This window comes from Thamnophis elegans, chromosome 3, assembly GCF_009769535.1.
Source record: "Thamnophis elegans isolate rThaEle1 chromosome 3, rThaEle1.pri, whole genome shotgun sequence".
NCBI classification, from domain to species: Eukaryota; Metazoa; Chordata; class Lepidosauria; order Squamata; family Colubridae; genus Thamnophis; species Thamnophis elegans.
This window is the reverse complement of record NC_045543.1, coordinates 132,159,886-132,225,828: the sequence shown is the minus strand read 5'-3', so window position 1 is coordinate 132,225,828 and position 65,943 is coordinate 132,159,886. Positions and strand designations below refer to the sequence as shown.

Genomic DNA, 65,943 nt, shown 5'->3' with positions numbered 1-65,943 from the left:
GACAGTTGCATAACGTCATTACAATATATGATCCATATACAGTAAAAGATGATATATTCCCTTTACCCCAATATCAGGTGTGATTAAAGGTAAAGGTTCCCCTCGCACATAAGTGCTAGTCGTTTCTAACTCTAGGGGGCAGTGCTCATCTCCGTTTCAAAGCCAAAGAGCCAGCGCTGTCCGAAGACGTCTCCGTGGTCATGTGGTCGGAATGACTAAACGCCAAAGGCGCACAGAACGCTGTTACCTTCCCACCAAAGGTGGTTCCTATTTTTCTACTTGCCTTTTTTACATGCTTTCAAACTGCTAGGTTGGCAGAAGTTGGGACAAGTAATGGGAGCTCATTCCGTTACGCGGCGCTAGGGATTCGAACCGCCAAACTGCTGTCTTTTCTGATCGACAAGTTCAGCAGCTACTGAGCCACCCTTGGGTGGCTTAACACAACATTAGAAAAAAACCAGTCAACCAAAAAACCCAGAACAATCAAGGGACTGTCTACTACAAATACATTATTAGAACAATGTCTTGAAGTATAGTTGCACATTATGGGTTGTTCTTGAGTTATAACCATAATGGAGCTTGCAACGACTGCAACGACATTGCCTCTATGTCCTGATGTGCAATATTCAGCCTTTCTCAACTTCCTTCTTCTTTGCACGGAATCCATTTTGTTGCAGTTCTGTACACAATTGGCACTACATTTGTGTATGTGTGTGCTCATGCACGTGTGTATATCCAGGGGTGGGCTTCAAAAATAGCAGCAATGGGTTTTCTGCCCCATTGCTGGGTGAGTGTGGTCATGGTGTAAGTAAAATGAAATCTTTATTACGGTCAAAGACCAGCAATACACATTAGTTTTTACACTATATTAAAAAATACTAACATTAAAATATAATTTAAAAGTATTGACATTAAAAATGGATAATAACATAAGGGTCCAAAGATTGTTAGAGGTATGTCCAGATAATTGGTACAAGATGGTACTATACTTCTGTAGCCAATTTTTTTCTTATGGACATTGCAGCAGCACAGACCTTTGCCACTGCATACGTGGTAGCCAGGTTAGTGTCCTGGAGGAGAAAGCCTAGATAAAAATGGTCTGCCCTCCCTGACAATCTCCCTAATAAGGGGAGAATATGTGCAGACCTACAAGCTCTGTATAGCTCGCAGTGTAATCGAACATGTGAATTATCTTCCACTTCTCCTTTACCACATATACAAACCCGATCTGCTATAGGTGTTCTCTTATACCTGCCCTGGAGGAGTGCTGAAGGAAGAATGTTAAATCTGGCTCTGAAGAAAGCTATTCTTTGTTTTGGGGAGATCAGGTCATTTAGATATCTTGCCGATTCCCACACACCCTGTTTGATTCTGTCCCTGCTGTGGAGAGGCAACCTATTTAGTAGTTCTTGGAACTCCATGTCCCTCATTCTATTAATTACTACTTGCTTTGCTTGCTCAAAGCCTAGGGACATTAAGAATAATGGTGAGAGAACATAAAAGCCCAGCTTGTGATCAATTGCCTATTGTCAGTCAACACTAGTGGAGACAGTCCCTCTGGAAAGAAATGCATTTTAAGCCAATAAATGATCATCATCTTCCAGGCAGCCTTCTGTACCATGGGAGGGAGGCGTGGCGTTTTTCACCTTCCCTGGGTTCTGGAGGCTTTTCTCGAGCCTCTGGGAAGGCAAAAACACCTTCCCCCAGGCTCCAGAGGCCCTCTGGAGGTCGGAAACAGGTCTGTTTCTGGACTTCCGGAATCTCCGGTAGACCCGTTCCCACCCACCCACCCCCCGAGCCTCCGCACGGGCCCTGTACTTACCTGGCATGATGAATGGGCCGTGTGGAGACTCCTGGAAGGGGAGGGGCCAGCCAGGTGTGGGAGGGGCTAGCCAAGGGTGAGAGGGGCCAGCTAGGGGTGACATTTGGGGGTTTGTTAAATTTGGGCAGAGTCCTAGCTAGAGGATTGCCTGAACCCGTGCGAACCCCCAGCAACCCACCACTGTGTATATCACATGATCACCAAGCAGCACATATTTTCATTTGCACAGTAATTCAAAAGTAGACTTAACCTAGATACCCCAAATTTCTCTCGGCTGGGCTCCTTCTTTCTATCCAGAAAATTTCTGTAGCACCCTTTGATATTCTTTGGCACATAACTCTGTCCCTGAAAACTCCAAATTTTAATGGTGTCTCCAAGTTTTCCTCCAACTTTAATTAAGTCCCATGGATAAAAATTTTGATCCCTTCTCAGTGTAGCATGGCAGAGAATAACTGTGTAGCCAAGTATGTCCCTGGGGGCAAAGAAATGATACTTTCAGAGAATTCTCATTTGCAATTCAGACGGGCAATCTGTTACTTTCATCTCATTATCTGGATGAATATTTCTGTGGTTACTTCTATCCAATATGATAAAACAGGACAGCTGCTTATAACATATAATATACTGAACATAGTATATGCTACATCCATGGTACACAATATGTATAGTAACAATTGTGTATAGAAATCGACTGTAAGTTGGATGGGGAAAGTAATAAATCATAAAAGATGACAGGAGACCTTCTGATGCCTTTCTTAAACTTATTTCTGCCTACAATTTTCCATAGAAGAGAGGAAAGAAGATTTAGCAGAAAAAAGTTCTTCCAGGATCTATATTAAAACATTTTTTTTAAATTGACATCTTCCCTACTTTAAAAAAAAATGGTGAAGCCCTTAATCTGAGATTCGTAAGTCAATTTTGTGATATGTTGGGCGTATATATTGGGCATATATGTTAGAAAAGTTAAAATATAGACATTGAGAAAGAAATAAAACTTCAAGGGAAGTTTTATTTCTACTTCCTTTGTTCCTGGCTGTCTATGCTGTCTACGTGGTTTGCTTGCTGAACAATATATAACAAACGACTAAAATAAAATAGACCGGAAAACCATTTGACTGGGATTGTATAAGGCTCCATAGGGTTGGACTAGAAGGCCTCCAAGGTCCCTTCCAGCCCTATGATTTTATGATTCAATAATGACATTGACCTATTTTTCTACAAAGCTATTATATCAATGTCCAACAATCCTTTGGCCATTCTGTATGCTCACAGAAAAACTACTTACTACTTACAGGTATAACATCTGTTATATATTACAGATAAACAAACTCTCTTTCTTGGCTTGTTTTTTATGCATAATCATCATAGATGGATTCATAGATCATGCTAATACAAAAATAATTTTAAAATGTAATTTAGTCTGATGGAAGAATCTGATTTTATGACATCATCAATAACTAAGGAGAGAAGCAAAGGAAAAATTCTGCTCATTCTGCTTTTAGAAAATCTACAATATTGCCTTATGAATTCATAACCACTGCAGGATATAATCTGGCCCTGAATACATTTAAGATGATCTTAAATGTGTTTTAGAAGTGGTGCATTTTGCAGCACATAATTACTAGCTGAGCATTAAAGTCACATTGAGTTGGATTGCCTCGTAAGTCTAGTATGTAAATGACATTTATTCCTCAAAGTAGAGAAAAGTTCTCTGCTTTGTAAGTAAACAGAAGTATGCCTTCACACATAAAGGTAGTCATCGACTTATGAACATAGTGAAGATTGCCCAAAAGTTGTAAATCATGACAGTCGTAAAGCAGGTCATCATGACACCAACCTGAATTTATGACATTTTTTGTGGTGGTCACTAAGAAATAGCATTAACTTCAGTGTTTCCTTTGCAATCCTTTATTTCTTGGCTGTCATCATTCTTTTTGTAGTTCTCAAGTGGTCTTGAACTGGAAGAGATGGACTTCAAACTCACATTCTCAGATTTAAAGTTCAACAGCTGTTGATGTTAATGGGACAGGAGAGTTTAACTTCAGTTGCTGGGAACAATGAGATAACAATAGTTTCTGGCTTCCCTATCATGGCATTTGGCTAGCCATGACTGTCAAACAATAGACTAGCTGTCCTATGTCTTTGAAGTCTGGTAGCCACAAGCAATGGATATACTGAATGGGGCTATATTTAGTTTTAGTTTTCCCTTTATTTGTATGCCGCCCTTTTCCCTGGGGGGACTCAGGGCGGCTCACAGTTCAAAAAGGGGGGGGGGAGGGACAAACAATTTTCCAACATGAAGACAATACAACATATTAAAAAGAAAACACAACAGTCACACAATTCGGGTGGGGTTAGAATCTTAACCCCAGGCCAGCCGGGACAGCCAGATCTTTAAAGCGGCGCAGAAGGACTGGAGGGTGGTGAGGGTCCGAATCTCCACGGGGAGTTCGTTCCAGAGGGTCGGAGCAGCCACCGAGAAGGCTCTCCTCCGGGTAGTTGCCAGTCTGCACTGGCTGGATGATGGAATTTGGAGGAGGCCTAATCGATGCGATCGTATCGGTCTAGTGGAGGTAATTGGCAGTAGGCGGTCTCTCAATGACATATGACATCAAAAGACATAAGGACAGTTAAGCAGATATATGAAATTAATTGACATAGATTGGAAAAGCCAATCATTCTGAAGAAAATCGAAGTATATTAGCATAATCTATTAATGAAGGGTAGATCAGTTTATATTGGCTAGTCATGGTACACCTAGCAACTATTCAGGACCATGGACAGCTACTTAAAAGAATTATAGAAAAGAGCTCCAGTAGAAGACTAATCTTTAATAAAGTTTGCAGGGCTTTATATTCATGGGATTCTGTTCTCCACTTTCTATCCCAGAAAGTGTCTCAAAGTTTTAAGGAACCCATTGCTGATTCTATGGCCATATGGATCTATGTTGCTATGCAGAAGAGAATTATGTGTAGAGAGGGTGATGGGAATTAGTTTAGATGCCAAGGATTGTCTTCTGAATAGGATGGCCTGTATTAGTTAGATTGGTACCGTCCAGATGGATTCCTCTTATATTCTTAGCAGATGCTTCTACTGGAATTTCAGTGATTTGATTCACTGGAGATGGAGGTCAAAAGAAGCAGAGCCAGATGAGAAAGCAAATGAAGATTATTGAAAGGCAAAAACCAAATGAAATGTCCACAAAGTCTTGTAAAGGTTATTGGGGGGGGGGAGGTGTTTACAAAATACAGTTAATCTGGTTATGAATTAATCAACATTGTGAGTTTGCATAATACATTGAACCATAAACTAATTGGACTGCATTCACGAAGCATATTGAACCCAGGGACATTCCAAAACCTATACTCAGAGTAAAGAAGTATAGCATGCTAGATCTTTCACTGACTTAGTTAAGCATATTGTCTGAATCTGGTAACTTTGTTAATTTATGGTCAACTTACTTATGTTGTGAAAGGCACAGAATCTACTTTCACTATCTGTAATGAGTCCAGTTGAAGAGTCAAAGTATTAATCTATAGCCTGATCCATAGAGATATGTATAAAAAGGTAAAGGTCCCCCCCCCCCCAAACATGCATGCTAGTAGTTTCCAGCACTAGGGGGCAGTGCTCATCTCCGTTTCAAAGCCAAAGAGCCAGCGCTGTCCAAAGACATCTCCGTGGTCATGTGGCCAACATGACTAAATGCCAAAGGCACACGGAACGCTATTACCTTCCCACCAAAGATGGTTCCTATTTTTCTACTTGCATTTTTACGTGCTTTTGAACTGCTAGGTTGGCAGAAGGGAGGACAAGTAACATCACTCTGTTACGCAGCGCTAGGGATTCAAACCACTGAACTGCTGACCTTCTGATTGACAAGCTCGGCATCTTAGTCACTGTGCCACTGCATTCCTCCAGAGATATGTATATCATTAGTTTACATATTAAATATTGAAAAAACCTAATGGTATAGAGATATGTATATCATTAGTTTTTTATTTGAAAGACATTTATTCACATCGAGTCAACTTCTCCAGAGGTCCCATGTTGCCAGTTTTAAAACTACAGGCATGATGTCAGCTGGGAATCTGATTTGCCAGGGCATATTTAGTTTCGAAAAAGGTATTTCTTATAATTTTCTGACCTTTTCATTCTTTTAATATTATTTCCCTATGAGCACTCAAACACACACACTTAGATTCCAGACCAATAACGGGGCGTCTTAAAAGCTGGTTTGTTTAAAAAAAAAATCTTTCACAAATATTGCGATATGCGAGGAGTGGATTTTACTCTATTTGAATTTCAGATTACTATTAAAAGGTTATCTGTCTTAGCTCCCTTAAGAAAAGAGGAAGAAGCACCACAAGATGAAAAAGAACAAGAATCTCTTCTAGCAAACTTTCTGTGCCAATCAAACTCCGTACTTCTGCTTTTCAATCATATCAACAGATCAGTAGTGGGATTCAATTTTTTTTACTAACCGTTCTATGGGTGTGGAATGGCTTGGTGGGCATGGCTTGGTTAAGGTGACCTGATTTTAACATTGGTAAAGCGGGACACCATTGACTGGGGGGTGGGGTGGGTTTCTTGATTAAATTTTTTTAAAAAATCAGTACTTTTTAAAAACACCACAGGACGCGGGACAAATTGTTAAAAAGCGGGACTGTCCCTCCAAAAGCGGGATGTCTGGTCACCTTGGACTTGGTGGGCATGGCAGAGGAAGGTTACTGCAAAATCCCCATTTCTTCCCGATCAGCTGGGACTCAGGAGGCAGAGAATAGATGGGGGCGGGGCCAGTGAGGGGGTATTTACTAGTTCTCCAAACTACTCAAAATTTCTGCTACTGGTTCTCCAGAACTGAATGCCACCTCTGCACCAGATGCAGGTTGTGTTGAATGCACAACTGTTAAACAGTCTTCCCTTAATGGTTAACCTTTTTCTCAAGCAGAAACCAAGATTTTTTGGTCGCAATATAGGAGTCACGCATCATATAATATGAATCCATACTGCAATCTGTCTGGAGCTGGCTTGCTTCGCTGTAGAAATCCAGCTTTTATTTGACCTGGGGCTACATGTATGAGAATTGATTCCTTAGTGCAGGAATGTTCATGTCATATTTAATTGCTGTTTCGCTGACACTGGCTAAATTCACACAACGCGTTGAATCAATTACAGGCAGTCCTCAACTTACCACCACTTGTTAAGAGACTATTTGAAGTTACAACAGCATTGAAAAAAGGGACTTGTCACCGATTTTTACACTTATGACCAATGCAAGTTCATGTGAACAAAATTCAGACGCTTGGCAATTGTCATGACATTTATGACAGTTACACTCCTAGGATCATGTTTTCACCATTGGTAACCTTCCCAGCCGACTTCCAATAAGCAAAGTCAATGGGTAATCCACTTAATGATTGAAGGATTCACTTAATAGCCATGGCGAGAAACATCGTAAAGGATGGCAAACTCATTTAACATTTGTCTTGCTTAGCAATTTTGGTTGTAAGTCAAGGATTATCTGTAGTTAAGAATTAGCAGCATTGCGTGAACCTGCTAATCCAGGCCGAACTGAGATACAAGACAAGCTAACTTTAATTAAGAAGTTTGTAAGAGCAATTGTGAGCCAAATTAATATCTCCCAGCTCAGTCAACTAAAAAACGAAATGAATTTTTGAGCAGTGGCCAAGCCTACCCAGTTCTCAGTAAATTGAGATGGAGATATAGCCCAGCTGAAAATTCAAGGTTCACCAATACCATCAGGCCTATCAGAAAGAATGTCCTCGACACCCATTGGCTGCCGCACCCAAGCTTACCCAATGCTGATTGGTTGACCAATAAGGAAGACTACACTGATGTGATAACCATTTGCCAGTGCCTTCCTGCTACAAGGATTCATGGGTTACCAGCAGAGGTGGGTTCCTACCTATTTGGTCCGGTTCGGCTGAATAGGTAGTAACTCTGGTGGACACATGACCATAGCGCTTCTATGATCAGTGGCGCCATCTTGATTTTCTGTTTTGCACATGCGCAGAACAATCTTCATTTTAAAAATGTCATTTTTAATTGGTTTTTTAATGTTGTGCGCATGCACAAATCGTTTTAAATAAAAATGTGCACTGGCCTCTGGGCACGCACAAATTGTTTTTTTACTACCAAACCGGTAGTAATGGTGGCCGGAACCCACCCCTGGTGACCAGGAAGGAGTGACGGAAGTACAGGCAATCTTTGACTTACAGCCATGTGTTTAATGGTCATTCAGAGATATGACGGGGCTGAAAAAAAAGTGACTTACAACCAGCCCTCACATTTAGTGACTGTCAGAGAGTGTCTCTGCAGTAATGTGATTGAAATAGTTAGCAATAGCAGTTAGACTTATATACCGCTTCATAGGGCTTTCAGCCCTCTCTAAGCGGTTTACAGAGTCATTTAGACATTTTTTAGACATTTTATTGACATTTATAGGCCGCCCTTTTCCCTAAGGGGACTCAGGGCGGCTTACATTTCATAGGAGGGGAGTGTAAGACAGGACACAAAAGAAATGTGAATAAAGAAAGAAAATAACCAATAAAACACAACATTCATTCAACATTCGGGCGGGGCGAGATTAAGGTCTTATCCCCAGGCCTGACGGGATAGCCAGATCTTGAGGGCTGTGCGGAAGGTCTGGACGGTGGTGAGGGTGCGAATCTCCACGGGGAGATCGTTCCAAAGAGTCAGCATATTGCCCCCAACAACAATCCGGGTCCTCATTTTACCCACCTCGGAAGGATGGAAGGCTGAGTCAACCCTGAGCCGGTGAGATTTGAACAGCCGAACTGCAGAACTGCAGTCAGCTGAAGTAGCCTGCAGTGCTGCATTTAACCACTGCGCCACCTCGGCTCTGCTTGGCAACCATCATGTATTTGCAACAGCTGCAGCATCCTGGGGTCACTTGATCATTATCCGCAACCTTCCCGGACAGCTTCCAAGAAGCAAAGTCAATGGGTTTCCTTAATGACCACGGTGATCTGCTTAGCAACTGTGGCAAAAATGGTCATAAAACTCTGTGCAATTTCTTAACACCCATCTTGCTTAGCCATGGAAGTCCCCATTGTGGCCACAAGTTAAGGACTACCTGTAAATGGGAAGCCTGCATTCCCCAAAATAACAGCATAACAGAGTTGGAAGGGAGCCTAATACCCCAACATTGAGATTTTCACAACATTCAATACGACAACTTTAACAATCTAAGATCCGTCACTTTGTTGAGACGTAAATCCTGCTTAAGTCTAGGTCAGTCAATTTCCAGAGAAATGTGTTTGCCATTTCGGGGGAGTTTATAAAGGACCAGTCAGTTAAATTGTTGTGAATCACCTAATTTCTTAGTGTTCTTTTGATGCTATTTTCCTTATATAAAAGATTTTGAGTAATCACGCACTTGGCTAACTTGAATTTTGTGTCCCTAAATGGGTTTCCTTAATGTAATTTTACAGAGCCTTTACCCAGTTTGCCATGATTATATCTCCAAGCCTGCTGTATTTACTGACTCTGGTATTGTTCAGCTGACAAAGATGCTCTTAACACATTAGCTGAAGATTTGGGCTCAAACTTCTGCTGAATTACTTGTAAGCCAGAGCGGTCTGCAGAGCTGGCAGCAAAGTTGGACAGTGAGGAGGTTGGGGAGGAACATGGGCCAGTCCTGGAGTCTGGGGAAGGCTCGGATGAGGGCTCTGCATCGGAGGCAAAGGAGGTCAGAGGCACCTGGTAGTTATGTGCTGCCTCCAGAGCCTTCGGAGTCTGACATCAGCAAGGCAGAAGAACAGTGTGAGCCTGTTCCCAGTGTGCACATGCGCAAGGCTCCCAGAAGGCAAGAACAATTAAAGAAAAAAGGGTGACTCGGGAGTAAGGCTTGGAGATGATTGGCCCTTCCCATAAGACGTAAAAGGGTCTTATAGAAAAAGGAAAGCCAGGAAAAGGGAAATACAATAGTTCATTAAGCAAAAGTTAAAAAAAGAAATTCTTAGACAGTTAAAACTTAATTATATCAATGTTTCCAAAGAGTCCAATGAAGAAAGTAAAAAAAAAAAAGCGCAAAGAGCCAGTCCAATTTAAAAAGTGAATTACAATGAAAGTCCGGTCAGGCTTCCGGCAGTAGAAAGGGAAAAAAGGAAAGCTTCAATTGACCATGCCTTAAGTCCGCCGCTTGCTCTCTCTTCAGTCTTTATTTTAAATTAAATCTCCAGATTTAGGGTGTTCTCTCTCCAATAAAGAAAAAAAAATAAAACTCTCACAAAAACGACATGCTTCTCTCCTGCCCTTGCATTACAGAGCTGTCAGCAGTTCCAGCAGCATAATGGCTGACTCATAGTTGCCGGTAAGAGGGGCTTTTTCCGGGATCACCAGAGACTTAGCGGGTGTCTCTGGGATCGACAGGAGACACCCCTACCTGTCACCGGGACGGTTTAGGTCCGGATTGGACCGTCCTGCAACCGGAATTTGGCAGCAATCCCGGAGCCCTGGGAAAGTCTGTCATTTCATCAGGACATCAAAATCCTCCTCCCAGGACTGACTGGTTTGATCACCTTGCAGTCCAAGGGACTCGCAAGAGTCTTCTCCAGCATCAGAGTTCAAAGGCCTCCATTCTTTGGCACTCAGCCTTTCTTATGGTCCAACGTTCACAGCCATGCATTGCAACTGGGAAAACCAAAGCCTTGACTATACACACTTTTGTTGGCAGGGTGATGTCTCTGCTTTTTAGTATGCTGTCTAGATTTGCCATAGTTTCCTCCCCAGGAGCAAGTGTCTTTTAATCTCTTGGCTGCAGTCCCCATCTGCGGTGATCTTAGACCCCAGGAAAATAAAATCTGTCACTACCTCCAGTTGAGAGGGTCAGATGCCATGATCTTAGTTTGCTTAATGTTGAGTTTCAAGTCAACTTTTGCACTCTCCTTCTTCACCCTCATCAAGAGGCTGTTTAATTTCTCTTCACTTTCTGCCATTAGAGTGGTATCATCTGCATATCTGACCTTGTTGATATTTCTCCCGGCAATCTTAATTCCAACTTTTGATTCATCTTGCCCCAATTTTCTCATGGTGCTCTATATATCTATCTCTAAAAGCTATATATAAATATAACAACAGAAGGCAGTTAAAAACAAGAATAAAACAATTAAAATTTAAAAAGGCAGGGGAAAGGCTTTAGGGTGCTAACCAGCCCTATGACTGCACGCTTCTCTTTGGGCCCAATATATCAAATTTGTACAGCTGCCTATCTCACCTGGAGTTGAAATTATTATCCAATATCTTGGGAAACGCCAAATCCTTCGGTTCCCCTTGATACCAGATGAGTAATAATAGAAAAAAAAGTGAAAGCAACTTTTTAGCAAGCCCTGTAAAATGTGTGAGCCAAGCAAACCATGAAATGTTATATTGTGACCATTCCTGGGACTGCAACATGCCAACAAAATTACATTTCTGGGCTCCTAAGCAGGCTGAAGGAATTGTGTTAGCTAAGACCTGAAGGCAGGTAATGACAGACAGACTCATCATTTGGAAAACAAACACTCATAAATGTGGGATAAAGACATTGGGATAGGAGCTTCATTTATCTCCGGTGTGAAGGAAACAAAAATGCAAATGGATTTTCCAGGGGTGGTAAGAAGCTCCGAAAATTCACTTTTCCACCTTTTGGCTAAGATCAAGGGTACATGGTTTGCAACTGTGCATGGCAGCATTACCATATTTTTCAGACTATAAGACGCACCAATGTATAAGATGCACCATAATTTTGAAGAGGTAAATTTAAAAAAATAAGTTTTTGCACTCTGCCTCCCAAACCCTCTGCACATCTCGTTTTTTACCAAAAAAAAAAAAAAAAGGAGGGGCATGTAGAGCTTTGGGAGGCTTATAGAGTGATCCTGGAGGCTGGGGGAGCAAAAATGAGCAGCCTGTTTTTTGCTCGTTTTTGCCCTCCCCAGCCCACAGGAGCACTTTGCAAAAGTCCCAAACCCTCTGGACATCCATTTTTGCAAAAGGGGTGGGGTTTCGGTAGGCCAAAAATTCTGTATTCAGTGTATACGATGCACCCAGATTTTAACCCTCTTTTTTTGGGAAAAAAGGTGCATCTTATACTCTGAAAAATACAGTACTTTGTGTACAACATTGTACAATTAACATGATATGTGTTCCCCAAAAGGTGGAAGGGAAAGTACTAGAAAATATTAGGTATTTGAAAGTATCAAATAGGAGGTGTATAAGTTAAAATCCTACTTCCTTAAGTAATAAGGCTTTGGCCTTAAAATGCACATCCTACCCTATTTATATGCAGGTAGTCTTTAACTTAACAACAATTGAGCTCAAAATTTATGTTGCTAAATGAGTCATTTGTTAAGTGAGTTTTGCCCCATTTTACTACCTTTCTTGTTAAATGAATCACTGCAGTTCTAAGTTAGTAAAATCGTTGTGAAGTGAATCTGGATTCTTCGTTGGCTTTGCTTGTCAGACAATAACAAAAGCTGTTCACACGACCCCAGGACACTGCAACCACCATAAGTATGGAGCAGATGCAGGTGGGATTCACTTAGGTTTACCAACAGTTCACAACTAAGCACGCACACATGCACGGATGCATGCACGGATGCTTGCATGTCACATGTGTGTGCCTTCTGCGCATGCATGCTACCATCCACACATGTGCTTTGCTCATGCATCTGATATGCACGCATGCACACGGCGTCAAAAATGAGGATACATAGGATACATTTTGGAGCCGGGGCGGGTGCGAACCGGTCCAAACCAGCTGAATACCAGATCTGATCAGATACCAAGTGTCCGAATTTTGATCACGTGATCATGGGGGTTCTGCAACGGTGTTAAGTGTGGAAAATGGTCGTAAGTCATTTTTTGGAGTGCTGTTGTAACTTTGGAAGGTCACATAGTGAAGCTGAAGCTCAAATACTTTGGCCAGAAAATGAGAAGAGAGGACTCATTGGAAAAGACCCTGATGCTGGGAAAGACTGAAGGCAAAAGGAGAAGGAGATGGCAGAGGATGAGACGGTTAGAAGGTGCCATTGGCACAATGAACATGAATTTAGGCAGACTCCAGAACACAGTGCAGCACAGGGGGCCTTTGCATGCTATGGTTCAGTGATGGCTAACCTTTTTGTTGTGTGCCAAAAGCGCCCATGCATGCAACAGCACACATGCACGCCTGCCAGGACCTATGATGCAATACGCCTCCCGCCCACCAGTGCATGTGTGTGCAACCCTTCCCTGTGCCCCGTTTTGGGCCTAGCAGGCCTCCCCGGATCCTCCTGGAATCAAAAACAGGTTACGGGGGGGGGACCCCCTGTGTGACCCTCCAACCATGTGCATGCATGCGTTCCCACATGCGCCTCGCTCCCCACATATGCGCGACAGAGACCCAAAAATCAGCTGGTTGGCAGGAGGTGCGCGCACATGCACGGTGGAGCTGAGCTGAGACAACAGCTCGCGTGCCCACAGGGAGGGCTCTGCGTGCTAAAGATTCGCCATCATGGCTACAGTTCATAGGGTCGCAAACAGTCTGAACAACAATAACAACTGATGTCAAAGAGATTTCTTCCCATTGGAAACAGCATTTTTTGAAGGAGCAACTTCCCTCTGGATTACAGTAATAAAATGTTCCGTGTGGAGGTTTCTGCAGAATTGTAGTCTTTGGACAAAATGAGCATCGCAACAATGTGATGCATGCTCCCTCATATAATGCATGCAACCTCATGAAATGTCTATAAAGGAACAAGCCTTCCCCCGGTGACATCACAGTGTTGTTTTTCGCTTCTGTTCCCATGCTCTGAACCACAAACACCCATATCACCATTCCCTACTTGCTGCAGAACTTACCACTGTCATCGCTTCAGGAGGTTCACTTTGTCTTATTTGGCAGGAACTGTGAGATTGAACCATCCTAGTTAGGGGAAATGAAGAAACTACTCGTTAGCCAGGAAGAAAACCTGATGGGGACTATGAGTCTTCTACCACTTTTGTTCCTGGCCTGATCCTTTCCTTCTAGTCCAGCCGGCTCATTCTTAAAGTCAACGTGTCCTAGGAATTAAATACAATAATGATAAAAGTGGCATGTAATTACTTGACATAATTGCAGAAAGTCCTCTTAAGGGTGGGATTGAGAAATGAAGGTGTGTATTTGTGTATATTTTTTTTTGTGTATTTATTAGACATTTATAGGCCGCCCTTTTCCCTGAGGGGACTCAGGGCGGCTTACAGTCAAAAAGGAAAGGGAGTGTAGGACAATACAAAAAGAAATGTGCACAAAAGTAAATTAAATAGTAAAACTCAACATTCACTCAACATTCGGGAGGGGCAAAAGTAAACTTATCCCCAGGCCTGACGGGCTAGCCAGTTCTTGAGGGCTGTGCGGAAGGCCTGGACGGTGGTGAGGGTACGAATCTCCACGGGGAGATTGTTCCATAGTGTCGGAGCCGCAACAAAGAAGGCTCTCCTCCGAGTAGTCGCCAGTCGGCACTGACTGGCGGATGGAATACGGAGGAGGCCAACTCTATGCGATCTGATGGGATGCAGGGAGGTAATTGGCAGAAGGCGGATAGCCAGATCCACTACCATGGAGCGCTTTATAGGTGGTGAGTAGAACCTTGAAGTGCACCCGGAGATCGACAGGTAGCCAGTGCAGCTCACGGAGGATCGGTGTTATGTGGGCGAACCGTGGTGCGCCCACAATCACTCGCGCGGCCGCATTCTGGACTAGCTGAAGTCTCCGGATGCTCTTCAAGGGCAGCCCCATGTAGAGCACATTACAGTATTCCAGCCTGGAGATCACAAGGTGTAAGAAGAGTTTGGACTACAATGGAGTGTCATTTGTCTGGAATAGTATAGGACAGTGTTGGCGAAACTTTTTGGCACCAAGTGCCGAAACGGGAGCTTGCACACATGTACGCGTGCCAGAAAACAGAAGAGCAGCTTTCCAGGAAGATGACCTTCCAGTTTCTGGTATGTGTATGTGCACTGACCATCTGATCTTCCAGTTTCTGGTTTCTGGTGTTCATGCACGCACAAAGAGCAGTTGGGTGGTGCGCATGCACTAGCTGGAAACCGGAAGAGAAGTGGCCCGGCGGCCACTCTTCCTGTTTCCAGTGCTCCTGCATGCGTGAAAACCAGCTGGCCAGTGTACTGGAATGCAGAAAAGCAATGGGTAAAGGCTCATGTGCCCAGAAAAATGGCTCTGTGTGCCACTTCTGGCATGCATGCCATAGGTTCGCCATCATGGGTATAGGATCTCCTGCTATGGCTAGTGTCAGGCCTGCAGTTATATTCCTTTTTAGGATCTTTGGCCTGTCACACACTCTATTATTTCATTATGCTGTTTCATTAGTGTAGTAATTGGGAGGGGGAATAGAAAGGAGTAGAATTGTGGAATGCGTTGTTGTCATTCTTTTCTAGAAGCCCAAGGTCATCTTTTGTCTCCGCATCTCTGCATCTGACCGGAAGTAGATGGGTGGAAATGCCAGCATGAGCGAAGAAGATTGGACCATGTGATGGATTTATGGGTGTGGGGATAAGATCATGAACTTTCAACTGGGTGGAATCCCAGGAAGCTTTTAGATTTGGGGTTCCACAGATGTGCCAACATGTCTGTCTTATTAAATTGGAACTTTAAGGATAGCTCTGCCTTGGATTCTGATTTAATTCTGAATGATATTTGGAATGCTGACAGTTAGGGAGTTGGACTAGAAGATCTCCAAGGTCCCTTCCAACCCTATTATTCTGTGTTCTATGATTTAAGTCTAATAAATGATGATCTCTCTCTCACACACACCTCTAAACTTTTCTCCTGCTTAAAGGCCATGAGAACAGGCTGGAGAATTGTGGCCATCTTGTTACCAAGGCTAAGAAGAATTTGCATCCTCCCTTTCGTTTTTGATTTATACACCTCTATCAGCAGTTACCAAGGCAGCACAATGGGGCAGAAATGAAAATGCTCTCTACAATGTTCTCTCTGTAATCATGGACATTTTTTCCCCTTCTCTTTCTTTCTCCACCTCAGCTACAAAATGTAATAAGTAGTGTTTATATAGCTTGTCTGTCAACCTTTTTCTTTTTTTCCCCTAGCTAAGCAGTTGCTAGCTGTTCAAAACCAAGCAGTGTTTGGGAAGGCAAACAGCCTGGAGATAAACATTACTTACTGATATTACTAACTGTCCAGATCTATGAAGCCACAGTGGAGCTGTAACTTCAGGCATTGCGTGTTTACATTTATCTACCCTTCCCCTCTACCCTCCAGTGGCTTGTGTAGATCAAAACGTAGGAGGAAGGCTTAGCTAAAACTAGTGGTGGGATTCAAATAATTTAACAACCGGTTCTCTGCCCTAATGATTTGTTCCAACAACCAGTTCACAAATTGCTCAGAAAGTTAACAATCGGTTCTCCCAAACTGGTGCGAACTGGCTGAATCCCAACACTTTGCTAAAACGTATGAAGAACAGTTACAGGAACTTGGTATGTCTAGTTTAATGAAAAGAAGGACTAGGAGTGGCATGATAGTAGCGTTCCAATATCTAAGGAGCTGCCACAAAGAGCAGGGGGAGTGGGGTCAATCTATCAGTGTTTTTTCTCCATTGTTTAACAGAATAACAGAGTTGGAAGGGATCTTGGAGGTCTTTGATTCCAACCCCCCCGTGGTGGGTCTCAAAAATTTTTAGAACCTCTTCTGTAGGTGTGGCCTGTTTGTGGGAGTGGCTTGCTGGCCATGTGACTGGGTGGGCGTGGCTTGGAAGTCATGTGACTGGTGGGTGTGGCCAACTTGTAAAATGTGGTGAAACTCACTTAACAACGCTCTTAGCATTCAAAATGTTGGCTCAAGAACTCTGTCATTGAAGTGTGCAAGTCCTAAAGCTGTCAAGTTACAAGACCCTTCCACCCCTAACCCTTTAGAAACACCTCCCCCCAGGGGTGTTCAAACTTGACAGCTTTAAGACTTGTGGACTTCAACTCCCAGAATTCCTCCTCTCACTCTTCATCTTGATGATGTGCGGATGGGTGGAGGGAGGGAGCTGAAACCGGTTCTAAATGGCACTGTAGATTTGTGGAACCTCTTCTATAGAAGAGGTTAGAACTGGCAGGAACCCACCCCTGGAACCCCCTGTTCAGGCAGGAAATCCCATATCATTTCAAACATGGTTGTCGAATCTCTTCTTAAAAACTTCTAGTGTTGGAGCATTCACAACTTCTGGATGCAAGTTGTTTCACTGATTAATTGTTCAAACTGTAAGAAAGTTTCTCTTTAGTTCTAGGTTGCTTCTCTCCTTCATTAGTTTCCCTATGTTGTTTCTTGTTCTGCCTTCATGAGCTTTGGAGAAGAATATATTCATATTCTTATAGAATATAAAATGATCGATGACAGAGAGTCAGATGCTGGGCTTCTCAGGTTAGATAGCATTCAACATGGTACTGAGGAACAGCTGAGGGTCATTCAGAGTACTAATAGTTAGATTAAAGTCTTTGGGATGTCTTCCTTTCCCATCCAGTCAGTCAGAAGCTCCTTGGATGAGAAGTGAAACATTTTCAAACGCCTTTTGAAAAAGCAGCATTGATGATCCAACCATTGATGCAGAAGAAGAGTAGGAGTTTTATGATCAAATTTAATTTGAAATTGATAGGACCTACAAGCAAGATGTGTAAGGCAGAACATGGTGAAACAGACTGGTTCCAGGTTGGCAAAAGAGGGAAATGCGGCTTTATACCATAATGGTTAACCTTTTTGCCCTTGTGTGCTAAAAACCACACCCATAATGCAATGCGTGCACATCTCCCTCCTGCACTCCCCCTGCATATACGTGCGACCCCCATGCCCAGTTTTGGGCCTAGCAGCCCTCCCTGAAGCCTCTTGGGACCAAAAATGGGCTGGGGGAGCACCACACCCCCAGTGCCCTGTTTTAGGCCTAGCAGGCCTCCTTAAAGCCTCCTGGGACCAAAAACGGGCCATGGAGTGCTGCACCCCCTATGCGAACCCCCCCCACATACCGCACGTCTCCCGTATGCGCAGCAGAGACCTGAAAATCAGCTGGCAAGTGGGAGGCGCATGCACATGCATGATGGAGCTGAGCTGGCGACGGCCCGCATGCCCACAGAGAGAGCTCCACATGCCATCTTTGGCATGCATGCCCTAGATTCGCCATCACGGCTTTACACTTTCTCCACATTTTCAACTTATACTGAGGAAGGGTGGATTGGAAGAATATGATCTTTAGGTGGTTTTAAAATTGGGTGGTTTTAAAAACTATCAAGGTAGTGGAATAACACTACCTTGACAGCTGAAAAAGGAAAGAATCCACAATAATAGTAATAAAATTCAAGAAACACACTTTTTAGACATTGTTATAAGTGTAAAAAAACACCAGGCACTTTTTCTCATATGTGGTGGACGTGCAATGAGGCAAAAAATATTGGGAAATGATTCAATCATGGTTAGAACAAATGGTGGGAGACCAAATCTTGTTTAAACCAGAAATTTTTCTCCTAGGTATAATACCGGAGGGGTTTAAGAAAGATACACTTTATCTAATTATACATGTATTAACTGCGGCGCACATAACTTATGCACAATATTGGAAAAAAGAAAATACACCATCAGAGGTAGATATAATCAGAAAAGTGTTGGCCTGTGCGGAAGCAGATCGGCTCACTCTTGAACTTAAAAATAAAGGGGAATCAGAATATTTTGAAGTCTGGAACAGATTTTATGATTGGTATAAGACAAGGTGACAAGACTGAAACAAACTGTATATATTGTGATTGGACAGAAGGCTAGACAATGTATTAAGTAGGCTAATAGTTAATGGTTGAGACTAGCTGTATATAATGTGAATGTATGGTCACTTCGACTTCGCGGTACTGCATTGTTTTAAATGTAAAAATAATAAAAAATATATTCAAAAAAGAAACACACTGAAAAAAAAGGTGGGGTGTAAAATTCAATACACAGAAGACTAAACAGCAGTTTCAGGTACAACAACCAGCCTTAAAACTGATAATGGAGATATTGAAGTGGTAGATAGCTTCTGCCCTTTAGAATCAGCCATCCACTGTTACCAGTAGTAATGTGTGGCTGTGAGAGTTGGACCATAAGGAAGGTTGAGTGCTGAACACTTGATGCTTTCAAATTGGGGTGCTAGATCACTCTATCCTAATCCTGACTGTTCTTTGAAAGGACAGTAATGTTCTGGATCTTTTTTTTTAAAGGAAGTATATTATACCTCAAAATGAGAAGAAAACCTTTTGTTTGCCAATTTTGGATTCTCATATCTCTACAACACAGAGAAATACATGCTTCAAAGTCCCCAGAGGCTTAAAAAATGGAGTAGCAGGTGTTCTAGGACACAGGTGTCAAAACTCCCGTATGCATTTATTTACGCCGCATTATGCAATGAAGATGAAAATCCTTTTGAATTTCACCTCTTAAACGTTAGCCTTCAATACACTTTGCATCAACGTCCCCGATAGTTAATGCCTTGTCACTATTTATCGGTTTGGCTGCAGCTGCTTTAATAGAGTTTCCCTTCCTGAAAATTTAAACCGGTTGCCTTAAGGCATGCAAAACATTTCCTTGACATGTCTGTTTTTTTTTTAAAAAATGTGTCTTTCTTCTAGAAACCTCTCACTTCTGGAAAGTAATCAGGCAACAGAATAAGATAAGCAGAACTAAGCAAAGACCTATCCATCTACAATTTTTTTTTAAAGCTAATGAAACAAAACAATTCATGTGAATCAAATCTCCAGTTATATTCTCACCTTATTGTAATTATTAGATTTTTATCCCACTTTTATGTATGTACACACACACACACACACACACACACACACACACACAGGCTGGATACCCATGCTTCACGATGAAACTATGTGATCGGGTAATGCAGGAAAAATCTGGTTCATTCTGTTGGCTCAGTGGTGGTTGGTGATTGAGCCTTGAGTCCAGAAGCAGTTCCATAGTGGAAGGCGAGGTACCGACATTTAGTACTGTGAGGAGCCCCAGACTGCTCCTGAGTGAAGGAGTGGAACGTCTGCCAATTTGAACTGAGGTAACGGAATGTGAGGCAACTGGCAGTTGGAACAGAGTTCTTTTCAGGTGGGGAGAGGGAGTAGAATTCCTTAGCATCAGAGCGTGTTAATTACTGTATAAGAATTAATGATCTGATGGTCATTTCAAAAAATCCTTCCTTAGCAAGTACCTAGAAGCGAAGAGGAACATATGTGCCAAATTTCAAGTTTGTAGGCTTTACAGTTCTGGAGATTTCATGATGAGTGAGTGGTATTTGGCTTTTATTTATATAGATAACTCAAAGCAGTGAACATACCTAACACTCCTATTTCCCCCAACACAACAACCCTGTGAGGTGGGTTGGTATGAGAAAGTGCCACTGGCTCAAAATCACCAAAAAATCACTGTTAGACCTGGCTACAACTTTTTTTATGGGTGTGTCACTCACAATGATCTATAAAATTCATCCAATTATGTTTCAAGTTCTTATGCAATAGCAGAAAATGGATAAGCTCACTGCCCAAGTGAAGTATACAAGGAAACACAATCATGGGGTGAGCGGAGGAATTAAAAGGATTACAAATCAAAAATTTGAGTTATGCTTAAAGACATTTCATGTTCTCCATTAACTACTGCTTTCAACCCAGGATAAATACTAAACTTTAAAATGCTAAGCTAAATAAAATCAATGAAATAATGTAACACACATTATTAACTTATTAAAACAATTAACTTATCAATTTATTAAGACAATTAACTTAATAACTTATTAAGACAAAGGCTGGCTTTTTCACAACTCACAACAAACCATCCTAAGTTTGCAAGTTCAAATACTCAGTCTATATATAACATTTTCTCTGCAGACACTTAACTCCACCCCCTCAGCCTTCCACATCTTTGCCACGCCTCCTCTCCTTTCACTCAACTCGGCTAAGCCCCTCCCCTTCTTCTTCTTTTCTCCAATCAACGATGTACACGGGTAGGAGAACCTCACAAACAGTTAGCTGCCCTCCCAATAGCCCGGTAGAAGAATTCGAATTAACATCCCCGCAATCAGTTCAGAAAGGTTTCTCATTCGTTCCTTTTCCATCAGACTTCTGTGACGGTTTTTTTAAAAAATCGTACCTCACCGCTCTGAGGACATTAGCAAAGGATAATAGTTCAGGCAATAGAGTAAGACACCAAAATGGAAAATGGGAAGGCCGGCCTTGGGCTTCCCGTTGCATTCTGGGACGGGTAGTTCCCCGAAGCTTCAGCGCTCATCATGGGGGGGCGCGAGTGCGCCGGAGAGGAGACTACAACTCCCAGGTGCCTGCTAGGCCCAAACTGTGGCTCTGAGCAGCCCCAGGGAATGGGACTAGGCTTTGAGAGGCGCGGAAGGCGGCAAGCGCGACGTCCGCGGCGGTGGCACCTGCTCGACCGCGGCTGGCTGGATCAGAAGGCGGGGAAGCGGGGCTGGCGCCGTCTTGGTTAGGGGCACCGAGTAGAAGTTCCGACCCTAGGTTGCCTTCCCTTGTTGCAGGTGGAGGAGGAGGAAGGGGGAGAAAGGTGAGCGGAGCAGGTGGCTGGCTGGGGATGGTGAAGGGTCGGGGGTGCTTTGAGCCGGGATGGTGATGGTGGTGGTGGGAGATCTGCCTCCTTTTGCGGGAAGCCTGGTCTGAGCTCTCCTTGGTTGTCCTGCCCAAACTCAACCTGCCTTAGGTGGGAGTCTTTGGGACGGGATGGGCAGCGGTCCATGGGATATTTGGCTGGGGGTACAGATGCAGACAGGGGCGCCAAGAGGATTATTAAGGGCTGGAACAAGACTAGCCCCTTCACCTACACCTGGACCCTTAAGTCAATAACGTCCTAATTGTAGATTTACAATGCACAGCGTTTCTGAGCTCCAGATTTTTGAGATGACGTTTCATAACCATTCATAAACTGAAATGAAATATAAAATCCATTCATAAACGAAATAGAACCAAACAAACTTAAAGAAATGAAATTAAAATTTAATAAATTACATCAACAACGGTTCACCGAGTTTCAGATGAATAAAGGTTATGTCAAACAAGGCTGCAAGGCGGCTTTACTATACCTACGAAGTATGGAGTATGAAGCATACGTATATCCAATATTGTTTTTCTTTTGAAAAAAGTGGTTTTGTAAAAATTTAAAAAATGTTCTCGTTCATGGGCCCCCTTTGAGCTCCATGGGCCCTGGAACAATGCACCATCTGCACCTCCCTCTCCTCAGGCCTGGATACAGATACAAATTAACAGAGTTGGAAGGGACCTTATAGGTCATCTAGTCCCACCCCCCACCCAAGCAGGAGATCCTACACCATTTTTTTTTGACAGAAGGCAGTCCAGTCCCTTCTTGAGAGCTTCCAGGGATAAAGCTCCCACAACTTCCGAAGGCAACTTCTGTTCCATCGGGGTTGATTGCTCTCCTTGTCAGAAAAATTCTCCTTATTTCCAGGTTGAATCTCTCCTCGATCAGTTTCCATCCATTATTCCTTAAAAAAAAAATGAACAATTTTCTTCATTTTGCAACACAATTTCAATCTTTACAATGTTCCGACATCGGTATATCTAATATGTACATACAAGTTATTTACATTATCTTTCCTTTTATGTGCGTATCTATTTTATACAGTATACTATTATTATAATTACATCAATATATATATATATATCACCTCTCAATTTACTTTAATTTTCATGATCTTTATTTCTATTCTCCAACCAATTATACCATGTGTCCGAAATCAAATAGTATTCCGTTTCTCCTCTCTCTTTTATTGCCATTGTTAGCTAATCCATCTCCACACATTCTAACACTTTTTTTAAAAATCACCATTCCATCAGAGGGGATGCTCCCATTATTCCTTGTCTGGCCTTCAGGTGCCTTGGAAAATAGCTTGACCCCTTCCTCTCTGTGGTAGCCCCTAAATATTGGAAGACTACTCTCATGTCTCCCCTAGTCTTTCTCTTCACTAGACTAGCCATGCCCAGTTCCTGCAACTGTCCATCATGTTTTAGCCTCCAGTCCCCTAAACTTCCTGGGATGATGGGAAGCTAGTGGGTATGGAGCCCTTGGTGCTTCCCGAGCTGGGTGGATGTGCTTGCGGACATTGCATTGCCAGCAAAGGTGTGCTTAATTCCAATGTGGCACTGAAGTGAGTTCTACCCTAAAGAAGTTTCTTGGATGAGAAGCGAAACGTCTGCAAAGAAAAAAACCAGAAAGTCCAGTTGCCTCTTGGAAAAAAAAGCACCTTTGGGTCTACGCCAGTGGATCACCCCTGATAACTAGGGGTTTTTCTGGTGCTTTCCCTCCCCTCCAACCTGCTCAGCATCCTGGTTTGGATGTTGCTGCTGAACATCAGGTGGGCTTACAATAAGACCATCCTCATATGTTGACTTGATTGCGTAGGAAAAGCCTGGCCTGGCATGGTCCCAGAAGTTCTTGGGAGCAAACCAGGGGTGAAATTCAGGTTCTGGAGAACCGGTAGCGGAAATTTTGAGTAGTTCAGAGAACCGGCAAATACCACCTCTGGCTCACCCCAGAGTGGGGAGGGAATGGAGATTTTGCAGTATCCTTCCCCTGCCACACCCACCAAGCCACACCCACAGAACGGGTAGTAAAAAAAAAATTGAATTTCATCACTGGAGCAAACTACAAAAAACTTTCCAAAAAAAGCTTATTATAATAAAATTCAAAAGATATATGTACATTTATTTTTTTAAATGCAATTCAGTTGACTTATTTTTCACAGGGACGTGAAAGACTCTGCATTAAATGATACCACGTAAAAATTCAGTAACCAAAATAAAACCCATGTGATGTGTCATCACTGTGCCTTTGAAGGCTGTGTAAATGGGGTTTCATCTCCATACTGATCTGTCTGAATTTCGAGCTTCCGTGAATTCCCTGGCCTTTGTGGATTTGGCTTGATGAAATGACCTAGTAGGGTAATGAAATGTCTGCAAGTTGGCAGCTCAGCTCAGAGAGCACCAAGATCTCCACAATTCAACTCTGAGCTCTACAGATATTCTCTTCTGTTGAAACTAGTAGGTGGAGTCCTGATAGACTCACTCTGGGCGTGACCCGTCAAAACCGCGCTCGACTGAGCCGCGCCCGATTAAACCGCGTAGCTGACGTCATCAACAGGGCAACAACAGCCAGCGCGGAGAAAGAAGGGCGCTTTAAATAGCGCTTTGAAAGCAAGCCGATTCAACTTAAGGTAAGGGTTAGGTTTAGGGTTAGGGTTAGGGTTAGGTTAAGGGTTAGGGTTAGGGTTAGGTTTAGGGTTACGTTAAGGGTTAGGATTAGGTTTAGGGTTAGGTTAAGGGTTAGGTTTAGGGTTAGGTTTAGGATTAGGTTTAGGGGGGTTAGGTTTAGGTTTAGGGGTTAATTTTAGGTTTAGGGTTTACAGCGTGCTTCTCTCTCCGCGCTGTTGTCGCCCTGTTGATGACGTCAGCTACGCGGTTTAGTCGGACGCGGTTTAGTCGAGCGCGGATGTGTGGTGGAACCACTCTGGGAACCATGGCAGCTCACTGAAGCAGGTGATTGAATTGACTGAATATTTGCTTTGTACAAGGGACTTACTCATACCTTTCTCAAACAGGTGGGGCACCTGGCCCCATCCCACAGAGCACGGTGAAGGAAGCAACAATTCTATAGACATCTATCAGGAATTTTAAAGAAATTAGGGTAAGGATTCTCCTTTTCAAAATTTCAGGAATCTCCAGACTCCTCTTACTGGCATGTTCATTAAGTTTTGAATCTTTTCTTGAGTTTCTTGTAACCCAGATGAAGCTGTCATTTAGTTATTAATTTTTTTGCCCACCAAATGGAGAGAGAATGTGAGAAAAGCTACTAAACTATTTTCCCTTTTGTTGATTGTTCTCCCCCTTTTTTTTTCCAGTCTCCTTTGCAAACTTTCACACAGGTTTTCTACAACATGCTATACCACAAAAAAAAACCTCAATAAAGGTTAACCTTCCAGCTATGGAAGTTAAAGAGATCGTTGGTCTAACCACCAAATAAAATGCATTGTGTAAACCCAGCCATAGTGTTCAGTGCTGAGAACCTGCAAGATCTGACTGGGTGCAAAAAAACCGAACTACGTTCTATTGTGGTTTGCTTATGGCAAGTTGTGAATTCAGCCAGTTAGCATCTGTTCAGTAACGGATTAAGCAAGCCTTCCTGTGTAAACTTCCTCGCAGTCTATACGTGAACGCCATTAGTATTTGTATCTGTTACATCAGACACCACACTTAAGTTGTGTAATCTATAGGAAGCCTGGTATGGTTGATTGTGAGATGCAATTCATTAAAAAGATTCAGGTATGTATTAACTGGGCATTTTAGATATGCAGTTGCATTTATTTTACAACCATTGGCATTAAATTCATTCCACTATCTGAGGTCTTGGAAACCATGATTCTGATTTCTGCAGCTTTTTCCTGGCTGCTTGGCTTTATGTCAGAAAAAGTTGCTAATTTCTGAGTCTGTGTGTATCCATAACTTTGTTTTAGCATATGTTGCAAAGGCAGCAGTTGCCTTCTGGTTGAGGTCCTTCTGCCACATGTACCTCTTATTAAAAATGTTTCCATGCAACAAATTTGGGAAACAACTGAAGAGCTGGTGGCAATTAAAATAATACTGGGATATGCCACTGTGGCCTCCCGTGGGGTAAACTAAAGTGACTTCATATATCCATTAAAAAAAGTATGTGTCAAAGCTGAATATCTGATTTTAGGCTCTTTATAGTGATTGCTTCCACACCATGAAATGTACTTCCATTCAGAAGAGCATTACAATTTGTCCCTGTTCTCCTTCCTCTTGCGAAGAGTTAATATGCACATTTTTAGCCAGAGTATTAATAAAGCTTGTTATATGAGCACAAAGTATTACTTATTGTTCACAGTGGTATGTGTTAATGGCCAAAAGTACTGCTGTAAAAATCTTTCTCCAGTCTGGCCCCTTATAGATTGGTGGCCATTAACTATTGAATAATTCTGTACTTAGCATGGCCAGAGTTCTTTAACTGACAGGGTCTGCAACATATTTTCCCTGCCTGACCCAGTGGGATGATTAATATAATGGGGCAAAGATGGTTCTGCAGATAACCTGGCCCAGTTGCCATGTAGGGTTTAGTAAGTCACAACCAACACCTCACTTTAGATCCAGAAGCAAACTGGTACCCAGTGCAGTCCACTCCCTGAACACCTCCACAGGGCTTCCACCATGCTTGGTATCCAACTGGGAACAAATTAAAGCAATTTTATCTTCCAGATGCACAAACAATTCCGTTGCACAGCCCTGTAGATGGGCCTTCCCCTTCCCAAGAAGACTCTGGTTAACCCCTAACTGGGTGACACTCTGTGGATTCACTAAGAGCAAAGAAGTGTTGACTGGAACTTTATGATATAGGAAATACATCTGTAGGGCAGCAGCTTGGAAGAAACTACTGTAACAAATAAGGCTATGTACAGCTTAATCTAAAAATAATAAAATAGGTGGAGTGGAATAATACTGAGCAATTTCTACCAACACAGTCGATAACTGTTGGCCAACTCTCGTACCCTGTGTATTACAATTTGGCTTGGCACCACCCGTTGATTGTGTGAGAAACCTCTTAGCATGTTCACACTCCTTCCAGTTTAAGAATAAGGTCTTTTGTTTTCTTTCCTTATAGCTCTCAAAATGGATATTTTTGGAGACCTGCGGCGAATGAACAAACGCCAGGTAAAAGTGGAGTACAGTTTGTTTTGTTCTGTCGGCTTGTGAGAAATGACTGAGCTGGTTTGTATCCACAGTCTGAATTGATTTAGTGAAATCGATGTCTTATACAGGTGGTCTCTGCTTTATGACCATTCGTTCAGCAATTATTTGATGTTACAATGGTGCTGAACAAATGGCATTTATACCCAGTCCTCAAAGTTACAGCTGTTGGACTGCCCCTGTGGTCACATGATCAGAATTCAGGCAGTTGGCAGCCCACCTGCATTTACGACCACAGGGTATTCTTTAACAATCCCCACCTACGTAGCTTCCCTCATATCTTCGCTTTAGATCAGAGAAGGGAAACTGTGGCCCTTGTATGACTTGTGGACTTCAACTCCCAGAATTCCTGAGTCAGCATGGCTGGGTCAGGAATTCTGGGAGTTGAAGTTCACAAATCATAAAAGGGCCATTGTTCCTCACCCCTGCTTTTTGGCCCTTTTGCCCTCCACAACCTTTGCCACCCTGTGCTCTGACACCCGGATGACCTTTGCCATCCTGTTGCTTCCACTGTTGATGAGACACACGAGCCCTTCCTGAAGCAGTGGCATGGAAGAAGGAAAGAAAGTCTTGTGCGGCCTCACAAAGAGCCAAGCTGGGCAGGTCTCAGGAGCAAGAAAATGGTGAAGATCAGCTGTGGGCTGTGGAGGGCGGGGTGAGGAGGGCAGCTGCCGCTGGGGCTTCGAGCTGCAACGCTGGACTTTATGGTGCTAAGGTGGGCTGAGGCCGCTGCAGCTTTGTGCCTCAGGGCTGGGCTGGATTGGAGTGACTGCAGCTTCATAAAGTGCCAGGTTGGGTAGTCTCATCAGCAATGGGAGGAAGAAGAAGGTGAAGATGAGTTGTGGGTGATGGCCAGCAGAACGTAGGGCAGCTTGCACATCTTCCTGTTTGTGGCAACAGCCATCTCCAATCTGGCTACACTTGCACCAAGCCATTACAGCCGACCACAGGACTGCTTGTGAGCCACCCATGACTTTTAACTTTTTACCATCTACCCCATTGACTTTTAACTTCCTGCCATCTTCCCCATTGACTTTGCTCATTGGAAGCCATCAGAAAGTTGCAATGAGATCCCTGCTTAATGAGCCATGATACAGGTCATTAAGCAATAACAGAGTCTACTGGGATTTCCATCACTAAGCACTGAGGTCATGTGGCATGCTTCCCAACCGCATCGCTTAGTGACGGAAGATCCAATCTCAATTATCACTGTTAACCCAGGACTACCTTTGAAACATGTACACCTTGAAATTGGCAGCCTTGGCCAGAAAGACTTCTATATTTTTTTAAAAAAAATTAAGAGCTATTATTTTTCAGTCAGAAGTACAAGTATTGTAGATTTGGTTAGTTTTAGTGCTGGGCAAAGCATGTAGAAGCAAAAAAAAATAACCCTCCCTGGAGCATTAAAACATCTTTTTTTTGGAAGATGCATTATAATTGTAAGCTATACTAGGAAAGTGTTTCCATGTGTTAGCAATTTTACCTGCTGAATCTTTCAGATGTTGAACTTCCTTTTGGCATATGTTGTGTCATTTTTGTTCCTTCAAGTGGGATGAGAGGCAGAAAGAAAGGTTGCCCTATATAAATCTTGATGTCCTGAAACAGAAAACCTGCAAATTGAAAAAGATCAGATTTTGGATGCTTCGAGAATCCCTTCCCCACCCCCACTCTCCCATATTTGCAGTCTATATCCTATGTTGTTTGCCTTTTTATTTAAAAAAAAACACTTGTCTTTTCATGTAAATGACAGCAAAAACAATTTAAATCTGGTATTTCTCAAACTTGGCAACTTCAAGAACTCCCAGTAGCATTCACAGGGCTGAGTGCAAAGGTGAGACGGTAGAAGCCGCGTTATGACATGAGGACATGCATCACAGTACTGCATCTGCTATCTTGCTTTTTTTGACTCTAAGCAGATGCTGGTATCTTGTGCCAAAGCTGGAGGAAAATACATCCACTTTCATTATTTTCCTTCCCCCTGACTATCTCTAAAAGATTGAATGACCTTACATTAGATCAAAGTAGGCAGGCTGCGGACTTCGTGCCTTCCCCGGGCACATGCACACAGCTTCCGGAACATCCTGAAATCAGCCCTGTTTTGGGCAACACAGATTTCCACTTAAAGTTCATAAGCTAGTGAGCCTGAGGTTTGCCCTTTGTTTATATGCAGTAGCTTGTCCTGCCAGTGTTGGTGGGGAAGTGGTTTTCTCCTCGATAAGATAGTGTTTTCTGCTTGATTGTTTGTTTGTGTGATAGCTTCTTGATTAGGGTAATTGTTTGCTCTCTTTTTGTCTAATCTCTGCTTATCTGGGTGTTAGCTGCTGAAGAGAATGTGCTCTGATCTTTTTGTTTACTTCTTAACCTTTTTATTGTCTCTCTTGAATGATGTGTAAATATGGTTTATCTCAATGTGTCTATTGATGGCTGATTTGTCTGAGTGATAAGCTTCCAGGAATTCCCTAGTGTTTTGGCTGCTTATTCACCCATGGCGATTCAAGGCGGCTTACGGAATAAAAACCACATTTAAAACAATAAAAACTTAACAAAAAGAATCAAATGAATTAATATAGTACAGTACAACAAAATCACCCAATGACAGCAGATCACATTAGCCATTTAATGGGCCCCATCCCGCTCTGGGTTCCCCAGGCCTGCGGGCAGAACCAGGTCTTCAGGGCCTTCTGGGACTGTATTAGAGTGGGGGCCATTCTAATCTCTAGGGAAATGATGTTCCAGAGAGAGGGAGCCACCACGGAGAAGGCCCTTCTTCTGGGTCCCATCGGGTGTATCTCCCTTGGGGATAGGACCCGCAACATTCCCTGCCTCCCTGCTCTGATGGGTCGGGTAGATGTAACCAGCAAGAGACGGTCCCTCAGATAATCTGGTCCCAAGCCATTGAAGGGCTTTAAAAGTGACAACCAGCACCTTGAATTGCAATTTACCTTGGGATGTGGTGGCTCAGTGGCTAAGACGCTGAGCTTGTCAATCAGAAAGGTTGGCAACTCGGTGGTTGGAATCCCTAGTGCTTACTTGTCCCAGCTTCTGCCAACCTAGCAGTTCACAAGCATGCAAAAATGCAAGTAGAAAAATAGGAATCACCTTTGATGGGAAGGTAACAGTGTTCTGTGCTCCTTCGGTGTTTAGTCATGCCAGCTACATGACCACGGAGACGTCTTCGGACAGCGCTGGCTCTTTGGCTTTGAACCGGAGATGAGCACCATCCTCTAGAGTTCAGAATGTATGTGCAAGGAGAACCTTTACTTTCTGGCCTCTAGGATGTTCACAGTTTCCCAGTTGAAACTATGGTTAAATCTGTCCGTGTGCTATGAAATTAAGGAATTTTCATTGTGGCTTCTGACTGCTAATTGGCATTCATGGATGAGCTCTGCTAGTCTTCTGTTTGTCCTACATAGCAGCTGTTATGATCCTTCTAATTTATGATGATTTCTGTTCTTTTTCTTCTTGTCAACCGAGTCTTTTGGTTTACCCAAAACATTTGGCTGGGGGGGGGGGGGAAGCAGGGGCTTGACTTGTGTGCTATGGTGATGGTTGCAGTTGTACATGTAGTCCTCCACTTATGACCATGATTGAGCCCAACATTTCTGTTGCTAAGTGAGACATTTGCTAACTCAGTTTTGCCTCACTATACCACCTTTCTTGCCACAGTTGTTAAGTGAATGGCTGCAGTTGTTAAGTTGGTAACATGCTTGTCAGGTGGATCAGACTTCCCCATTGACTTTGCTTGTCAAAAGATCACAAAAGGGATCACGTGACCCCGGGACACTGCAACCGTCATAAATATGAATCTGTTGCCCACGTGTCTGAATGTTGATCACATGACCATGGGGATGCTGTAATGGTTGTGAGTCAGAGGTGGTATTCAGCAGGTTCTGACCAGTTCTGGAGAACTGAAATTTTGAGTAGTTTGGAGAACCGGTAAATACCACCTCTGGCTGGCCTCGCCCCCATCTATTCTCTGCCTCCTGAGTCCCAGCTGATCAGGAGGAAATGGGGATTTTGCAGTAACCTTCCCCTGGCACGCCCACCAAGCCACGCCCACAGAACCGGTAGTAAAAAAATTTGAATCCCACCACCATGCTTGTCAAAGCATCCCCATGGTCATGTGATCAAAAACCAGATGCTTGGCAACTGGCATCTACTGCCTTACAATGAAAATGCTGGTTGCAATTGTGGTCATAACTTGAGAACTACCAGTATCTAGAAAATTCCATGGTGTTGTGAAAAATCTTCCGTCTTCTGAATATTTCCTTGGCTTTGCTATTGGTTGTTACTGAGTGTCATGTGGGTCCTACCAAGCTATAAAGTTTGAGAAAACAAATTGTGATGATGCTTTGGTAACATTCACAGAATTTTTTTTACTGAGCTGTGGGTATGCACACCGATTATGTTCACAATGACCATGGGGATGCTGTAATGGTTGTGAGTCAGAGGTGGTTTTCAGCAGGTTCTGACCAGTTCTGGAGAACCAGTAGTGGAAGTTTTGAGTAGTTCGGAGAACCAGTAAATACCACCTCTGACTGGCCCCACCCCCTATCTATTCTCTGCCTCCCGAGTCCCAGCTGATCGGGAGGAAATCGGGATTTTGCAGTAACCTTCCCCTGCTATGCCCACCAAGCCACACTCACCAAGCCATAATATGCCCACCAAGCCATGCCCACAGAACTGGTAGTAAATTTTTTTGAATCCCATCACTGTTGTGAGTGTGAAAAAATTGTTTTTGTAACTTTGAACGGCCACTAAATGAATTGTTGTAAATTGAGGACTACCTGTACAATATATCTTCAAACAAACCATCGAGTTCAGAGAGCACCAAGAACTCCTCCCCTGAGCTACATGTATAATTTCTGTTGGTAATTAAGTAGTGTGAATAAAGCACTTCTAATTGTAGTACTTCTAACCCTACAAAGGTCTCTGTCATGCCAGGAAGCTAGTTCTGGTGAGGATTGTGAACCTGTTGATAAGAGCCATAGTGAAGGTTCGAACCCCTGAGCTCCAGTTACGTGTCCCAGCTTCTGCCAACCTAACAGTTCGAAAGCGTGTAAAAATGAAGGTAGAAAAATAGGGACCACCTTTGGTGGGAAGGTAACAGCGTTCTGTGCACCTTTGGCGTTTAATCATGCCAGCCACATGACCACGGAGACGTCTTCAGACAGTGCTGGCTCTTCGGCTTTGAAATGGAAATGAGCACCACCCCCTAGAGTTGGGAACGAATAGCACATATGTGCGAGGGGAACCTTTACTTTTAAGAGCCAATGTGGCGCAGTGGTTAGAGGGCAGTACTGCAGGCTACTTCTGCTGACTGCCGGCTGACTGCAATTTGGCAGTTTGAATCTCACCAGGTTCAAGGTTGACTCAGCCTTCCATTCTTCCAAGGTGGGTAAAATGAGGACCCAGATTGTTGGGGGAAATAGGCTGACTCTGTAAACCGCTTAGGGAGGGCTGTAAAGCACTGTGAAGCAGCATATAAGTCTAAGTCCTATTGTAAATCAATGGGTCTGCTTTAGTTTTCTGCTGGGTTAGTACCGGGAGGCAATACATCTGTTTCCCTTATTAGCATTTTTTTTAAACAAATGGAAAACTGGGCCACCTCTTGGCATGGAGCTTTGCAGTGCTACCCCATTCAGACAAGAAAGGCTTAATGTCATGTTTTTCCCATGTGTTGATCTACTTCGTGGCTCTCCAGCTGCTGTGCTGTTTTTCTTGTTGACCAGTTTTTGATTGCCCTACTTCACCCGCATACCTGCCATACTGTTGCCTTCATTACACAAATGCAGAGTCATGGGAAGAGTGACTATTCTGAGGAAAGAAACAGGTGCCGATTGAATGTAAAGATTGTAAAAAATCTGTTTATGTCTCTGTTCTTCCTGAAACACTTTGTCACTCAACCCCTTGCTCTTTGTTCTGTTGAGGCAGTCAGGTGTAACTGCTTAAAGCACGTGAAAGATGCTGAGCTTGTCAGCTGGAAAGCTGAGAGCCCATGTTCAAGACCCGAGCATCGTGTGATGGGGCGAGCCCCTGTTACTTGCCCCAGCTCCTGCCCACCTAGCAGTTTAAAAGCATGCAAATGCCAGTATCAACCCTGAAGCAAACCTGGCTGGGGTCATCTTTGAGGCTTCAGGGTTGCCGCTAGATGGGAGGGAGAGGGAAATAGTTAACTGGGGTTTTGCAGTCAAAACAAAAGGTTTTCCTGTGGGAACCAAGGTCATTCCAACAAGTGGTTGGGACTCGTTCCCTCTAATTTTTTTTCAGTGTGAGCGGAAAAGTATAGTGTTTGAGCTGCACAGTTTCATGCCTGAGCACCTAAGAGAGCAACAGTTTGAACTGCTGTCACGTCTGCTGGACATTTGCGCAACATTCTAAGCGTCAAGCGCCGATTGCGAGCGAGGTTTCAGCCTGAGGAATGCCAGGCATGAAAAGTGCCACTCAAACACTATATTTTTCCGCTCACCCTGAAAACAAAAGGCTCTCTGCTCAGCTTTTAGATTGTTAGACTGGCTAGAGAGAGACATGGCACCAACAGCCTGGGTCCTGGCATTTTGCAGGCAACCTGTCCTCTCACATTCCTTTGGAATGCAACCCATCACATTTGAATTAGATTTTGCCAATTATCCTATTAAAAGATAATGCTATTATTCTAAAATATGACTAACTCAATATTAAAAACTGTAAATATTTAATGCTGATAAATAATAGCAGTAATTATTATTTAGTATGATTAAAATCAGTATTGATATATCAATATAATATCTATCAAAATTGACAATAAACTAAAATAACAATACAAATATATAATGTGGAATATAAATGTAATAAATATAATATATAAATGCAACATAAATGTAATAAAATAATTTATCATGAAACTCTCCCCCTTTAAAGTAGTAAGATCAATTAAATAGTCTAGCAAGTTTGGACAATATGCTATATGTTATGTTACTTAAGAATATATATATACCTCAGAATCAGATACAACATCCACATCATTTCCAACTGAGTCAATAAAATCATATGCCATGCCAAAACTATTTTAAATAAAGATATGAAATTAATCAAGTATTGCATTTATTTTTCAAAATGAATGTACAATTTTTTTTATTATTTAAGTTTTGTACCCTATCTTTTCTAACTAACGTTAACTTTAAAAAGATGTTACATCAGACTACAATACAAGTAATTAAATGAAGACTAAAATAAGTGTTTTGGCATATTGAGCTTTTTATATTTCTTTCTTATATTTCTTCCTTAGTTGAGAACTTGCTCCTCAGCTTACTTACGCATTAACTGTTTGTTGCTTTTATGGTTTATTCATTCACTGCTCCATCTTCAGTTTCTTTCACAGGGGGCAGGGCTTCCTTCCTTCCTTCCTTCCTTCCTTCCTTCCTTCCTTCCTTCCCTCCACTCCTTTGGCCACCAATTTTGATCCAATTCGCAATTCGAATACTTTTTCTACCACCATCTCATCAAGCGGAATCACACACACACACACACACACACACACACACACACACACACACACGTTCTTGGGGGGGTGTTGAATTACTCCGCCTCACAGCAAAGACGCGGCACAAAGTCAGCGCAGCATGTGTTCGGCCCCCGCTTACGCCGAATCAAATCCGCGGCCGGCGGGAGTCGGGACCAGGGGGTTGCATTGCAAAGCCGCCAGTCCTCTTGCTTTTTCTCCTTCTTTGCCGGTGAAGCCGGCAAAGCTCCCGCTGGTGCCCCCGCCCATGGCAGCGGCGGTGGTGCCTCCCCCTCCGCTCGGAGCACTTCAGCTGGGCTCTGGGTTACCCCTGCCGCCGCCTCCACCTCCGCCGCTTTCATACTAGCTCCCGCGGCCTCATGGCTCCTCAAAAGCACGGCAGAGGAGGAAGGGGGAGGGATAACGCGGGGGTCAGCTCAGGTGCTCCGCGTGGAGGGAGAGGCACCACTGCCACGGGCGGCTCATCAAAACAAGTCTGGGAGGTCCTTTGCGGGCGGCCAGTTCTAGCCGCCTGCAAAGGACTTCCCCACGTTTGCTTTGGTAGAAATCTCTGCGCGGCAGTTAGAAACCGCTGCGCTGGGGTTTCTTGCCACATGCGCGGCCGCGCAGCCGCGCACCTTAGAGGGAACAGTGGTTGGGAGAGTAGGAGCGAAGTAGCTAAGTAACCGGCCAACACCTCTATTGGACCATGTGACTGATGACTTGGGGAAAGGGGAAAACCTTTCTCCTTAATTAGGTGAAAACCGAAGGGAACTTTCAGAGTCGATTTTCACCAGTTGGGCCAATATGATGTATCCGATAAAATTGTTCTTTGAGGAATTGACCTGCCTCAGAGTTCTGCTTCCTATGGGTGCATTATAGTCAGTAGATAAATAGGTACCACTTCAGTGGGAATGTAACCGCATTCTGTGCACCTCGGCATATAGTCATGCTGACCACACAACCATGGAAAATTCTTCAGACAAGGTTGTCTCCCTTGGCTAAGAAATTGAGATTAGCACCACTTCCTAGAGCTGAGATGGCGAACCTATGGCACAGACGTCACACGAAATACTCTCTGCGGGCACGTGAGCCGTCACCCCAGCTCAGATCCCCTGCGCATGCACCTCCCACTGGCCAGATGATTTTTGAGTCTCTGAGACGCATGCGCATGCACAAGGAGGAGTTTCATATGCGCATGATTGGGAGGTGGGAAAACCCCGTTTTTGGTCCCAGGGGGCTTCAGGGAGGCCTGCTAGGCCCAAAACAGGGTGCAGGGGAGGTGTCATGCATGGGGCAGGGGGGAGCTCAGGGGGCCGCGTGCACATGCGCAGGGGGGGGTGTCGCATGCACATTGCATTATGAGTGTGGGCACACATGCTTTCGGCACGCGAGGACAAAAAGTTAGCCATCACTTGAGTCAGACATGACTGGACTTGGGAAGCCAAATATCTATAAACAATGCAGTTTTTTTCTGATCAATTCTAATTATGATTTTTGCAAAAAACATGGTCTTTTGACTTATAGAGCCATTAGAAAGCTGAAAGGGTAAAACACCAGATAAAACAAGCTTCCCTGTTCTTAAAGCCCATTTACATCTACTGGATCTACTTTTCATATCCAAGTTAATGTTCTTTAATATGTTAGTTGAAGTTCCTTTATTTAAAGTTATTAAGGTCTTTTGTTGGTGTTGTGTGGGTGAAAATTAAATTTGTGCCTAATATTTAAATTTGGAGATGTTCAGCGGTGCATCCTATAAAATCCGAAAACGAGTACAGAGGCTCTTGAAATAATAACAGCGACAATGGTGATTATCTGATCAAAGACCCTATACATGAGATTTGTTCTTTTCATTTTGCTCTTCCTTTTCTTGTAGCTCTATTACCAAGTTTTAAATTTTGCCATGATCGTGTCTTCGGCCCTAATGATATGGAAAGGCCTTATTGTTATCACCGGGAGCGAGAGTCCAATTGTAGTTGTGCTCAGGTACGTCTCTTTATGAAGAATTTGTTTGCTGGGGTAGTTTTGTCTCCTTCCTGTCCCAAATTGGGAACAGGGAAAGAGAGAGTGACTGGGAGGTTGCGATTTTTATAACCCTCATTGCTTTAGTATGTCCCCTTATTTTTAGTAAATTCCATCTAGGATAAGCTGTGTTATGTAATTTGACTAGGTTATAGTAAGCTAGCTATTCCATTTTGATGATCTTCCTTTCTGGTGGTAGTATATAAGTAGCCTTATTAATCAACAATACATGTGTGTTCTTTTATACACCATGATGGCAGACTGAGAGCATGGGTGATTCTTGATTTAGATTCCTACACCATAATTTACACATTTTAAAAGTAAGTATTAATTGGATTTTCGAACTTAGTTGCTTTTCTGCAGATATTTCATTACAAGCCTGGATGACATCATCATTGATATTGGTTGAAAGTGACCAAACTGAGAGAACACTCAAGGACCCAACAGTTTAATCCAGTTCTACATGTATTCCCTACTACTGAAATAAGCAGTTATTGAACTTTTCCTATAATGATACTATGACGTTGGGCTCCTATAGGTAAACATTTTAGGGGGACGCGATGGCTCATCAGTTAAAGACACTGAGGTTGTCAGCTGAAAGCTGACAGCCCAGGTTCAAGGCCCAAGCACCGTGCCCCAATTCCTGCCCACCTAGCAGCTTGAAAGCATGAAAATGCGAGTACATAAATAGGTATCACTTGGATGGGAAGGTAACAGCGTTCTGTGCACCTCGCAGGGGTGGGTTCTGGCAGCCACTATTGCCGATTCGCTCATGAGCATGTAGCGTGCATGCTTGATGCGCTCTGTGTGTGCATGAGCAGTACAATCACAATTGTTTTGCACATGTGCAGAAGCCAAAAACAAGAAAATCGGTTCACGGGGCATGGTGGGCCTGGGTCGCTGCATTTTCCCATGACCCAGGCTGCCAAATCACTACCAGTTCAGCCGAACCGGTCCAAACCAGTAGGAACCTACCACTAGCGCCTCGGCATATAATCATCCCGGCCACATAACCACTGAAGTGACTTTGAACTATGCTGGCTAAAAAACAGAGATGAGCACTGTTTCCGAGAGTTGGAAATGACTGGACAAAGAAAACCTTTAGATTAAAGCTTACAAAATTTCTTTGTTGAGATAGTTTGATTAATTTAAATCTATTGTGGGGAAACATTTGAAACATTTTAGACCTTGTAACACAAAACCACATGAAATATCCCGTGCTTATTTATTTTTGGTTAATCATTATGTTAATTGTAATGAGTGGTGCGGTGGCCTAGAGGTGGAGCTCTCGCCTCACAATCAGGAGGTTGTGAGTTCGATCCTAGGTAGAGACAGATATTTCTCTCTCTGGGCACAATGAGTATATATTTGCTGAATATAACTCTGCATTGGTGACAGGAAGGGCATTTGGCCAGTAAATGGTCAGCTCCTTTCAGAAGCCCAGACTCCACCCCGCAAGGGATTGTGGAGTCATTAAAAGATGATGATTGTGTCAATTGTAAAAATCCTTCTCTTCTCTTTTCTAGTGGTAGTATGGAACCCGCCTTCCACAGAGGAGATCTCTTGTTCTTGACAAATTTCCGAGATGACCCCATCAGGGCCGGAGAAATAGTGGTTTTCAAAGTCGAAGGAAGAGATATCCCAATCGTGCACAGAGTGATCAAAGTTCACGAAAAGTAATGGAGGTCACACAAAATACAGTCGATAAAAACAGTTTAGAGAAAGGGCCTGTGTTGGGTAGCAGAGGGTTTTCAGAGTTGGATTCCAATTAGTGGGTGGCGTTAAGATGAAGAAATGAGCAGAATCGGGACAAAAATGAATTCTTTGTTTAGTTTAGGTAACTCTGGGTGGCTTACAATATTAAAAAAAATAAAACTACGGGAATAAAATACTACAAAAATACTAAAAATGCAAAATACACTAGCTAAAAGATGGGAAGGAGTAGGATGAGCAAGGGTAGGACGCAGGATCTGATGTTAATCTATCAGCCACCTCCGACATGAAGCTCCTTCTTTGGAGTCCCAAGCCAACTGGCAGAGTTACCGTATTTTTCGGAGTATAAGACGCACCTTTTTCCCTCAAAAAAGAGTGTGTCTTATACACTGAATATAGCATTTTTTGCCTCCCGAAACCCCGCCCCTTCACCAAAATAACCACGCCCCCTTCACAGTGCATAGCTTTTAGGAGGCTTTCAGAGAGCTCCTGGGGGCTGGGGAGGGTAGAAATGAGCAAAAGACGGGCCGTTTTTTGCTCAATTTTGCCCCCACCCCAGGAGAGCTTTATAAGCTGCCTAAAGGCTATCTATGCCCTTTTTTCGACAAAAATGGGGCCGTTTTTTGCTCGTTTTGCCCCATATGCCATCCCCCAGGAGCCTCTACAAGCCTCCTAAAGGCTATTCATGCCCTTTTTTTGAAAAAAAGAGCCCGTTTTTGCAAAAAATGGGCCGTTTTGGGGAGGTTTGCAGAGTGCAAAAACTTTTTTTTTTAATTTGCCTCTTCAAAACCTTGGTGTGCCTTATACTCTGAAAAATACGGTAAGTCTTTAGGTTCTTACAGAAGGTCAGCAGGGTTTGAGGGCAAGAATGAATGTTGAATTCATTGGAATTTAACCCAAAGCAACTGGGCTTTCTGGTTTTTCTTTGAAGACATTTTGCTTCTCATCCAAAAAGCTTCTTCAGCTCTGACTGGGAATGGAAGGATTAAAGGACTGGATGGTGGGAACATTAATTCCCCACTGTCAAAGTTACAGTGGCACTGAAAAAAGTGACTTACGACCATTTTCCACAGTTACGACTTTTGCAGCATCCCCATGATCACGTGATCAAATTTCTGACGTCCCAGGGTCATGTGATCCTCTTTTGCCATCATCTGAACAAGAAAGTCAATGGGGAAGCCAGATTCATTTAACAACCGAGTTGCTACCTTATCAACTGCAGTGATTCACTTAACGAAGGTGTCTAGAAAGTTAGTAAAATGGGGCAAAAACTCACTTAACAAATGTCTCACATAGCAACCGAAACCCTGGGCTCAATTGTAGTTGTAAGTTGTAAGACTACCTGTAAGACTACCTGTAATGGGCACTGGAGAGAGCCAAATACTTGTTTAGTTATGATAGCAGGAGTCCTAAAACACCTGGACATTTATTAAAATACAGGAAGGACAATATGTACCTATTGCTATCTTATCACTTGATCCTACCTTCGGGTGGTTTGGAAGCCGTTTCAAAGATTCCTATCAACAAGGCACTAATCCGTTCCCTGTCCTGTTGCTTGCTTGCAGGGAAAATGGCAACATCAAATTTTTGACCAAGGGCGATAATAATGAAGTCGATGACAGAGGTTTGTACAAAGAAGGACAGAACTGGCTAGAAAAGAAGGATGTCGTAGGCAGAGCACGAGGGTAAGTAGATTTGGGATTATGCAAACAGCCTCTCTTGTGAATGCCGGAATATCAGTGACTTACGCAAATGGCATTCTCTCCTTGTCTTTCCCCTGCTAGCATCGTGATCTGATTTGGAAAATACATTTATTTCAGGATGAGTCACCAGAGGCTCCGGGGCCACATACGTACAATCCTCAACATTATTTTGAAGAGCACTGGGAGTCGGGTGAAATGTTACTGGTTTGGGCCAGTTGCCCTGAACTGGTAGTAAAAAATGCTACCGTTCCCCCGAACCGCTAATATAGACAATCAGCTGTGCCAGGCGATCCTTGGAAGTTTTTTAAAACTTTTTTTAGCCTTTTTTTTTTACTACCTGTGTGACAATTAGCTGTGCCTGATTGTCTGTGAGGTTTCTGCTTGTTGCAGGGGCCATTTTGTGTGAGTCCAGCTGCTTATGCATTGTGCGCGAGTCAGTTGTGCAGCCACACCCACCCAGTCACATGACCACTAAGCCATGCCCACCAAGCCACGCCCACAGAACTGGTAGGGAAACTTTTTGAATTTCACCACTGCCGAGAGTCCCTTTTGACAACAAGGATTGTCTGAAAATTGGTAGCATTTTGAACTGGAACTACCTCTCAGCCTAACTTTGGTTTAAATCACGGGTGTCCAACTCACCACGTCATATTGGCATCATGTGATATCGTGATGTTTTCCCCCTTCGCGGAGCTGGGGTGGGCATGGCCCACCCGTGACCCATCCAGCCCATAGGCCGCCAGTTTGACACTCCTGGTTTAAATTATTATTTGGATGTCTACAGCAAGTAACAGTACTTCTAGATGAAAAAGAGTTAGGAAATCCAAGAAGTGAAGTCTCAATTGGGAAGTTAAAACAAATCCAACAGTCTCCAGTCTGTTTCCAAACATAGATAGATAGATGATAGATAGATAGATAGATAGATAGATAGATAGATAGATAGATAGATAGAGATAGATAGATAGATAGATAGATAGATAGATAGATAGACAGACAGACAGACAGACAGACAGACAAATAATACTGTATATATACTGTATATGTACACTGTATATATTTGGGCACGTCCAGGAGTTCCCAGAAGTCATGTCTAGCTTGAGGGAGAATTATAGCAAGTAGCAGCACCTTCCAGATCTTGGCAGATCTTCAAAAAGTTCATCTGCTTCAAATCTGTTTGGCACTTGGGAGAAGATAATGAGGAAATAGGAAGGGGCTTCTAAATGCAGTTTGCAGGGGCATATTGGCAAAAAAAATATCTGGTGTAACAAAATGGTGAATTAAGATGGGCCTTGGCTGGATTCAACAGGGCTAGTAATACAGTCTTATGGGTAGTCCTCAAATTGCAACCTGCCTGTAATGGAGCCTGTTACAGTTGTAAATTGTGATGGTCATAATATGGATCTTCACATTACCAGATTAACAGAGTTGGAAGGAACCTTGCAGATCATCTTGCCATCCCCCCACCCAAGCAGGAGACCCTATACCCAGGATGGCGAACCTATGGCACGTGTGCCACAGGTGGCATGCGGTGGCATTTCTTAGGGCACACGAGGCATTTCCCTGTCAGCTCCAGCGTGCATATGCGTGCTGGCCACCTGATTTTGGCCTTTATTTTCGGCAGGTTGTTTTGCTCTCCGGAGGCTTTAGGGAAGCCTCCTGAATCCCCCGGGAGGCGAAAAACAACCCAACGCACAAACCGGAAGTTCAGAAACAGACTTCCGGTTTGCGCATTGGGCCAAGATGAAAAAGGTTTGGCATCACTGCCCTACACCATTTCTGACAGATGGCAGTCCAATCTCTTCTCAAAAGCTTCCAGTGATGAAGCTCCCACAACTTCCAAAGGCAACTTCTGTTCCATGGGTTGATTGTTCTCACTGTCAGAAAGTTCCTCCTTATTTCTAGGTTGAATCTCTCCTTGGTCACTTTCCATCCATTATTCCTTGTCTGGCCTTCAGGTGCTCTTTTCCCCCTGACAGTTATTAAGCAAATCACCATGTTGCTAAGCGAACACTACAGTTGTTAAGCAAACCCTGCAGTCATTAAGCATCATACCGTTTGTAAGTCAAGGACTAACTGTGGCTTCATGGAGGCAACAGCATTTGTAGCTTTCATTGTTTTAAGAGATTTATTAAAGAAATATTTTTAGCTTGTGTATTTTTTAAACTCTTCGTGATTATGTGTTACCATAGTACTATATATTATATTTAATAGTTGCAACCTTGATACCATTCATACGGAGAGACAGGCTGGAGATTCAGTTGCTAACATATTAAATCAATAATGCCTGACATTTACTGTTCACCAATTTTTAGTCAATAACTGTATTGATTAATAAGCCAACTATCTTTAATTTCTCTTAATTAGGTTTTTGCCATACGTTGGAATGGTGACCATAATCATGAATGATTATCCAAAATTTAAGGTGGGTGCAGATTTAGCTGAGAATCTAATAAAATGATTTTTATATTTAGAATGAACATTGTTGTTTAGACAAGAAGAGAAAATATTATCTAATAAGTTTTGTCCTCTTGATTCACATTTACCATTCACATAGTTTCCTCTTTTGGGCTGAGAATTATGGGAGTCATATTTTCAACCCCTCTGGAGGGACCAAAAGGGATGCTAGGAGTCAGGCTGTATATTAATTTAATAATTAAACAAATAGATTTGAGGAGGACGTAGCCAGTTTTGCACATTGTCAGCAATTTGAAGCTAGTTTACTGAAGGGGGTGTGAGAGTCAGTAGCTCATTGAGGATGTAAAAGATGTGGATTGGAGAGGATGCACAAGAATGCAGGGTGCACAAGAGGTGCTGCGTAGGTTGAAGAAAGTCTGGGAGGGTGCACCAATATGCAAGGAGAAACATGGGAGGTGGTGCCAGGGTGTGTGTGAGAGGCACTACACGGATTGGGAGAAATTTGTGTCACACATAAGTTGGGGCGGTGGGTGGGAGGTGCAGATCATGGGAAGTGTGAGGACATGCCTAAGAGACACTGGTGGTCAGAGGCGGGGTTTGTGAGATGCTTGTGAGGGTCGTAGAGGATATGATGGAGTTATAAGAGGCACAGATCAGGGAGGGTGCATGGGACATGTGGCATGGGTAGACAATGGTGCCAGGAGTGTACAAGAGGTGTCATGCAGGTCAGAGATGGTATATAAAAGGAAAAAGTTGTGGAGGGTACAGGAGGGCGCACAAGCGGCACTGTGCAGATCAGGGACGTTGCGTGGGGATAGAGAGCAAGTCAGGGTGTGTATGAATGATTAAGCATGGCATAAGTGTAGGACGATGGGACTAGATGGGGGAGACCAGTGATTTGCTACTTCTCCGCTGGCTTCCCCAATCGACTTTCTGGAGAAGCCAGCAGGAAAAGTTGCAAATCGCGTTCCTCAAAAACAGATTTTGTTTATGAGATTTGTTATGAAACGTGGTGCCCACACGCAGTAATGTTCCATGTGTTTGCTTTTTTCACAGTATGCTCTCTTAGCTGTCATGGGGGCATATGTACTTCTGAAACGGGAATCATAAAAGAATCTGGAATTGCCTCGGACAACTTGTCAGCATAATTATATGAAGAGATACTAATATATTTGAAACGTCCCCTTGTCTGCAGATAATTTTATGTGACATGTACAAACCATATTTTATTTTGTTTTGTTCCTCTTCATGTTACAATCTTAACTGTGGGCAGCCCAGTTGCCTTCATTGAGTCACGTAATTTTTTTATTATGTCCATCTTCCCCAACCCGGTTCAACTCCCCAAATTTCAGCCAAAAATGTCTCGTGGACATCTTGGGTGGAGATTACATCAATTATATAAAGGCAAGATTCTCCTGGCTGGTTTGTTAGCAAATAATTGTTTTAATTTCTACTATGTGTTTACTTTTTGTCATTGGTGACAAAAATGGATCTGCTTATTTTGAAAATATTTTGGAGAATAGTTTCATAGCCGTGAATCTTGACTACACTGAGAATTCTAGTTTTTATTACACCTTCCATGCAAGGAACCTCTTGATCCAATTTGTACCCACCTTCAAATTATTCCCATCTCCCACCCACCCCCACTTGGGCAGCAGTTCAAACAGTTACTGATGATTTGTTAAAAATTCCCTTCTTGCAAATGATTTCACAAAAACAGACAAATGCTTCTAACAAAGAATTGAAAACTGTAGTTTGGATTAAAGTTGTAAGATACACCTTTCTGTAAGAGTGGTGTTCTTCTAGTTGCATTGCTTCACCAAACCAGCTTGAAAGTCAAGACCCACAATGACATCTTCTGAGTTTAGTGCCTTGCACTTATACAGGTAGTCCTTGCTTAACAAAACTAATTGGGACTGGCAACTCTGCCACTAAGTAACACAGTTGAAAGCATGGCATTACATGACTATGCCAACTTAACCAATGGCAGTTGTGCCATTTGTTAAGCAAATCTTACGCAGTCCTCAAGCAATGACATCACATGATTGCCATTTTCAACTTCCTGCTGGCTTCCCCATTGACTTTGTCAGAAGCCAGCCATGAAGGTTGAAAATGGCAATCAAGTGGCTGTGAGATGCTGCAATATAATTGGGAGAAGTTTGTCAAGTCCCTAAAACATGATCATGTGACTGTGGGAATACTGTTACAGATGGAACTTTGAGGACTGGTCTTAAGTCTCCTTGTTCAGCATCGCTGTAACTTACAATACAATACAATAGCAGAGCTGAAAGGGACCTTGGAGGTTTTCTAGTCCAACCCCTGCCTAGGCAGGAAACCCTATACCGTTTCAGACAAATGGCTATCCAACATCTTCTTAAAGACTTCCAGTGTTGGGGCGTTCACAACTTCTGGAGGCAAGCTGTTCCACTGATTAATTGTTCTAACTGTCAGGAATTTCTCCTCAGTTCTAAGTTGCTTCTCTTCTTGATTAGTTTCCACCCATTGCTTCTTGTTCTACCCTCATGTGCCTTGGAGAATAGTTTGACTCCCTCTTCTTTGTGGCAACCCCTGAGATATTGAACCCTGCTATCATGTCTCCCCTAGTCCTTCTTTTCATTAAACTAGATAGCCAATTCCTGCAACCATTCTTCATATGTTTTAGTCTCCAGTCCCCTAATCATCTTTGTTGCTCTTCTCTGCACTCTTTCTAGGGTCTCCACATCTTTTCTACATTGTGGCGACCAAAACTGAATGCAGTATTCCAGGTGTGGCCTTACCAAGGCATTATTAAGTGGTATTAACACTTCACGGGATCTTGATTCTATCCCTCTGTTTATGCAGCCTAGAACTGTGTTGGCTTTTTTGGCAGCTGCTGCACACTGCTGGCTCATATTTAAATGGTTGTCCACTAGGACTCCAAGATCCCTTTCACAGTTAATACTATTGAGCAAGGTACCACCTATACTGTACCTGTGCATTTCGTTTTTCTTGCCTAAATGTAGAACCTTACTTTTTTCACCATTGAATTTCATTTTGTTAGATAGTGTTCAATGTTCAAGTTTGTCAAGATGCTTCTGTATCTTAAGCCTGTCTTCTGGAGTATTGCCTATTCCTGCCAGCTTGGTACCATCTGCAAATTTGATGAGTTCCTTATTTATTCCCTCATCCAAATAATTGATGAAGATGTTAAAGAGTCCTGGGCCTAAAACAGAGCCTTGGGGTACTCCACTGCATACTTCCCTCCATGTAGATGCCCAATGTTCAAGTTTATCAAGATCCTTTTGTATCTTAAGCCTGTCTTCTGGAGTGTTGCCTATTCCTGCCAGCTTGGAGATGTTGAAAAGTACTGGGCCTAAAACAGAGCCTTGGGGTACTCCACTGCATACTTCCCTCCATGTAGATGCACTCAACCACGTTGAGTGTGGTTGGTCAGCCATTTACAAATCCATCTGGTGGTGCTGTCTAACCCACATTCTTCTACTTTATCTAGTAGTAGGTTATGGTCTACCTTATCAAATGCCTTACTGAAGTCCAAGTAAACTATATCGATGGCATTCCTCTGGTCCACTAATTTTGTCACTTTGTCAAAGAATGCAATAAGATTAGTCTGGCATGATCTGTTTTTGACAAACCCATGTTGGCTTTTGGCTATTACTTTGTTTACTTCTAGGTGTTCACTAATTTGTTGCTTGATTATCTTTTCCAGGATCTTTCCTGGTATTGAGGTCAGGCTGATAGGTCTGTAGTTTCCTGGATCTATTTTTTTCCCCTTTTTTGAAGATGGGAACCACATCAGCTCTTTGAACAGTTGGAGGAACAAATGACTGTTAAGCAAGAACTACCTGTAATGTAATAAGATGGAGGACAAAAGCTTTTAAACCCCAATGAACCCCCCTCCCTAACCCCCTCCGACTTCCCAGGTCACACACCCGGCACAGTTCAGTACCATTCACCTTCAAAGTATCTTATTAACAATAATAATGAAAATAAAATAAAAAGAACACTCCGAAAAAGAAAACAAAAACAAAAAAGTAAATAAAGTAAAATTAAAAACTCTTTTGCATTATGCTCAGCCTCCCATCATTCTTCAAATTTTAAACAGTATAAATCATTCCATTTATATTTTGTCCTCGTCCCTTAGTTCTTTGATATTTACCCCCATCTTCCTGTAGAATCTCCAGATAGTCTTTCTTAAGCTTATATTCAAATATTAGTTTATACAAAGATCAATTTGTCTTCATATTTTCGCTGCTCATCTTCCTATCCTTCGTTTCACGTCTCCATTCCTCCCAAGCCCAGATTGCATAAGATTAGGATCTCACTCTTCACTTTAAAATCCTGAGCTTTTTATATTATACTTCAGACTTATAGATTCATAAAACATATGCCCAAAATTCATACCAGTTCGTTCAATCCCAAGATTCCTTCATCAATATCCCATTCCACCTTCCTTTCTGCTCCACACTCCATTCACCCCAAACTGCAATTCAAATAAATCTTAGTCCCCGCTTTCCTCACAGAAAACACTTCGTGCGCAGTTTGGATTTAAACTCAAATAAGTCTTGTAAAAGTCCCGTATCAATACACAACTTTACCATTTCATACCAAACAGAAATCCTAAAGTTTTAATCAGTCCAAAAGCTTAGAAAGTATTTTAAAAACGTCGCTGGGTCTGTATTCTTTACTCTTCTGTCCTTCCGGAAAGAAAAGGCAACCCTCTGCCTTATAACCACGTGTCCCGCTGCTTTGTAGATATAACTGAATCCTCAGTTTCCGCTCTTCTGCCTCTCCAGTAGGGGGAGAGCAACTCCCTCCTTCTTGTAGTCAAATGAGTTGCTGCTTGTCTTTCCTTCACCTTGTCCTTCCGCGTTTCCGGGTGAGTCAGGAAGCCCCGCCTTCAGAATTTTATAATAAAAGTCCCGAGCTTCCGAAACAGAGTTAATACGAAATCTTTGATTTTCAAATGTAACTGTAATTCCAACTGGAGCCTCCCATTTATACTTTATTTGACGATTTCTGAGTTCTTGGGTTAAGAAAGTATAACTTCTCCTTGCGTGGAGCATCTGAAGCGGAATATCTTTAAAGACGAACAAATCGTGGTTCTCAATTCGGAGCCTGCTTTTATAAAACTTTTGTAAAATCGCATTTCTGGATTCTCTTGTGAAAAAATGTATAATTATGTCTCTTGGAAGCTGTCGTTGCTCCGCCACATGCGAATTCTGGCGATAGATTTTTCGAATATTCCAATCAAAATTAAGTCCTGGGCCTCCCACCAGTTGGCTGAAAGCTTCTACAAAAGTCTGTTTCAAACTCTCTCCTTTCCTTTCAGGCAATCCTCTAACTCGTAATGCAAACGCCTTTGTATTATAATTTATCATTGTAAGTTGTGTTTGATTATTAATAATCTCTTGTTGTAAAGCTTGAATATTAGAAGACAAATCAAGATTAGCCCTCTCCAAAGATTCCAATTTCGTCTCCATTTCTTCAACATAATCTGTTAAAGTAGACGTGACTTCAAACACATTCGCATTCATCTGGGCAATTTTGGCATGTATTTTATCGCATAAATCCAACACAAATTCTTGAATTTCTTTTCTAAAGTCATTAATTATTTGAAAGAGAAGTTCCTGTGTCAAGAAATCTCCAGTAGATGGCGTAGGAGACAAAGGCAGCGATTTGGTAGCAAGTTCTTTAGGCACAAGGGGGGAGGGTTTTTTTGCCTGTTTAGACTTGGGAGGCATTATAGATAAAATCTGAGAATAGACAGATAAACAGTGTCTTCAGCTGGCCAGTTCTCAATAAATTATTTGTGGACTTTGCTCATTAATGAGTAGCGGTCTCCGGGGAAATAAAGCCAGTTAATTACGTCATCAATCACCAACACAGTAAAAACGCCATTTTGTGTCCCAATTGCGCAGAAAAGTTCAAAGGAAAAACAAGGCTGGTGTTTAGATAGTTAAAAAAAAAAAACACACATCACAGAGGTGTGACCCGCTCGTATTATCTTAAAAGCAATTTGTCATTGTCCTGAGTGCGGGGGAGGCTGTCTAGGGCTGCAAAAAGGCAGCTGTAAAGAAATGGCTGGAGATGAAAGCTCGGCTACGTTGGATCCATTCTCTGTTCGCAGCCCAAAAAAAAGAAGAGGGCTGTGAACTACGAATAAATCCTAACACCTGAGCTTCTGCCTGTCCCTTTCTGCCAGAAAGGGATGATATCTATTGATCTTAATTAGATATACAGACCAGATCTTTAAGAGGGGCTTCGTTGAGCTCCTCGGCGACAGGCTCCTCCCACAGGAAGTCCCGAGGACAAAAGCTTTTAGATGTCTACCCTAGCTTGAGTGAAAGCATAAGATAGTCCTCAATTTGCAACCACAACTGAGCCCCAAATATCTGTTACTAAGCAAGACAATAGTTAAATGAGTTTTGCCCCATTTTAATACACCTTTCCTACCACAGTTGTTAAGCAGATGCTGCAACAGCCCTTGAAGAGCATTTGGAGACTTCAGCTTGTCCAGAATGCAGCCGCGCGAGCGATCGTGGGTGCACCTTGGTACACCCACGTTACACCTATCCTCCGCGAGCTGCACTGGCTGCCTATTGGTCTTCGGATACGCTTCAAGGTGCTAGTCGTCACTTATAAAGCCCTTCATGGTATTGGACCTAGGTACTTGAGAGACCGCCTGCTGCCAATTACCTCCAACAGACCGATTAGATCCCACAGATTAGGCCTCCTCCGAATTCCATCCACTGGCCAATGCCGATTGGCTACCACCCGGAGGAGGGCCTTCTCTCTGGCTGCTCCGGCCCTCTGGAACGAGCTCCCCGTGGAGATTCGGACCCTCACCACCCTCCAGGCTTTCTGCAAAGCCTTAAAAACCTGGCTGTTCCGACAGGCCTGGGGATGAGGAGTACCCCCCCCCCCTGATTTTGTTGTGAGCCGCCCTGAGTCCCTCTGGGAAAAGGGCGGCATAGAAATACAATAAAATCGAAATTGAAATAGTTATTAAGTGTGAAAAATGGACACAAGTCACTTTTTTCCAGTTCCATTGTAACTTCGAATCATTGTAACTTCGAGTGGTTGTAAATTGAGGACTAACTGTATGCTCCTTAAGTTCCCTTAATCATCAGTCAATCCCAAGTGTTCTGTTGACTCGGATTTGCAACCTAAGAAAGCTATAGAAGAGTGTTTCTCAAATTCAGCCACATTAGGATGTGTGGACTTTCGACTTCCAGAATCCCCTAGCTAGCTTAAATTCTGGAAGTTGAAACCCCCACATCCTAATTTTGCTGAGGGGGAGAAACACTGCCGTAAAAAGTAAGCAGGATGATTAAAAAGAAAAGAAAAGAAATGCTATCCTTTGCAGTTTTTTAAATTTAGTATTTATGGAGGAGTTCCCTTGTTCAGTAAAATATTAGAAAGCACATGATACCTACAGACCTGACACAATATATTTCACACCCACTTTCTGGTGTCAGTAATGTCCTGTTTCATTTTTTTCCCTAGATGTCAATAGTTTAAACCAGTGTTTCTCAACCTTGGCAACTTGAAGATGTCCGGACTTCAACTCCCAGAATTCCCCAGCCAGCATTTGCTGGCTGGGGAATTCTGGGAGTTGAAGTCCAGACATCTTCAAGTTGCCAAGGTTGAGAAACACTGGTTTAAACCCTCATGGATTTGTGAATAGCCTGTAATAAAAGCGACAGGTTTACAGAATTTTCAACTGTAGCTTAGATTTCACAGCATATAATCAACAAACAAAATATGCAATTTTTCCCATTTGTCTGGTGTGGCTACTGCTTTTTTTTTTTAATTGATAGAATATGAGGGAGTCACCTCAATTTCTCACAATGTTAGGCAAACCAACTAAGCTCAGACCAACAATGAATCCAGCTGTGTTGAGAAGGGGAAACTATTCATTAAGGCTTAGTAGTGTAATAGTTTCAGACTCAGAAGCAAAAAGATGTTCTGGAGTATATGCCAGGACATGAAGATAACTCCAATTTGACTCTTTAAAGCAGCTGCATCTTTTCTCAGATTGTACATTTGACCTCTAGAGTTACCATGTAGTTAATAGGAAACTCTGAGATCCTTGATACTCTCTGAGCTTGGTTGTTTTCTTACAACTTCACTCACTTTTAGCACTGATAATGTTGCCTAGTGTGGTAAGGAGGTGACTGCAAGAAAACAACCAAGCTCAGAAAGCACCAAGGATCTCACAGTTCAAGTACAAATAAACTCTTTTGGTAGTCATCCAGTAGAATTAGTAGTCATCCAATTCTATTGGTAGGCACAATGGCTTAGTGGTTAAAAAAGCTGATCTTATCAGCTGGAAAGGTTTGAGGCTTGAGCACCACACAGAGGTGGTATTTGGCAGGTTCTGACCAGTTCTGGAGAACCGGTAGTGGAAATTTTGAGTAAATATAATCTCTGACTGGCCCTGCCCCCATCTCTCCTCTGTCTTCCGAGTCCCAGCTGATCGGGAGGAAATGAGGATTTTTCCCTAACCTTCCCCTGGAGTAGGGAGGGAGTGGAAATTTTGCAGTATCTTTCCCCTGTCATGCCCACCAAGCCTCGCCCACAGAACCAGTAGTAAAAAAAAATTGAATCCCACTGCTGGCGCCACGTGATGGGTGAACTCCCGTTACTTGTCCCAGCTCCTGCCCACCTAGCAGTTCGAAAGCATGCAAATAAAAGTAGATAAATAGGTACCACTTCGGTGGGAAGGTAACAGTGTTCCGTGCACCTCGGCATATAGTCATGCTGGCCACGTGACCACAGAAATTTTCTTCGGACAACACTGGCTCTCTCAGCTAAGAAACAGAGATGAGCAGCACCCCTAGAGTCAGACACGACTGGAAAGGGGAAACCTTTATCTTTGTTGTCAGTCATAAGAAAATAAACGCTTCGTGTACACCCTGAAGTGGTGTTTTATATCTGCAATGCTGCAGAGGCCTAATGTTCACCGTGGATTGCTTAACTGCCAAATGCTATAAGCATATTAAATTGGCAGCAGTGAAAGTCCGATCACTGACTGGGTTCACACATCACAACATTAAAATGTATCTTTGATTTTGGTCGTGTGTACTGTGAAGCCAGGATTGCAGTCAGTCAGTGACAGTTCATAGAACAATAGTTTAGCATAATGTGACGAATTGGTAATCATTAACTATTTGTTGATGCCGTTCGGATGTATGTATGAAGATCAGCCCAAAGTAGCTTTATTATAATGAAGTATGGTCCTGTGCTTTGCCTGAAATTGCTGCTTCCCTAAGCATTGAAAAAGAAGAAGAAAAACATTTCCTTGTTGTAGGATTTAGACAGCCTTGAAATAAGAATGGGACTGCTGAAAGTACATGAATGATGCAAGATACTTGTCCACTAGATAGACCAGGAATCGACAACCTTAAGCACTCTAAGAGCCATTTGGACTCGTTTCCCACAGAAAAGAAAACACCGGGAGCCTCAAAACCCTTTCCGTGGCTGACTATTTTCTGAGCGCCCGCATTGGCAGTGGTGACACATATTTTGAGCAACGGAGCCGCAGCAGAGGAATGAAAGCCACATGCGGCTCCAGAGGCACGGGTTGCTAACCCCTGAGATAGACCAAACCAGACCGCCAAAAAATTGGGAAGGCTAAAACTATAATAACAGAATCTTGCAAGTCTATTTACGTTAAACCTTTTCTTCCCATTTAACAGTTCAGAGAATTAGAAAGTTTTCTGTCTGAGTCTCTTCTGAATATTATCTGCCTGTTGTGGACTTCAAATATGTGTTACTGTTCATTGTCCTCGCAATGGGACTTGCACATCTCTATCAAAGTCATCTTTATTCTCTACAGTACTTTTGAGTTCTTGGTGTTAGAGGGTATTCTTGCAGACATGTCATTAGTATGTTGGGTAACATCATCAGTGCATGTGAGAATGGCCCCTGCCATTCTCATTAGTGCCATATGCACCAGGGATACAGACATCCTATCCTGGTATTGAATTGTCCACAAGAATGCTCACTTCACCAGGAACCCAACAGTTGAACCCTGAACTATGTATAAGTTCTAATATTGGAACAAGCAAATAGGGAAAAGTTTGACCTGAAATCTTCTATGATATCTATGCTGTTGGCATAATCCATTGTAATTGCTATAGCTCTACTCAGATGAGGCTGGGAAATAGAATTTGTAGTGTACAATTTCTACCCAAGATCACATTCTAGTTTAAATGCCCAACGCTTGTTCTTCCAACTTTATTCTTGGCCTTTTAAATTCCTTTTGTGGCCTTAGGGAAATCACTTTTTAAAATGTGAGTAATCTGGGTATTTTGTTTAACTTCTGTCTTGCAATTTTATGGTAATAAATGTGTCAGTTCTTTCATCTGTTTTTTTTAAAGTAAATTGCTTTAAAGGCTTTCCAGATTTCTATGAAAAGACCCACAAAGAGTAAAGTGAAAAACAAGTTGTCAATTCTTGAGCTGTACTAATAAATGTGATGCCCACCCGTCCATCTCTCTTTGTTTTATCATGTTATGCAATAATATCATTAAAACATTGGTGTCTTGGTTTTATAACTGGATTCTATTTCTTTTCTGTGGTTACATTTCTGTAGCTAATGTTGAGGATTATTTCAAAAAAGCAAGTTGTGCAAAACATATGTTGTTTTCTGACATGGGAATGTTGCCAGTAACAATTGGGCTTTTTCTTATTGCTGTGGTCTTCTTTTGAAAGGTAGCGATTTTATTATATTTTAAATCAATACAGTTAAACATTCAATTAGTGCGAGTAAGAATACAAGCAATCCAAAGAACATTGATAAAGAAGAAAATGTATTTATATAAACTGTTAAGTATTTTATATACCTAAAAAGTTAAGCAGTACTAAGAGAGACTAAAAAAGAAGGGAAAACAATAAAATTAGAAAAAGTGAGGGAGAAACCCTAAAAAAATCATGAAACATTTGTGTACCTTTAACAGTAAAATAATGTTTTGTACAAATAATTGCAAAGCAGTTGTTAAACAATGAGTAAAATGAGAATTGGGTTGGAACTGCATCTTACAAGGAGGGAGGCTTGAGTGGAAAAGAATGTGTTTTCTTAGATGAGAAGCAAATATTATATTGCATTTAAATTTAAATTTGCTATGGCAAATCTGGACATCATACTAAAAGCAGAGACATCACCCTACCAACAAAAGTACGTATAGTCAAGTGAAAGTTGGACCATAAGAAAGGTTGAGCACCAAAGAATTGAGGCCTTTGAGCTATGGTCCTGAGAGTCATTTGGACTGCAAGGTGAGCAAACCGGTCAATCCTAGAGGAGATCAACCATGACTGCTCTTTAGAAGGTCAGATCCTGAAGATGAAACTCAAATACTTTGGCCACCTAATGAGAAGGAAAGACTCACTGGAGAAGAACCTAATGCTGGGAAAGATTGGGGGCAAAGAAGGGGACGACAGAGAATGAGGTGGCTGGATGGAGTCACTGAAGCAGTAGGTGTGAGCTTAAATGGACTCCAGAGGATGGTAGAGGACAGGAAGACCTGGAGGAACATTGTCCATGGGGTCGCGATGGGTCGGACATGACTTCGCAACTAACATCAACAAATATCGGAGGGCTTCTGAGCAACATGGTTAATGGTTGGTGATGTTGCCAGAAAAGTTGAAAATATCTCAGATTTGAATGAGATAGACTTTATAGAATTTTAAATAATATTTACAACCAAAATAACTTTAAGAAATTTCTTTAAAAATTTTGGGGAGGGAATTTCCTTACACTGCCTGTTATGAAAATATTGTGGTATTACCACAATAATGTGGTAATAACACATTATTACCTCATAGTATATTCTGCAGTAGTTAGCTTAATTTCATGATTTGTGAAAAAGACACAGTTACTTTAAAGGGCTGCAGACAAATGCTGTTTGTGCACCTACTTCTGAAATTGAGTGATAAGCATTCTACAGCCCTATTAAATATAAATAAATGCCTGCATATATGGAAAGCAGAATTTTATAACAGAAAGAAAAAATAAAGGAAGCAACTGTATTTTGCCTAAATTCAAAAATTGCCAAGTTTTCAACAATTCTCCCATTTTATGCAATAAAAGGTAGGTAAATTGTTTATTTCTTTTTTCAAAACAAAAATTCCATTACCTTAATTCTGCATGTTGCACATCACTCTAACAGGAAACGGCTTGATGGGTATGCAGATTTCATTCATTCCAGTAGGCAAAGAAGCAATGCATTTCTCTCCCCATTCAGAATCTAAAACCCTTCCTCGCTTTGGGGATTTCAGCTAACATCATTTGCACACTTTCAAAAATAGCATTATAGCCAGAAGGGCTAGAGAGGAACAAGCATTTGAAAAAGACAAGGTCAAATGGAAGATGACTGATGCATTTGATGGCATCACAAACATTTTTCCTGCTTCCCTGGGACAACAATGCTTTCTCCCCAGTTGAGAAATTAGAATATGGACTTGCAAGCCCCTTGTGGTCTATATCTGTCTTCCCCAATGTGGTGCTTTCTAAAGGCCACATAAGCGGGAGCCATATAATTCTGGGGGTCAAAGATCCATATCTGGGTCACATTTGGCAGGATGAGGCCAATCCAACCCCTGGCTGTAAGGTCATCTCTGTTTGCCAACAGAAAACAGGAATATGATAACATTGCCAGCTCTACACACTGCCTTCATGGCAATCCCATCTTTTGTCATTTTTATGGTTAAGGACACAAAAACAAGGTAAATCTAATCGAATAACAAGAGTTGGAAGGGACCTTGTAGGTCATCTGATGCCCTGTTCAAGCAGGAGACCCTCTACCATTTAACACAAGTGGTTGGCCAATCTCTTCATTAAAAACCTCCAGTGATGGAGCACCCACCTGTATCACTTCTGAAGGGAAGCTGTTCCACTGACTAATTGTTCTAATTGTCGGGAAAAATTTCCTCGTTTCTAGATTGGTTCTCTCCTTGATTAGTTTGGAGTTTATTCAATTTGTAGGCCACCCTATTCCCCGAAGGGACTCAGGGCGGCTGAACAAAGCGAAGGGAGGGGAAATTACAAAAAGTAAGACAAAGACAATCAGACAATACGAACAGTTTAAAAGCACAACAGACACAGCAAATTCGAGTAGGGGGGGGGAACTCAACCCCAGGCTTGCTGGGACAGCCAGGTCTTCACGGTCGTCCGGAAGGCCTGAAGGGTGGAGAGGGTCCGAATCTCCACGGGGAGCTCGTTCCAAAGAGTCCTGCCTTCAAGCGCTTTGGAGAACAGGTTTGACCCCCGCTCTTCCTTGTGGCAGCCTCTTAGTTATTGGAACACTGTTATCATGTCTCCCCTAATCCTTCTTTTCATTAAACTAGACTTATGGTACCCAATTCCTGCAACCCTTCTTCTTATGTCTTAGCCTCCAGTCCCCTAATCATCTTTATTGCTCTTCTCTGCAATCTTTCTTACAGAATTGGGTAGACATTTTGTATCTTGCAAGAGAATACATTTGTCTATTCCCTGTGTGTGAGAAAATGTGAGGAAATTGTTGTACATGACTGCTGGCTGGTACCTAAGTTTTAGGCTTCATCAATCTCTAGTATCAATTATAGGCAGGTTGTTTTACAGGCAAAGTAGCACCTCCATGTTAAAAATTGGAAGGACCCGGAGCACCTTTTCTGGCAAACATATTTTATTAAGAGGCAGACGCAATTCAGTGTCCTCGCATTTCAAGCAATCTTTAAAGTATCATGTTCCTCTTTAGAGGAATTGACAGTATCATAGTCGGTTCAGCTAGATGTACACAGAGCCAATAAATGCGTATGCATCTGACTCACTCTCCCACTGCTTCTCATTTGATATTTATTATCAGACTGATTAAATTGCTTGCTGAAAGGACCTGCCATTTCTCTACATGCCAATATTCCACAAAAAAGGTCCCAAGGGCATTCGGCTCCAAGCTGAACAATACTTAATGTCCTTTTTGCATTTTGAATACAATGGGCAATCATTTCCCCATATGCCGGTGTCATTTATGGGGTCTTGACAGACAGGGTTGTCTTCCCATCTATTTCCAATTTTGCCCGTGTGGCGGAAGAATTTTAGAGGGATGTCTTGATTAATCAGAGAAGAGTTATTGCCGTTATGGGACAGAAGTCCTATCAGTTCAGTCTTCCCCAACCTGATGCTTTCCAGAACTCATAGAAGCCTTAATTAATATGGCCATTGCCTGAAAAAAATCTGAATTATAGCTCAGTGCATGAAGAGGTTGTGATAGTTGATATACTCCATTAATGTGTTTCCGAAACTGGAGAATTGTTTTAGGAAAAGCCCTAAGCAAGGCTGAAGGCAACATCCTTCAACATCCAACATCCTGTGGCGGCGCAGTGGTTAGAATGCAGAACTGCAGGCAGAGGTGGGTTCGCACCGGTTCGGGTAGGTAGTAACTTGGCCGGCCATGTGCCCAAACCAGTTTTATCGGTGGCGCCATCTTGTTTTTCGCTTCTGTGCATAAGCAATTTTTTATTTCTGTGCATGCGCGCATAGCGTGCATCAGGCAAGCACACTCGAAGCCTATCCCTGAGCGAACCGGCAGTAACAGAAGCAGGAACCCACCCCTGACTGCAGACTACTTCTGCTGATCACTGGCTGTCTGCAGTTTGGTAGATCGAATCTCACCAGGCTCAAGGTTGACTCAGCCTTCCATCCTTCCGAGGTGGGTAAAACGAGGAGCCCAATTGTTGGGGGCAATAGGCTGACTCTAAAACTGCTTAGAGAGGGCTGTAAAGCACTGTGAAGTAGTACATTAGTCTAAGTGCTATTGCTATTGCTTTCCTTTTATCATTATTTGCTCTGTAAGAAAAGGCCAACCTCAACTTACAACCATTCATTTAGTGAATTATTTAAAATTACAAGGGCGCTGAAAAAGTCACTTATGAACAGTCCTCCCATTTACAAGTGTTGCAGCATTCCCACAGTCACGTGACCAAAATTTGGGCACTCGACATATATTTATGAAAGTTGCAGGTCCTGGGTTCCACCTGTGACCTTCTCAGGCTGGTTTCTGACAAGCAAAGTTAATGAGGGAAGCCAGATTACTTACTGACTGCATGTTTCACTTAACAGCTGCTGTGATTCATTTAACAACCCTGCTGGGGAAAAAAGGTCATAAAATCAAGTTCAAGTTTGTTTGACTTGCCTTGCGTAGCAATGGAAATTCTGGCCTCGCTTGTTATTGTAAGTTGAGGACTACCAGTATACAAGTCCACACAGCTTAAAGTGGCCAAGATTGAGAATCACTCTATAGCATGACTGATTGGGAGGTTTCAATAAAGTTAACAAGCATTGAGAAGTCCCAAAGGTGCTTTTTCAAGAGGCAACTGGGCTTTCTGGTTTTTCTTTGAAGACGTTTTGCTTCTCATCCAAGAGAAGAGAGCTGAAGAAGCTTCTTGGATGAGAAGCGAAACGTCTTCAAAGAAAAACCAGAAGGTCCAGTTGCCTCTAGAAAAAGCACCTTTGGGACAACCATGACCTGGATGACTGAGAATCTCCATAGACAAGTATTGAGAAGCTTATTCCTCATGAGACTGTTTAGTTTCCCCTTTAAAGCTCCCAACCTAACCATTTGAAAGCATGCAAGTGCAAGTAAATAAATAGGTACCATTTTGGCGGAAAGGTAACAACCTTCTGTGCACCTTCTACATAGGGTCATGGTGGCCACATGACCACGGAAGCCTGTTGGGTCAACGCTGTCTCCCAGATTGGACACAACTGGGCAGGGAAAACCTTTCCCTTTTTTTTTAAAGAGATCCATATGGCACTCCCACTTTATACACTTGCAGACTTAATTAGCAGCAAAGTCTTAATTTCATTCGGAATAGTCACCTTTGACTGTTCTTAACTCCATGCCCTCTGTAATTGACCACACTCAATAAGGATAATAGAGCCTTTTCCTGGGTTTTGCATCATTTGTCTGAAGGTTAATTTCAGCCTGGTCATTTGTGCCTTGAGTGAGTACTATGGGTTGATTTCTTCAATGATCTATTGGTTTGTTTGTCCATGGTATTCTCTGGAGTCTTCTCCGAAACCAACGTTCAAAAGCATCAATACTCTGCCTGTCCTGCTTCTTCAAAGTCCAACCTTTGCTTTCATAGAGCATCACAAGGAATACCATGGATTGCAGGATTCAGGGAATGGGATTAAATTGCAATGCGCTCTACATGGGGCAGCCCTTGAACAGCATTCGGAGACTTCAGCTCGTCCAGAATGCAGCTGCGCGAGCGATTGTGGGTGCACTTCGGTACACCCACGTTACACCTATCCTCCGCGAGCTGCACTGGTTACCGATTGGTCTCCAGATACGCTTCAAGGTGCTAGTTGTCACTTATAAAGCCCTTCATGGTATTGGACCTGGGTACTTGAGAGACCGCCTGCTGCCAATTACCTCCCAAAGACCCATTAGATCACACAGATTAGGCCTCCTCCGGGTTCCGTCTACTGGCCAATGTCATCTGGCTACTACCCGAGGGAGGGCCTTCTCTGTGGCGGCTCCGGCCCTTTGGAACGAGCTTTCCGCAGAGATTCAGACCCTCACCTCTCTCCAGGCCTTCCGAAAAGCCGTTAAAACCTGGCTGTGTCAGCAAGCCTGGGGTTGATGAGTTCCCTTCCCCTCTCAAATCGTGTGGCTGTTGGTTGTTTTAAATTCCCTTGTACTTTTTTGTTGTAGTTCTTTGTGTTTCCCTTCCGCTCCCTTGGGTTTGTGCGCCGCCCTGAGTCCCGCTGGGAATAGGGCAGCATATAAATAAAATGAACCTTGAACCTTGACGGTGATGACAATAAAGATAAAGTTTTTTATTAAAACACCAGAAAGTGAGAGTGCAGTTCTTTGGGGATATAATCCAGGAACTGAAGTAAAACATGTAGTAAGAAAAACTCTTAATATATTCACGGGAGCTATCTCTCTTGCATGAAGGTGGGAGACAGAGGTAGGTTCCTACCAGTTCGCACCTATTCGGTAGAACCATTTCGTCAAATCTACCAAACCGGTTAGAAGAGGTTCCACCAGTGGACCCGGAAAGCAGGCCACACCTACAGAAGAGGTTCCAAAATTTTTTGAAACCCACCACTGGTCCTTGGATATGATTATTCTACACTATTGTGCTCATATTTATAAAATTCAGTGCCTCTGTGGAAGATAAGGATGACTACTGCATTTGTGGTGCAATCAGAACATTGCGTGTGTTGAAGTTGCTTTAACGCAAACCAAAGACGCCTTTTCAAAAACAAGTTTACATCATATTCTTATGCATGCCAGTGCTGTGTGTGAGGTAATTTAAGGTGGTTCTGACAAGTGTCGTCGGCATCTTCATATCCGGTCACATGGGCGGCAAGCCACTCCCACAAATGAGACCACACCCGCAGAGTAGGTTCGAATAATTTTTGAAACCCACCACTGGTGGGAGATGACAAAATGTTAACTTCGGCTGATAGGTAGATCTGCCTTCCTGATCAACACCGTCCTCCCTCTTTTTCCCACCACATTCAACAGGCCAACTAGCTTTGAACAATGTCCTATTGATTGGTGGGAGCTGCCCTGGAAGGTTCCACCACAAAACTGCGCTCGACTAAACCGCGTCCGACTAAACCGCATAGCTGACGTCATCAACAGGGCGACAACAGCGCGGAGACAGAAGCACGCTGTAAATCCTAAACCTAAAATTAACCCCTAAACCTAAACCTAACCCCCCTAAACCTAATCCCAAACCTAACCCTAACCCTAACCCTTAACCTAACCCTAAACCTAACCCTAAAGCTAACCCTAAAGCTCACCCTAAACCTAACCCTTACCTTAAGTTGAATCGGCTTGCTTTCAAAGCGCTATTTAAAGCGCCCTTCTTTCTCCGCGCTGGCTGTTGTTGCCCTGTTGATGACATCAGCGACGCGGTTTAATCGGGCGCGGCTTAGTCGAGCGCGGTTTTGACAGGTCACGCCCTGGAATCATTGATATATGATCATGGATCAATAACTTGGTCCTGAAGGTCTGAGGGCCCTAATCTTCTTTTTGCAGCCCATGAGATTCAAATACTGTACAGCTTAAAATTGGTGGCATGGCCTCCTGCCATTTTGAGGCAAGAAATAACTGTTGCGTAAACAGTAACCTAACATTCCTAATGTTAATTATTTGAATTTCTGTCTAAAACGTCTAAAAAAATATAGATGATTCTAACTTAGGTCCTGCCCTGCCACTGCTGTCTTGAATTCCCCCCCCCCCAAAAAAAACGAGAGGAGAGGAAGGGAGGTGAGGCAGGGGTTGGATTCAGCCAGTTCGAACTGGTCCAGGCAAAGTAGATATTAATTTTAATCTGGTTTACCTAACTGATAGTTAAAAGGACTGTCTGACCCTGTCCACCCTGTCCCTCCCCTCCCAGGAGTCTCCACACAGCCCGTTTTGGATGCCAGATAAGTGCAGGACCTGTGCTGAGAATCTGGGAGGGTGAAAAACTGGCCTACTGGAAGTACCGGAAGTCCGGAAACAGGCCTGTATCTGGCCTCCAGAAACCAGGGGAGGATGTTTTCACCCTCCTGGAGGATCGAGAAAAGCCTCCGGAGCCTGGGGAGGGCAAAAATGCCCCCCCCCCACGGTGCAGGAACTATCTAGGCTGTGCCTCCATGGCCTCCATGGTTCTGGCAGAGAACCTGCTGCGGAAATTTTTCAATCCCACCCCTGAGGGGAGGGGAGGGAGGGAGAGCTCAGCACCACTGTGACTCAGACTGCTGGACAGAGAAATCTATGCCATTAATGACCATCCAACTGGAAGGAAATGACCACCATAAACTACATGGACCTCTTTCAAATCAAGCACTCAACCCAAAACACAATTCTGTGGACTGGAATTATTTCTTCTTATCGATTTAGTTTTTTCACTGTCTTCCATGATACCGCAGGGTGATGTATGTCCCCCCCCCCCACACACTCACTCCTTGATATTACCAGCCATTACCAGCCACCACAGTTTGTAGCCCAAAGATGATCAGGTTCACAAAACATGTCTACAACTTCGTAATGAAGCACATTTTGGGGCATTTCCACTGAAGGAATTCTGAGAGATTTTTGACAAGCTGCAGCTCAAACCTGCCCAAAGCAAAATACGTCTCCCAAAAGCTCTCCTTCTTACTCCGAATAGAAAAAATTAAAATAAAAACTAGCTCAGAACTTTCATCCTAATTAGAAGGGAATAGAGCTGGAAGGGACCTTGGAGGTCTTCTAGTCCAGCCCCCTGCTCAAGCAAGAGAACCTATACCAGCGATGGGTAACCTTTTTGTCATCGCATGCCACCCCCTAGCGCATGCACACACAACCGGCCCGTGTGTGCCTTCCACATGCGCATGCGCCCCCATGCATGTGTATGTGCCCCACTCATGATCCCCCGCCCCTGTGCATGTGCCCCTCCTCCCCCTCACCCAGTTTTGAGCCTAGAAGGCCTCCTGCACCAACCTGGGAGCCAAAACGGGACGGGGGGGGAAATGCAATGCAAGCACCCCGCGCATGAGCCCTGCACATGCATGCATGCATCCCCCACATGTGCCCCACCCCCTGTGCATGCGCAGCAGACAGCGGAAGGCCAGCTGGCTGGTGGGAGGTGTGCACACATGCCTGGTGAAGCTGGGCTGGGATTGCACACATACAAACTCAAAGTGACTGTCCAGTCTCTTCTTAAAAACTTCCAGTGATGAGGAGACCACGATTTCTGGAGGCCCAGTTGTTCCACTGGCTACTTGTCCTTATTGTTAGGAAGTTTCTCCTTAATTCCAGGTTGCTTCTCTCTTTGATCCTAATTGGGGACAGATCACACCAGCAGATTCACCAGCTGATGGCTCTTCAAAGGCGAATGATAATTTTTTTTTATATGAGGTTTTGGAGCTAAAAAGAGATTGGAATAAGTTCAGATGGTTGAAGTGCATTAAGACAGAACCACCTTCCCTTATCCTGCCCTTTCTTCCATCTATGGGTGTCCACTGCCCTCCAACATTGCACTGCAAGCTCTGCCCCTTTTGTACACGCATGTAACATTGTGTAAAGAGGGCTTAGTTTGCATTAAATGCTGCTTTTATCGTTCTATCTAAGAGTATTTTGCAGCAGGTAGTCAAGACATTCGAGATAGTGGCCTGGTGAAAGCCTTTCAAACTAGACTAGGAAACCAAAATCATGAAAAGTAAACTTATGGGAGAAATTATTTATTTATTTATTTATCTATTTATTTAAACTTCCTTGGCCACTCATCTCAATAAGTTACTCTATGTAGCAAATTATCATAAAATATGGTTAAAAACACATATCCATCATAGTACAAAAATTAAAATATACACACCCCAGCCCAGAAGAATGCTGCAATCCATCTTCCAAAGTGCTTTTCCAAAAACAACAACAACAACAACCCCCGAATGGATTTTCTTAGAACTGAAGAAGCATGTCGGATGAGAAGGGAAATGGTTTCAAGGAAACAAACCAAGAAAGTCCCGTTGCCTTTTTTGGAAAAGCTCCTTTCGTGGCCTGGATGATTGAGAATCTCCACAGACATTTAGCTACAATCCATGGTTGATGGTACAACAAGGACACAAGATCCTTCACATACTTGGGCCCCAGGACCAGGCACAGAAACGATTTACAGAGTCAGCCTATGGCCCCCAACAATTTGTGTCCTCCTTTTATCGACCTCGGAAGGATGGAAGGCTGAGACAACCTTGAGCCTAGTGAGATTTGAACTGCCAAATTGCAGGCAGCCGGCAGTCAGCAGAAGTAGCCTGCAGTGCTGCATTCTAACCACTGTGCCACTGCAGCTTTAAAGCTGTGGATGCAGCCCCAGTGGCACAGTGGTTAGAATGTAGTATTGCAAGCAAACTCTGCCCACAGCCTGGAGTTCAATCCTGATGAGCCTCAAGATTGACTCAGCCTTCCATCCTTCTGAGGTTGATAAAACGAGGATCCAGATTGGTGAGGGTAATATGCTCAGTGGTGGGTTCCTACCTGTTTGGACTGGTTCAATTGAACCAGTAGTGGTTTGGCGGTCTGGGTGGCTGCAACCGGCAGCGATCCAGGCCTGCCACGCCCCCGAACCAGTTCTCTAGGCAGCACCATAGGTGCCGCTATCTTGTTTTTCGCTTCTGCGCATGTGCAGACCCATTTTTATTGCACTGTGCATGGCTGCACTGCACACATCAAGCAGTAATGCCTGCCGGAACTCACCCCTGAATACGCTGACATTGTAAACCACTCAGAGAGTGCTCTAAGGTGCTATGGAGCAGTATATAAGTATAAGTGCTGTTGCTATTGCTACTGCAAAAAAAGCACATCTTCTTGGCCGTATCATTCTTTGGCCAACAGGACCTAAAGCCTGACCAGATTGGATGGGGATTAAAAACTGAATTGAATTGAATTGAATTGAATTTATTAAATTTCTATGCCGCCCTTTTCCCCTAAGGGGACTCAGGGCGGCTCACAATCCAAGTCAAGGGAGGGGGTACAGATAAGGAATAAAAAAGACGAACAGAACAATACATAATTTAAAAGCACACAACAACCATACCATTCGAGCGGGGGACAAAAGCTCTTTAGCCCCAGGCCTGTCGGAACAGCCAGGTTTTAAGGGCTTTGCGGAAGGCCTGGAGGGTGGTGAGGGTGCGAATCTCCACGGGGAGTTCGTTCCAGAGGGTCAGAGCAGCCACAGAGAAGGCTCTCCTCCGGGTGGTCGCCAGTCGGCATTGGCCAGTGGATGGAATTCGGAGGAGGCCTAATCTGTGGGATCTAATCGGTCTATTGGAGGTAATTGGCAGCAGGCAGTCTCTCAAGTACCCAGGTCCAATACCATGAAAGGCTTTATAAGTGACGACTAGCGCCTTGAAGCGTATCCGAAGACCAATAGGCAGCCAGTGCAGCTCGCAGAGGATAGGTGTAACGTGGGTGAACCGAGGTGCACCCACGATCGCTCGCGCGGCTGCATTCTGGACAAGCTGAAGTCTCCGAATGCTCTTCAAGGGCTGCCCCAACTGGGGAGAGAAGATCCTCCAGTACCCTGGTGACCTGGCGCCAAACTGGATTTGCAGTGGATTGGACGATCTGCCTTTTATCTTTCTCCATTTCCAGTAACTTGGCTCTTCTGCATTTTTTCTTTCCATTGAAACAGAAACACAGAAAACAAGCCCAGAACAGAAAAAGGGAGAAACAACTTAGAAAGTTGAACACTGTAGAAAGTTAGCCCCCCACCCCTCTCTTAGAAGAATGAAATATTTTGAGAAATATTAAAAAGGCGTAATATTATATTTCCCTGGAAACATGTTTTTTTAGAGGCAGGAAGCAGACCCACTCTTAACAGCCCCCACTTTTCTTAATAGCCCTCCTCAGATATCAGCACTTAAGAGATAAAGAGATAGTGAGATCTACTCATAAGTAAATTCCCTGCAGCAAGGTCTGAACAAAGGTAGGATTAGCCCTCAGCCACAATAGGAATTGCCCAACAAGCACCTTCATTGCATTACCCTCCAAACTTCAACCAAACCTAGCTCAGACAACCTACAGAACCAGCTATGACCCCTACAACAGCCAATAGAATACATGTTCTTGCACAGGAACAGGAAGTTCAAGTGTAAAGCTCAAGAGAAGGTATAAATACCCCCACTCTCAACTCCATGTGTCAGCTGCCCAGAACCATATGCTTGGTGGTTCTGCTTCACCATTAAACCCTCTTTCCAATCAGCCTCCAGCTTCCATTTTGTCTCCAGTGCCTTCCTCCTGGCTTGGAACTGAACCAGATGAATATTTCTTCCAACATCAATGATCCATGAAACGTATTTGAATATTAGTAGTTCGGGTTGGTACTTGGGCTGTTGGTCTGAGTCTGAGCTCCGATTCAAAGCTCACTGATGATGTCTCCTAGAATGGTGATGAAACGTTTGCAACCAAATTGCCAAGTTCGAAACTCAGGCAAGCAGCCCATCAATGATCCATCCCAGAGCGTAGAATTGGTTTCTGGAAGTGATATGTTACGTTAAATATCTGGAGATTCATTTTCCAGTAGTTTGTCAAAGCCAAACAAAAACATTTTTGGAGCGTATCTTTGAAAATCCATTTAACCATTTAAATATAGAGCCGAGGTGGCACAGTGGTTAAATGCAGCACTGCAGGCTACTTCAGCTGACTGCAGTTCTGCAGTTCGGCTGTTCAAATCTCACCGGCTCAAGGTTGACTCAGCCTTCCATCCTTCCGAGGTGGGTAAAATGAGGACCCGGATTGTTGTTGGGGGCAATATGCTGACTCTGTAAACCGCTTAGAGAGGGCTGAAAGCCCTATGAAGCGGTATATAAGTCTAACTGCTATTGCTATTAAAGACTTAAATGTTACTGTCAAACAAATTCAAACACTTGATCTGGAAATTGATTTTTTAATGGAGGCCTTGTAAATATTACAGCACAGTATCATACCATTCTCTTGATCAGATTGAGCAGAAGAAAGTAAAATGAAAGCATTAACAATTGTGAACATAATCGGTGTGCATACCCACAGCTCAGTAAAAAACAACTGCGAATGTTACCAAACCATCATCACAATGACAGAGTTTGCTGCAATTTGTTCTCTCAAACTTTATATCTTTGTAGGACCCACGTGACAATCAATAACAACCAGTAGCAAAGCCAAGGGAATTTTCAGAAGACTGAAGATGGAATTTTCTAGATTTTCCATGGAATTTTCTAGATACTGGTAGTCCTCAAGTTATGACCATAATTGCGACCTGCATTTCCATTGCAAGGCAGTACGTGCCAGTTGCCAAGTGTCTGGTTTTTGATCACATGACCATGGGGAGGCCTTGACAGCAGTGGTGGGATTCAAAAAAATGTACTACTGGTTTTGTGAGCGTGGTTTGATGGACGTAATATAGCTTGGTGGGCGTGGCTTGGTGGGCGTGGAGGAGAAGGTTATTGCAAACTCCCCATTCCCTCCCGATCACCTGGGACTCGG

At 43.1% G+C, this 65,943-nt stretch overlaps 1 protein-coding gene across 2 annotated transcripts; it reads left to right on the top strand.

Moving 5' to 3' along the window:
- The first annotated feature begins 21,115 nt into the window (after positions 1-21,115).
- SEC11C (SEC11 homolog C, signal peptidase complex subunit) lies at positions 21,116-43,894 on the top strand. 2 transcript variants are annotated; one of them, XM_032214495.1, is made up of 8 exons: positions 21,117-21,401; positions 24,466-24,551; positions 26,541-26,590; positions 35,983-36,092; positions 37,655-37,804; positions 39,407-39,526; positions 41,909-41,966; positions 43,016-43,894. In XM_032214495.1, the coding sequence occupies exons 3-8, from the start codon at positions 26,549-26,551 to the stop codon at positions 43,067-43,069; spliced, it is 534 nt and encodes a 177-aa protein (XP_032070386.1). In that variant the 5' UTR covers positions 21,117-21,401; positions 24,466-24,551; positions 26,541-26,548; the 3' UTR covers positions 43,070-43,894. The 2 variants fall into 2 exon arrangements, with proteins under 2 accessions (XP_032070387.1, XP_032070386.1); XM_032214496.1 differs by lacking the exon at positions 24,466-24,551 and having other exon boundaries at positions 21,116-21,401.
- The last annotated feature ends 22,049 nt before the right edge of the window (positions 43,895-65,943 follow it).

Excerpts from the sequence above, each read along its gene's own strand:
- SEC11C (XM_032214496.1), top strand. The coding sequence starts at position 26,549 with ATGGATATTTTTGGAGACCTGCGGCGAATGAACAAACGCCAG. Across the intron at positions 36,093-37,654 it reads CCAATTGTAGTTGTGCTCAG|TGGTAGTATGGAACCCGCCT; the intron begins GTACGTCTCTTT and ends TCTCTTTTCTAG. Across the intron at positions 39,527-41,908 it reads GTCGTAGGCAGAGCACGAGG|GTTTTTGCCATACGTTGGAA; the intron begins GTAAGTAGATTT and ends TCTCTTAATTAG.